We start from the raw sequence: 55,509 nt of genomic DNA, 5'->3' as shown, positions 1-55,509 counted from the left end.
TTCAAGCCACCCAAAGTATTTTTAATATCCACATAAAAGGTGGAAAATAAATAAATCAAATTAATTTCAAAATATGTTTCTTCCATGTTAACTCAAGTAAAAGCAATTTTGCTATTTTCTACATATACTGATATACAGAGTGTCCCATATAAAACGCAACCCATCAATCACTCATCCATGAAATTTCAAAAGTCAAGCTTACTCCCTACTCATTACTGAAATGGACTCGTCCAACTTCTGAACATCGCGGCGATACAGTAGAACACTATCGATAGTAACAACAATGCAATCATAACGTTCAGTATATCGCTAGAGACACGATGGTGTTTTCGCTAGATGAACGTGTTTTCATTGTCGAGTCGTACTTCAGTACAAAATCGGCGGTTGCAGTGAAGATTTGTTTCGCCATAAGTACCCAGATAAACCAGCTCCTAACAAAACATCAGTATTAAGGTTAGTTGCAAAATTTAGAGAGACCAGTTCTGTTAATAACAAGGAACACAAAAGACCTGCGTCAGTGTTGAATACAGATACAGTCACTGAAATCAAAGACCGATTACTCGCCTCGCCAAATAAATCGATCAGATGTTTGTCTGCTGAAATTAATTTGCCTGAATCAACTGTTCATCGGGCGACCAAACAATTACAATTATGACCTTATCGCATTCAAACGGTTCATCAACTTCTTGAGCTCGACAAAGAAAAACGGCTACAATATTGTCAACGGTTCCGTCGATTTCTGCGTGAGGGAATTAATGTTATGGATTCGTTTCACATCATCCGATTCACAGATGAAGCCCGGTTTCATTTGGATGGCTACGTAAACAGCCAAAACAGTAGAATTTGGAGTGCTGAAAATCCCCATGTTTATCACGAAAAATAATTACACCCGCAGAAGTTGGGCGTGTGGTGCGCAATATCGCAGAAGAAAATAATCGGTCTTATTTTTTTCGAGTACATCATTAATGCAGAACGATATCATGATATTTTATTTTAGTTCATTGCACTCTTGGAAGAGGAAGACAGACACTGCTGGCTACAACATGACGGTGCGACATCGCACTATGCAGGTTCAACTTCTGATTTCGTTGAGGAATTCTTTGGTAATCGTGTTATCGGTCGAGGCTTGTGGCCACCAAGATCTCCAGATTTGACTGCTGCGGATTTCTTTCTATGGGGTTACCTCAAAGAAAAAGCCTACAACAACAAACCACGAACACTTGAACGATTGAAAGTCAATATTGAACAAGCTGTATTAAATATCCAGCCACAAACTTTGAAAAAAGTAGCAAGAAACGGTGTAAAAAGAATTGAAGCTTGTATTCAAGAAGATGGCGGCCACTTCCAACATTTACTCTAAATGTAAGGTAATGGATGGTAATAATAAAAATTACATTTACACATACCTTTTTATTATTTCAATACCTTCCAATATAAGGTTGGGTTGCGTTTTATACGGGACACCCTGTATTAGAACAAAAGTAAAACAGTAATACTTGCATTTAAGCTGAAAATAGAACATTTACTCCCACATGTTTAATTTAATAACTATATTATCTTGTTTATCATGAATTTACTAGGTGCACTACACAAAATATATATATATATAAAGCAATCTTATTGAGATTTATTGACTACTTAAAAAATTAACATATTTTCTGATTTTGTAATGCCTAATAACAATAAAACATACTCATACTTTAACAACTTCAAAGAAAATTATAACCAAAAGAATTTATTAAAAAAATAATTTAAAAAAACACAAAAGCAGAATAAAAACTTTATTTATTTATATTGTGCGATAAAATGTGCAATAATGTTGTATAATATATAATTTTAAACTAAAACAAATAAGTTTTCTCCGTTTTAAAAAACAAAGAATGCAAAATAAATTTTTAAAGGTATCTAATTTTAATAATAATAATAATAATAATAACAGTAATGTAACTACTTTTCAATTACATAAATGATATATATAAATTCTGATTTTCAATTAAACCTAATTAGTTTTCTGTTTGTGTTCTTTGTGTTTTAAAATACTAAAGATACTAAATATTTTCTTAAAAATAAACCTAATTATTAATAATAATAACAATATTACAGCTGCAATAAATAAAAACAAATCAACCATATATAACTGGTACCATTTTAAAGAAAGTGATGCTGGTCTAAGATGTGGAGCACCATTGTGTCTTAGTACGTACTCTACCCACCAGATTGCAGTATCAACAGGTGGCATCGGTCTATCCTTGCTTATTGCAGATACACGTTTCATATTCTCTTTATAACTAAACAAAATAAAATACAATTAAATTATAATAAAAAGTAACATTACATTCTAAAACTTAATCATATTGTGAAAGTTAAGTCATACAAAATGACTAAATATGTATTAAATGACTAAAATGTATTTAGTAAATAATAATACATCTATATAAATTCTAACAAGTAGAGAAGCTTCCAGAAAAATGAAGAGAGAAAAAATGAAGAAAAAATCTAGAAGAAAAAACAAAGAAAGTCTTTCTACAAAGAATTTACAGAAAGCATAGAAGATGCAGATAAAATAAATCATTACATTTGAACAAACAAAACGGTGGGTTGGCTACTGTTACTACAGGTCAAGCCCTAGGCCTGGAGATATAGATACTGCTAAAGACCAGTGAGTTACAGTTTCAGTTCAGTGTAAGAAAAATATGAGATCAGTATGCGGGAACATTCATACTAAGGGCACGATAACAAGCAAGTGAAGATTATGTCACAAGTATTCCATTTTTGGACAGTTTTTAAGTACAGGAAACAGTTTGGTGAGTTTTTTGTGAACAGGGGACAAACTGAAATTATAAAAGTAAAAGGTAGTTTCTCTTTATAAACAATGAAAGTTAATAATTCTTGTATAAGTGAATTGTTGATGGTTGCTGTTATAATCTCTTGTTAATTCTATATACTTTCTATTATTTATTTTAAACTTTGTATTAAAATCAGCATTATATTCTGTTATTTTGTACATTATAAGTTATTTAAGAGTAAGTAGATTGTACTTGTAAGAATTTTTACAAGTGCTATCTCTCAATATCCTTGTTGAACGGTGTACACGCAACAATATTTTAATGTTTTGGTAGTTAACCCTTTCAGCTCCCAGCCATTCCATTAATTACCTGATATGAGTGTATTCTACAGCTTTGTTAAAAACTAATATTAATAGTCAGAAGCATGATTTTGCATAGAATTAGACTTTCCTTTTTTTTTTTTTCTTAAATTCCTATATTACACAAAAGTAATTTCGTGATATAATTAAGGTAGGATTCGTATCTTATTATTCTGTACAAGATGGTTAATATTAACAGAATTTAAAAATATAATTTAACAGAACAGAGGAAATAATATGAATCTAAAAAGATTAATTTCAGTAAAATAATATATTAGATGCTCCACAAATGCATTTTAAATGTCCCATAATATGGCCCACTTCTTTGAAATGTAATTTTACAGGAGATTTTTACAAAGTAGGTTAGTGAACCATGTATTAAGACAAATTAAAATTAAGTTAATTTGATGATAGGGAATATGCAGAAGGTAAAATCTGTAGAAGAAAAAGAAATTATGAGTGTAAATCAAAAAGTAAAATTATATTTGAAAAAATATAAAGTTTTAAAATTACATAAATGATATAAGCTTAAACTTCAACACATTCCCTTCTACTTTCATGCATTCACAAGGGCATACATCAATAAATGTTGTTTATTGATGTAAACAACATTTATTGTTGTTTATAACAATAAATGTGCAGCAAACTCCAATTAAAGATTTTGAGTAGTTCCAGTAGCTTATTTGTAAATGTACAGTTACAGCACCAGCCAAACAGTTAATAGGTGGGAGGGTTAATTATCATGAGCTCTTGGTTTCAATCTGTGCTGTTTTTTTAACTTTTATTTTTTTACACTAATGGAGATAATTTTTTTTTATTTTGAAACGATAAACTAGAATTCATTTCTTTTTACTTATTTTCTTAATTTTCTTGGAATGACCCATTTTTATTCTTTTGTCTATTTTATTGCATAGAATATTTACAATAATAATATTAATAAGGATCTAGAAAAGAAAACTATAAGAATTTCACATTTTCTGATTATTATTTTATTTGAATATAATAGCCTAACAAATTTTTTTATAAAACTCGAAAAAAACAAAATAAATACATTTATTTTAATTTTCAGTTTTCCTGTTACAATTCAAAGATATTTATTTTTATTTATTTATATATATTTTTTAATTATCATCCGACAGACTGCAACAGGCATACTGAAAATTAAAATATATTTTTTTAAAAACAAAATAATTTTTATAAAATAAAGTTGTTTGTTGTCTTATTTCTTTATTAAAGCTTTATTCCCCTTGTAACAACTATCCATAAAAATTATAGTGATATGTTCATAAAAAGTTTTAGGTTAATGATTGTTATATTCAAATAAAATAATAATCAGTAAATATGAAAATCATATAGTTTTTCCAAGTTCTTTAAATATTATTATTATTATAAATACTACATAATAAAAAAATCATCTTTATTAGTGTTTAAATGTAAGGAAAAAATAAAACTTAAAAAATAATGACACAAAGACTCTCAATTATGTAGCTCACCATCAGCTACTGCTCCTGCTGTGATTGTATATGCACAAATAAGCTATTTGACCACTTGAAATGTAGTTTACTCCAAAACTAAGCCAAGCTGGAAGCTGTCTTTTGGATTTTATGGTAGGTTTTTTCAAGTTATTGAATTCCTTCCTGCAAGAAATTTTTCAATTTGGTGCATAGCCACTTTTGCACAGCTCCAGAATACAAATTTTCCTGCAACTACCATCATAAAACTTAGCCTGGAGTGGTTCCTGAAAGCATGGTTTCAAACTTTAACCAAATATCTCATAGCAAATTTAACGAAATCACTCACAGCAGGCAAAACTCTGCCTCATTTCAAGATGATTTTCACTGTAATGACTATAAGGAATTTTAAATTTGATAATATAATGAAAACAATCAAATTCTGATTTTGAGACTGAATTTGGTTTCAAGGACATTCAAAACATTATAGCAATCTCAATGTTTACAAAAATTATATTTTTTTCTACCAAAATGACTATAAATATTTACAACTGTCAACTGCAAAATTCTTATTCTGCTACCATATTTATCATCACGGTATCAAAAAAATATAATATATAAATTTTCATTATCTATCAGCAGAAAATACATTCTGAGCAGTGATAAATATTTTTCATAGTAATTAATTTTTTGATATTTAATAAACTTCATAATTGTTTAGACAGATTTATTATCTGGCAACTTATTTCAATAAAAATTACAGATGAAGAAAAATTATTTTGCTAGTGATAGTAAAAGTATCTATATAAAAAATTCTATTTATGTAATCTTTTATCACAAAGAGTTTTAAAAATATTTAAAGATTAATATAACTTTAGGCTTTAATAAAAGTTATACATGGTAGGTATTTTCCTCAAAACTGATATTTTTTTTTAACAATTTATAAAGAACCATTTCCTTCTCTTTTACTTGTATAAAATACAGAAGTAATAAGTTATTAAACAGAATTCATTTTTACCAAATATAAATTTTAAGCATGAGAATCTTTATCAAACTGTGATTCTTTGATTCTTATTCTGATTGAGTTTTTAGCTATTTTTCCTGAAATAACTCTAAAAGTCAAAGATAGCAATTAGTCTTGAAATACAATTTTTTTATATAAAACATTTTACTATTATACAATGTATTCTTTTCATTCAAATAGTTACATTAGCATACATGTGATGTGAGTGTTAGCAAATATACATACATTCATAATCTCATATTTTTATAAAATAAAAACAAAAACAAATAATACCTGGTACTTGTTAGAAATTTTTCTAATTTATCATAAACACTTTCATATGTAATATTATAAAAATCCAATTCAAGCCCAGCTCCGGTATCAAGTAATTTTCTTGCATTATACTCCTGATCTCCATATATAGGTACTGCCAACACTGGTACTACATAATGTACAGCTTCTTGTAAACTTTGCAACCCAGCTTGACTGATGAAAAGTACAATATTGGGATGAGCTGTAATAGAAAAATAATTTTTTTTTTAAATTTATAGTAGAATCAATATATAAGGAAAAGATAAACTGGTGCCTATTAAAGGAAAGACTTTCCTTTAACTAACAAGCACTGAATTCATAGGCTGAAGAAGATTTCATGGGTTGGATACTGTAATTTCATTCGTACCTAATCATGGAACTGAATTATGTCTGAAGATTAAGGAAGGCCAATTTTACTGGTAAAATTACAGACTGTGATTGTTCACACTGAGAGAATTTGAGCAAATATAAGAATTGGAAGGTTGTAGATCACACTGCCTTTTATTGGCAAAATTTTACAGTTTTATTGGATATAATAAGGAAAGGAGTTAAGAATAACAAAGAAAGAAAGAGCTAGCTTTTAAAGAACACTATCATATATCAATGAAATAAATTCCCTAATGATCGTAATTGAGCAGTGTTAAATGGAATTATAAATCGTAACTATTGTTTACAGATTATGAAGCATTTGATTGAATAATGAGAGAACCACTATGAATACACATCAAAGCATCCAGCTTCCCAAAAAAGATCAATATTATAAAAGAAATATATAGAGGCCCTATTTGCTAGGTTGTGCAATCAGGAAAATCGATGAGAAATTTTGCATGAAATCAGAAGTCAGGCAAGGATCTACATCATAATCTCTTACATTCCTAATGTTGATACATTAAATTTTAAGGAAGGCAAATGAGTAAACAAAAGGTCCACCTAATTCCTCAATATGATGAGGATCTTACAGAGATGAAGGACCTTCACTTCCTAGATGGTGTTTGGATATTATCACTTGGTCTATAAATAAGATGAAGGGTAAAATTTTAGATCTGGAAAAAAAATAATGCGAAGCTGATCTGTAGATCAATGCAAAGAAAACCATCAATATGTTTAACACAAATGTAGAAGAGCAGTTCTAAATAAGCAAGATGATTATTACAGCGCATGAAAGATTTTTATATCTAGAAGGAATTTTATATCTAAGGAACGCTGTGATATGCGTGGTGGAACAAGGAAGGACATTGCATGTAGGATTCACTAAGTGAATCTGGCATTTGGATAACAGTACAATATCTGAAAACAAACAATATGTCAAGAACTACTAAAATATATATTTTTCCCTACAAAAGAGACTAACTGCTCTAAGGAAGTGAAAATTGGCCTGATACAAAGAACTGGCGAAGACAAAAGGTACTCCTGATTTGTTAATAGAAAGAATTTGATAGAATGACAAATGCCAACAGTTAGCTTCTGTCAGGAAATAAAATATTAATGTAAATTAAAAGAAGATGGCAACTGAATTTGACATACACTGAGAAAAGAGTTTGCTTTGAAAGAGGGTATTGGGCTGGAATCTGTTATATATAAGAAGTGATGAAGAAAATTTAGGATGATTTGACAAAGAATTTCAGATGAGGGGAAAAGTTAAAGGTATGGCAGAAAACAAGGCTTGGATCTCTTGAGCTCCAGGTGGATGAAGAAAACAAATCAGGGAAAACAATAAAGGTAGAAAGAAAATGGAATACCTCCAAAGAGACTGCATCACAAGATCAGGATAGTTTATCCTCATACCCAGGATTGTCCTGTAATTATACTAACATTAACATCAATACCATAAAATGTAATAAAAACATGTAACTTGTGTCAACAAATATTATTTTTATAAAGTATCTACCAAAAGTACTAAATCTAGGTTGTATTTCTGTATGCATACATGTATGATGATCAGCAGTGTAATAGTATGTACAATAGGGGATAAGATAATATTAAAATTTTAAAAACCAGATAAGGATTGGAATATTGAGTTTGCTAATCTCAAAAGTGAAATTTGAACTTTAAGGGAATTTTACTTGTGCATGTTTTTTTATATTATCAAAAATTAATAAAATAAGATGTAATAATCATAGTAGAATCAATGCCAATTAAAATTTATTATAAAATTAACCCATAAAAATTAAATTCTCATTATAACTAAACTGTAGCTGTCTCTTTAAATCTCTACAAAAAAATAAAAATCCTCAAAATGAAGTTCCAGGATTTATGATAGTTCTTATTTCAGTTTTAGAAATGAATTTTTTATTCCTTTCTATTTTTAAAAGTGAATAATTTGGTTGTGTAAAATGATTACAATATTAACTATGGGTAGAATGAATATTTACTCAGTCAAGTCATGTTAATTGAAATTAGATATGAGACGTTTTTGTGTGAAACCTTCAGTGTTAAAGGATGGTGTGGGGATTGTGATTCCACGAATCAGTTAATTTTATAACCGAGGGTTGTACGTAATGGTAGGTGGTCATGATTGGAAAAGACCAAACAAAAGATGACAGTAAGATGTGCAAATACTCTGATGGAAATGTCCACAGAGGCATTTACACCAATGGCATCCTGACAGAGGCCAAACTGATGACTGTGATCTGTTATCAAGTTTAGAGGGTCTAAAAGACAACCTCTAATAAAGCCCATCAGGGCTAGCAACAAAGGAGGTGGTCTTGCACTATCACCACTGTAGGTCTTCCCCTACGGAGGTCAGGATAATTTATTTGTCTCCATTATTACTATTATTATACTGACTTCCATAGTAGGGTGTTTGTATTTCTGCCTTTCATCCAAAAACAAATATTTGGTCAGGCTTGGCTTTTTTCATATATTACAAATTTCACCTCTCATTTGTACAAATACAAATGGCAATTTTAATTGAGCACCAACTGCAACTGTAAATAAATGATTAATTATTTTATAATTAATAAAATATATTATTTATGTTTTTTAATTATTATTTAAATTATTTTTACATAAATACATAATGTTAGAAATCATTTACCACCTTAAAATGGAAGACCTCATGTAAATGGCCTAATGTATGGAGTATTGAAATTCTTCTTGTTAACAATTTATGTGCATTCCTTGCAACATTCTTGTTACATTAAATAAATCTTAATTTATTTGTTTCCATTATTATTATTATTATGCTAACTTCTGCAGTAGAGTGTTTGTATCTCTGCCTATCATCCAGAAAGATAAAAGGGTTCAGTTAGGGTAAGCTTTTTTTCATAGATTACAAACTTCGCCTCTCATTCATAAAAATGCAAATGGCAATAGTAGTTGGGCACCAGTCTATAATTGCAACTGTAAATAAATAGTTATTTTATAATTAATAAATAATTTATTCTTTTTAAATTATTCAATTATTTTTACATAAATACATAATATTAGAAAACATTTTTACTCACCAAGAATTGATTGTTGTGGAAGCCATTTTTTTACAAAAACATTATCTGGCTGTCCTGGTAATTTAGTATCTGCTTCCCATTTCCATAAAACTCGTACTTTAGGAAACTTTGAGAAAGCTTTAATAAATGCTGATCTTTTTTCTTCAGGAAATGATGTACCTTTCATATTACTACCCAGACTAAAATAGATTACACCATTTTCAGCTTCATCCATCCATTTCTTGATATCCTATAAAAATAAACTATCTTAAGTAATTTTAATTACATTTTAGTTATTAAATAAACCTTTCTTTTGCTAGTTTTAATGTTTATCAATTTTTTCCTTTTACTTAAAGTGTTAAATCATTACTTACTAAATATCAAAAACATCCAGTTATTCACTTTTAAAGAAAACTACTTTAAAAGTTGTTCAATTTATCTAGATGTCTGAAAATTCCAAGCTTGATATGTTTTGTTGTATAAATCTGAAAATCTACTGCAGACAGGAACAGAAAGTAAAACAAAACAAAATCTATTATTAGTTTTCAGATTAACTCATCTTTTAATGGAAAACAATAATTATTGGTAATTTCTATGATTCTAGAAATTTTTTGTAAAAAAGCATAACAATTTGTATACTGTTATAACCAACCTACTTATAGGAAACCTTAAATGAAGTACTTACTTTTGAAATGAATCATTCTGAAAAATAAATAACATAGCCTTCTTAAAATTAACAAGCATCATATGTAGGCATACTATGGAAAGTGATATCTACTCTATTGACCAGAATACACTTTAAAAAAGAGCTAAATTTAAAATACTATACTCAAATATATGAAAATACAGCTCCTAAAGCTGTTTTTGGGACTTAGTTAAGTTCCTTCATTAATGGTCTTATAGGTAGTATTAATTTTAAAGTGGTAAGGAAATCTTCAAGTATTAATAAAAAAAAAAAATACTTGAAACACACACACAGGTCAACCACAAAGGTTTATTTATACTTTTATCTCTCCTTTAAGCTGCTAAAATTTGAGTCCTTTCAACCACTTCTCAATCTGTGTAGTTAATTTGTTCATCTTAAGCTCTGCATGATTAATTGATTCGCTAAACACAAATATTGGCTCCACTATAGAAACAGAGAGATGAAGGGGCTGTCCTATTTCACTTCCTGGCCAGCACAGTCTGAGATTATTTCCCAACTCATTCCCCAATTCCTTCCAGTTATTAATTACATTGGTACTTTCTGAGATGCACAAGTGTAATAAGACTATCAGGTTGGAAGATTAAGCTTAAGACACAATTACATGTCCCCAAACTTATTTCCTCAATGACCCAGTTCCCCGATGAAATTGGTGAGCCAAAGTATTAGTGCTGGGATGAGAGACTGAAAAATTTCTTAACAAGTTCATATTTTATGTGACCAGGTGCTGAATCCATTGCACAACATCAAACCCATTTGCTAGAGATGAACCTCCCCCAGATCAATTCCCAGGCCCGAGATATATTCACCCTTATAAAAAATTCTACTGACCAGTAAAATAAACAGAATTACCTACACTCAAATGAGTGAACTTTTAAGTTTAACAAATGCTGATCTTTTCTTCAGGTAATGATGTACCTTTCATTACTACCATAACTAAAATAGATTACATCATCTTCAGCTTCATCCATCCACTTCATGTTTTTATCCTATATAAAACAAATGCCTCAACACTGGTGGTGTATAACACTAGTTATAAAGAAAGTAGTTAAAATTTGTTTAGTAAGAATATTTAACTGTAACACTTTTAAAACAAAGTAATCTTTATTTTCAAAATAACCTTTTACTACATATCAAAATACACACTTATATAAGTGTTTATATTAGTTTTCATTCATTGATATCATTTTTTTCTTAAATTTATTACTGCTTAAGGTTAACTATAAATAAACCCACCAGGTAAACATCCTAGATGATATCTGAATTCTACAGGTTATGAAAAATACTAATCCTAAATGGAATTCAGAACCAGAACCTTTCAGAAATACAGAAATGCTACTACTCTTTAATAAATATAGTATTATTAATAATTAAGCATATATTATATTACAATGTTAAACAGCATTATTTATTATTTATTTTTATAAATCTATAATAAATTTAGTTCATAAATTTATAATAAATTTAGTTCATAATTTCTTTTGTCCAAATAAAATTTAAAAAACACTACAAAAATGACTAGGTTTTAAACTGAATAACTTGAACTATAATCAAAAATTTTTCCAAAAGTGATTTGGACATGAATCACCAAACTCAAAATAATTGTTTTTTTTAAAATTTAAATAAAATTGTAAAAAGTAAAACTAAATATGCACAAATTAAAAAAATCTACCATCACAAAGGGTACTTAATTACTTAAGGGTAATACTTAAGTGTAAATTAAATTAATAAGTTAGTACAATGGGCACATAATTTGCATATATAAATATATATATATTACTTAAATCAATCTTTTTAAGATTCATATTTTAATAATATGAATCTTAAATTATATTTAAATTTTATTAAATAAACTACCTAGTACACAAAATTAAGATAAGACATATCTTAACTTAATTTTTCATGAAGGTACTTTCATGGAATCCTGCATCCTCAATCATGATTGAAATAATTCCATTAATGCATAATAAAAATTTAAAAATAAAAATACTAAAATAAAGAAAATAGCATATTAATTTACAAGAGTGCTGCTCTCTGTTGCAGTTTTTATAAGATCGTCTCTCTCAAACAATATCTGATGGTTTATCAAATTGGAATTTTGTTTATATTTATATATGTGATACTTTTCTAAAATAGTTTTAATTTTGTCAACTTTATCAATTTTTAATATTTCCAAATCTGTGTTAATATCAGAAATGGAAATTTATTGTTTATTAAATCATCGATCATATTATATAAAAATTATTAATATTATATAAATATTATTTTTTGTAATTTCTATAGTGTTCAAAATATCTAGTTTAAAGGATCTATTTGTTTTTCCTATATAAATATCATCACAATCATTACATTTAATTTTATAAATTTCACAAGATTGTTTATTTTATTACTATTTTTGTTGTTTAAATATTTTATTACGTGGTTATTAGGTTTGTATGCTGGTTTAAATATTTCTTTATTATAAGTTTTAGTAATATTTTTAATGATGTTATTAATGTATAAAATACTTTTTGTAAATTTTTACATTCTTTTGTGTCTTATTATGTATTGTTTGTAGGATAGTTATTTTGCAGTTGTTTTTTATAAATATTATTAAAATAATATCATATTCATTTTCAAACACTGTATGGTTTTTTATGTTTATTTAATTATTTAACTTCTTTGTTATTATGTTTATATAAAATTGCTCTATTAATCATACTTGTATAAAATTTTATGAGACCAAGAGTGGTTTGATTTTTTATGAATTTTTATATTATCAGATGTAGGTTTTCTATTTACTGAGGTTTGTTTGGTGTCCTGTTTATTTTGATACTGACATCTAAATAATTTAACATTCTTCTATTTTCTATTTCAAATGTAAATTTTAAATTTTCATTACAAGAATTTAATTTGTTCAATATTATTAAATGTTCATTGTTTATTACTGGATTACATATCATCAGCATACCTTCTCCATATGTACAACTTTGTACAATGCCATGTACTAATTTACTCTCAAAATCCTGCAAATATATTTCTGACATAATTACTAATAATGGAAATCCCATAGGTAAGGTATTTTTATGTCAGGTAGGCCACAGTAACTGCCACTCCTGGGCCTAAGCGGCATATTCCACTGCTGCCAGCCCAGGTACTGACTGTCAAAATTATGAGGGCCACTGTCAAGGTGGTTCCGATTATACCTGGTTCAGGGGCTTCGTCAGCCATGACAGAGCTATTCCTGAAAAAGGTCCTGGATCCGAGGAAAGAAAACTTCCAATTTTCCCTGGTCATGAGAACAAGGGACAATGGCGTCATGCTGGAGGTGGTAAGTGAGCAGCAGGCGAAGCGGCTGCTGGAGGCCAACGTTCTGAAAAAGAACAGACTGAAGGCTCAGCTGCTGGCTGAGCAGCGGCCACAAATATTGGTACATGATTTGCCAAGGACAACGAGGGTAGAGGAGACCGAAATCCTAAAGGCAAGAAATAGCCAAATCCAGCTTTGGATATGGCTGCCGAGGTCTTCCTCAAGGAAACCAGGGTGGTCCAGCAGTTGGGGTGGAAAGAGGCCTCAAAGAACCACTGGGTAGTTGAGACCTTGCCTAAGATCCAGCAGGTCTTGGTGGCTGGTGGTTGGCTGTTCCTTGGGTGGACCTCATACAGGGTCGTTGACCATACAGAAGTACCCTGCTGCTTCAGATGTCAAGACTTTGGTCACACCTCTCTATGTTGTAGAGTGCAGTCGGAGATGTGTGGTTATTGCGCCCTTGCTAGACACAGGGCAGTTAATTGCCCTAGTAAGGCCGTGTCTGCAAAGTGCTCTCCTTGTGCCTTGGTGAAAGGCTTTGATGCCGGACACCGGGTCGGGAGCAAACAATGCAAGTCGCACGACATAGCCCGGGCGAAGATCGTCCATAATACGGCGTATGGCGACACTTGAACTGGGGGAAGCTTTCGAGGATGGTCGTCACCATATTGAACGCTTGCGCCTGAGGCAGTTAAACCTGCACCATTCCAGGGCAGCCACCAATGAAGCCATGAGATCCTTGAGTAGTACGACCTCGAGTTACTCTTGGTCCAGGAGCCGTACACGGTCGGGGATAGGGTGGTCGGCTTCCACAGGGTTGATCTTATTCATTCTCGTAAGCAACGGCCGCTCTCTGCGAACGTTCGGTCTCGTTGGGTGTTTTCTATATGCCTCAGTTTTCTGACGACCAATTCACCGTCGTGCGAGTCACGAGGGGTAGGCTCGATGTTGTACTGGTGTCGGAATATTTCTAGGTTGGATGGAGTATCAATGACTTGTTGGCGAAGATGGGGCGGATTCTGAACGGTCTCCTGGGCATCACAGTGCTGGTTGTTCTGGACGCTAACGTCAAGTCTTCCGTCTGGGGTTCACCACTCACACTGACCCCCAAAGACTCTGGTCTCGCACACTTTGTTGAAGCCAGCAACCTATACTTGCCTAATGAGGCAGAACAACCGCCGACTTTCTCTTTGGAACTGGGGGAAAGTTACATCGACGTCATCTTGGTGACGGGCTTAATGCTTAGGTGTACAAGTAGTTGGACTATCTGGCCCGAGGCCAGTGTGAGTGATCATAGGCTTATAACCTAATAAGAAAGTTTACGGTAACAGTCCAAGAGCTCCAGATTCGGAACGCTATAACCTAAGGGGCCTGGATCAGGAGAAGCTGTGGCGTGAGTGTGCGGCTGCTGGAATGGCGCATGGAACACAGGGGAGGTGAAATTGATGGCTGAACATTTCGGTCGGACCATCAAGACTGGCTGCGATAGGGTCTTGCGGCGGCCTCGGCCAATGGACGGACCCTTACGTAGTGGCCAGTCCGCTGATCGGAGAGTGCCTGGAACCGTCATGACCGCTGCTTCCGGGGAGCCGTCTGTTAAACGCAGGCGGAAACCTGGAAAAAAGTGGTGGTCCTCTGACCTCGGCGTGCTGAGCGCAATAGTTAGGACCGCTAGGAGAATATACCAGCATCGTCCCCTAAGGGGGATTATAATTGATGACGTGCGCGCTGAGGGTCTGCGGATCTACCGCGCCCGTAATGAGTATGTGCATGCCATCAAGGAATCCAAACTCAAGTTTTGGACTCCATACGCGAGTTGCAGCGCAACACCTGGCAGCTCACGATGTCATGTTACCGGCCAAAGCCATTGCACGTGCTGTCCAGCGTTCAATGCGGGTTTGGTGGTCGTGAACACACTTTAACATCTGTGGCGACTTACCAGGCGTTCCTGAATACTCTGTTTCCAGATATTCCGGAGGGTGAAGCAGAAGTCGGCGTTAGGGCGGGTGAGACACCATTCCCTGGCGTACGGGCTGTGAAACCCGTAGATATAGACCGAGAGGTTTCTCGAGAGGCACTGAGAAAGGTACTGGGGATTGACAACTTGACCCAGATATTTCTATCATCTGCTGCCTATCATAAGAGAGCCGCTTGGCAGGCTGTTCTCCGGTGCCTAAACTGGGGTTGCATTCCGACTTGTTGGAAGGTGGCTTTGGTGAGGGTGCTCTTATAATCAGGAAAGGAACCGAGTCAGGTCAGCAGTTATCGACCCATCAGCCTTTTGCCGGTAATCGGCAAGCTTCTTGAAAGGCTGGTTGTGGAACATCTCTGGGAAAGCATCGATATGAACACACATCTAAATCAAGGCCAGTATGGCTTCATGAAAGGGGTTGGCACCGAGGAATGCATCTTAAATGCTCTTGCCGAGGTGGAAGACGCCGACTGTAAATATGTTTTGGCAATTTTTATTGACATAGAGGCACCATTTCCTTTCTTGTGTTGGAGTTCTGTTCTCTATGACTTGGAACGCCACAATGTTTCCGTAGCCCTGCAGGCCGTAGTACTACTTGTCTGATCGCACAGCTCTAAGGATGCGCATCTAGTTGTGGAAAAGTCCGTCGCCAGAGAAGCCCGCAGGGCTCCGTTCTCGGTCCCTTGCTGTGGAATTCGATGGATTTTTGGAACTGACATTCCCGGAAGGGGTCATGGCCCAGGCTTTCACAGATGGCTGTCTCCTGTTAGTTCATGATAACTCACAACCGCAACTAGAAAATCGAGTGCAGGCAACCTTGTCAACTGCAGAGGACTGGATGGGCATTCAAAATTTAAAGATTTCTGTGTCCAAGAAGAAGTTTATGAAGTTTATGCTTCTCAAGGGTGCAGACAAATTATAGACTGTGTAATCAGCCGAGTTAGAGTTCATAAGTACTTAGGTGTTTTGTTTGACGAGAAGCTGGTGATTAGCAACCACATTAGTCAAGTACCCATTTTAGTGATACATGAGAAGTGGGTGGTGGGACACACAAGCAAGTGGTGTATGATACCATGCTTACTTCGCTCACACTTTTAGGTTAGCTCTAGGAGCTAATTAGGACACTGTTTGCTAAACGGTTTTGAAGCTCAGTAGCCGTTTATGGCAAAGACATTTGGTGTTATGCTTTAAAGCGACCGAATGGGGTGGTGGCAGGAGAAATGCCATGCAAACCAATGTCAGGTAGGCTTCCAAGCATCAAAAATTATACAGTGATGCCATTACCTACTTCTAAAATGAAGGCTGAAGTTTACAGAAGACATCAACAATCCTGTAGCATAGCAAAGAGATGCCGACAAGAAAACATAGTTTCTATCAGGTGTGGCAACAACACTCACTACCCATTTATAGTAAGAATGAAACCTGCATCTGATTTTTATTAAAAGAATATTATAGAAATATATCGTGCTCAAAATTTGTCTGACAAAAAAAAGTAAAAGTTGGACATAGCCACAACTCACTTGGCAAGGGCTACAATTCAAAGACAACTTTATCAGACTCACGTTGCAAAAGCAAATGTGAACAGGAAAAATATATTAGTCTTGTCATTCGATTATACACAGAATATAAACTAACATTGGTATCACAAACAGCGGGTGTTGCATATTTGATATCTGCAAAAAAATTAGCCTTTTTAGTACCAATAATAAAGGAGTTGGTCAGCATTATTATAGATGAAAAACATTACATCAGAAAAGGCCTAAATAGTGTTGCAAGTATATTGCATTATTATTATTTAGAAAATGTTGGTGAATTATGACTCTTTGCTGATACTTGTGTACGCAAAAACAACATAATCTTAATATACTTCGACTGGCAAATAAAAATAGGGAGAAATATGGCAATTTGTTTAGTAATTTTCTCCTTACCAGTTATATGGTTTGCACCTGACCATATATTTGGGTTGATTAAACAGAAATACACAAAGACCACTATTGATACTTACAAGGAGTAGTGCAGTGTCCGCAGGCGGATACAGTTTAGTAGTACCAACGTACAAACCACAGGAAAAATTTGAGATTGTATCCTGGTATAATTGGAACATGTTCCTATCAAACTTTTACCGATCTTTGCCAAAAATTACATACCACCATTTTAGTTTTAGTGCTGACAGTGATTAGGTGGTTTGCTGAGAATATGCTGAGCAATCACAATAAGAAATCAATTTTTTTTTAGGAATAAGGTCCCTTTTTTTTCAACCACAGTTAATGATATGTTTTTGTAGTAGTTAATTATTAGTACTGAGTGGTTTCAAAACCAAATTTAATAAAAAGAAGTGTAATAACAAAATTTCAATACAAATAAATATAATAATTAGACAATTATAAATGCTGTTTAAACTATTTTCTGCAAAATGTTATATAATCAGGATTAGTATTTTTTTCAACTAATGCATGGAATCTATAGGTGATATTTAGCCATATGAGTGATATCTTCACTCTAATTGCAACATGAATTATATAGACAGTGAACAACTAAATAGAAAGTAACACTGATCAGCACTTCTGTACCTCTCAGATACTTTTATAGATTAAAGCTATAAATTGCATAACTTTCCTGATTGTCAGTCATGTTATGCAATTCAATCATTTTAAGCTCTATTTGTGTTTTTATGATAATATAATTAAAAAATGTTATATTAAACATACATTTTAGAAAAAAAAACATGTATCAAAATAAATATTAATGTTAATCATTTTTAAAAACTTTTTTTTATTTAACAAAAATGCTTTGTTTGATTATATCTAAATCGTTTAATCTTAATTTTTGAAGGCAAGATGCTCAACAAAATAAAATGATAACAAAAATCTTTAACAATAGTATATTAGCACCACAATTTTGAAAAATATGTTTTCTATTTTTTTTAAATTTGGGACTCTTGCATCAGGGAGCTTTTTTGATAATTAAAATATTCACTAAAACTGAAATAAATAAAAATTTAGATTTAATTTTTTTTTATTCGGAAGCTCCACATAAGGGTAGGAGTATTAAATTATTTTAGTAACTATAGTTTAACAAAATATTTTTTGAGCATTAAAAATTTGAAATTCTGAAAAATCTGAAAAAAATTCTAAAATTCTAAAATTAAAAAAAATATAAAAAATTCTAAAATTCTGAAAAAAATAAAGGGTAAAATTAGTAAATAAATTAGTTACAGTAAAACTAGTAGGTAAATTAATTAGGATAAAATTGATTTTTAGAAAATAATCCCTAAGTGGTGATAATAATTTTAAAAAATGAACTTTTTAAAATCTATTGAAAGATACAAAGACCCGGCCATAATTTAAAATAAACAAAGTTGTAATTTTCTAGGAATGGGGTGAAAATCTTTGGTTAATTTTTTTTTCAAATATTAAAGAATAATGGTTATCAAAAAATAACGATTTTCATATTTTAAATGAAATGGATAACTTGTGAGATGGAATTAAATTTAAAAACTTTTTTTATAAATTAAGTTTTTTTTTTGTTACCATACATTGGAATAGGATGGGCACAAAATTTTATGTGGTTTGAAAGCCTAATGATTTAGAAAGTGTAGATATAAAAAAATCTCATTAACACAAGTAAATCTAAAGAAAAATATTTATGTTATATTTATACTAAGTTATACTCTATTTCATAATATAAAATCACTAAAGAAAAAAAGAAAAATGAAAAAACAAATTAAAAATAATAGTAATAAGCATACAGACCTGTGGTAATGGTTCGAGCTGTTTCTTAATATGCAATGGCCCAACCTGAACTACATTTGGGTTATTTGGTTTTGGATAAGAGAATGCTAAATCAGAACTAACAATAAGAAGACTAATATTATAATTTTTTTCATCAGCAGTTCGTTGAAAATTTCCAAAATGTTCCTTCATCAATCTTTCTTGAAAATCAGCATTGTATACTTTTAATATATACTCATAATATATCATATAAAGTAAACTATTAAACCTTTCAAAAAATGACATTTTATCAGTAGAATGTTGAAGTACACATGGAACATATGATGGGAACAAAGGATTTCCAAAAATAATATCAGTATTAGAATTTTCATTCATAGTTAAAACACCAACAACAGGTGGGTTTCCTGTTATTTCAGAAAATCCACCGAGTAATGCGGAATGAGGAACTACCTCGTATATTATCAAATCATACTTTATATTATTTTCTTTTATTTCTCTGAAAACAAAACATATAAATAAAAACATTTTTAAATTTCCAATAAATTTTACAATTCATAGAATACAATCCATCAGAAAGAAGGGTCTTACAACATCCCATAACACCATGTTTTTCTTATTACAGAATGATCACTTTACTCAAAATATTTCTTATATCAAGTTTAAACAATATTCATAAATTTCATAAATCCTACTATATAAATTAAGACACTGGAATTAAAAAACATAGATTAACTGATATACTAGAGATCAAATTAAAATGATTCAATTTTTCTAGATTAGTTTATGAAAATCCACAATTTAAAAATTTATTTCATTGAAAAGAAAAATAATCATATGTGTTCTAATAGCTCCTTTCTTTTTCCTGTTTAGCCTCCGGTAATTACCGTTCAGGTAATACTTCACAGAATGAATGAGGATGATAGGTGAGTGTAAATGAAGTGTACTCTTGAACAATCTCAGTTCGACCATTCCTGAGATGTGTAGTTAATTGAAACCCAACCACCAAAGAATACCATATCCACAATCTAGTATTCAAATCAATGTAAACTGACTTTACTGGGACTTGAATGCTGGAACTCTCAACTTCCAAATCAGCTGATTTGGGAAGACACGTTACCCACTAGACCAACCCAGTGGCTTGTGTTCTAATAGCTAGCTACCTAAATTGTAACCAACATTCAATTCTTTTAATCATGACTATCAATTTTTACATTAACAAAGATCAGTTATCATTAATCATAGTTATCAAAGATTAGTTATACATTACTTGATATAGTATTTTAATTACAGACAACAAATCCATGGATTTGAAAGGCTTTTTATATAAATCAATAAGTTTCTATTTTTTTTGTTAATGTATAATGTCTAGCCAGCACAAGAATAGAGTTGCGGTATGAGACATGTGGAGGGAAGTAGCAATCCCCTTCATCTACCTGTATCTGTATCTCTCAATCACACTCACTCACACACACACGCGCGCGCGTGTATGCAATATCAACAATAAAAACATTGTTTGTGATTAAAAACTTTGGTTTACTGCTTTTTTACGTTAATATTTCATTACTTTTGATCAACACATGTTCTGATATCATATAATAATATATATGCCTGAATTGTAAATGTAGGAAATGTTGAATTATCTGATCAAACAAAAAACAATTACCTACACATAAATATAAATTAAAATACATTTTTTTTCTTCTGTTATGTTACAGTAAGTAAATTCATTATAATATCACATACAGCTCATTTGGGATATTAATATGTATGTATAAACACCAAAATAATAAATTAAAACTATAGTAACAAATCCTGGCTAGTGACTAATGTCACAACTGATTTATATTACTCAAACATACATACAACTGTTTGGATGACTATTAAAGAACAATAAAAATGACACGATAATGAGTAGGCCTATTAAGACTAATAACAAATATGGTATAGAAATAAACTGTTCAGTTCATTTCAGATTGCGTACAGTTTACACTTAGTGCAGTACAGTACAGTTTACATTTGCAATTTATATACAGTTTTAATAAGAAAACAATTTTTTTGCAATTTGTTATGATTTGCTGTTCAGATGTAGGACTACTGTCAAATTTTTGTTTCATTTTGTATTTGTTTTTTTTTTATTATAACCTATTTGAAAAATGTCTCTTTGTAAAAAAAAAGCACTACTATACATAGCCTCGAAAGAAATGTAATTTCCTGGGTAATTAAAATATGCAAGGAACAAGCTAAAAACAATAAACTTTCTTTATTGCTAAAAAATGCTTCCAAAAGAGCAGCTAATTATTCAGGTGTTTCAAAACAAATAATTTATAAAATACAAGATGAATCTAATAAGAGTGAGCAGCTTTCTACACCAGGAAAACACAGAAAACATCCTGATTCTCGCAATGTGAACATGGATGATTTTGATAGGTGTGCATCAAATTATTAGAAATACTATTAGAAAAATATTATTTAGTAATTAGAAATATTATTTTGGACTATTGCCAGCGATAACAAAGCATCCACCTTGTACAAAACTTTTAACTGTCATCAGATAAATAATACATTTTCCATGGGGTAAAGAAAGTTTAAGAAAGGTACTGCATGAAATTTAAGTGGAAAACATGCAATACAATGAGAAAGTTCTTATTGCAAGGCAAGATGTTGTAAATTGGAGGGCTGAATACCTTCAACAAATTAAAAAATTTTGGAGTGAAAGCCGAATATTATTTTATATGGATGAAAGTTGGGTAGATAGAAACTTGACGTTCTGAAAAACTCCCACCTAAACTGCTGAAAATCTAATTATGTACTACTAACAGCAAGCATACAAGGGAGATCCACAAAATCTATATCGGATTACCACACAGAGATGAATAGCTGAAAAAACTGGATGTTAATTTGTAGCTATATCAAAATTTGTAATTATACCTATGTAAATATTATATATACAATTGCGATTATACTTGTTTGAATGTTTATTTTTAACATCTTGGATACAGCATATCTGTGTACTAGTAAATAGATAAATTGTCTAAATATACTGAACAACAGACTGTATAAATAAAAAAATACTACTTATTATATTATTAATAAATAGTCAGATATTATTATGTTTAAACCATCAGGCTATAAGGAAATGTAGTTTTTAGTCTCACCACGGCCCAAAAATACTTTTAAAATAAAGTTCAATTTATATATTGAAATGTGCAGTACCTTGAACTGATTGAAAGATGCTATGGAATCAATAAATTGCAAGTACAATGGTAAAAATGAACGAAAGGAAATTTAAAAATCATGAAAAAAATTTTGAACAATCACAGCAAGTTATCAAAAAATATGAGAATGGTGCACATCAAACAGTTACTCAAGAATTACAACTAAATATATCATGTTACTGGCAGAACAATATATCTTCATAAAATGGAGATGATAACAAGAAGAAAATTTTAAATATTCAATTTTTTAAACATGTAAATATTTTTCAATACTCACTTCAATTCACACATGATAAAAAGTATCATTAATTTTAAATATAGTTAACTTCTATTATTTATTTGTTCAGATTAACAAACTTCAAGGAGAAAGAATGTACTGCCAACTTTTTTTTTGCATAAATGTTTTACACTTAAATGAAATTTTGTTTTTTTTAAGAACACTTGCACACAGTTATTAATTTTATACTATTGTAAAGTTTCTTCAATTTACAACTTTGTATGGCACATTGTGCATCAAATTTGAGAAATACTGCTATATCTGAATTCATTATTATGAAAACTATGAAATTCAGTACGGATTTGAATATTAGATCGTGGATACTGGTGTTCTTTGGCGGTTGGATTTCAATTAACTACACATCTCAGGAATGGTCAACCTGGGGCTGCACAAGACTATACTTCATTTACATTCATACATATCATCCTCTGAAGTTATACCTTACCGTGGTTCTGGAGGCTAAACAGAAAAAGAAAAACAAAGTAATACTATGAAAAAATTAATATGGCTATTTTTAATACATTTTTATGGACAACTGATGATGTATATTTAAATATGAAGAACTGAAAATGGAAACAAAAGTTCATAAGTGCTATTTTTCTTGTTATATATGTATTATTTTATTACATTATTATTAATTTTTTAAAAATTGTGGTGGATTGGCATATTTGAAACTCTATTTCAATGTGCTGTATCAAATACAGGAGTGATTATTTTCATAATTTTATAGATTGTTAGATCAACTTAAAAGTAACCTTTACAGAATCTGAACCTTACCACAATTAATATTGAACTAATAATGATGAATTTACCAACTGAAATACAAGTTAAGATATAACTGTTTTTAAAATAATTACAGCCCATGTAAACAATGACTGGGCAAAATCAGAGCATACTTGTTTTATTCTGAATCTTACCAAATTCTGATACTTTCAGAATAGCAAGTTGGTATTATGACTTTTGATCAGCTGTTTGAAAATTTGTTTTTTTTATAACCTCAAAATCTCATCTTACACTGGCAAGTCCTTCTGAAATTTACAAATCAGTGGTGCTTTTCAGAGGTGAATAACTGGTTAACATTTACTCTCGTATGACCAAACAATATGTATGAACAGCAGAAATTTTTACAAGTGGGTGGAAAAATTTAAAGACGGTCAAACTTCAATGACTGTGATGAGCACAGTTCTGGTGGTCCAATTGAACTTTCAACTCCAGCACTTGAAACTCACATAATATACACTCTCATTCAAGAAGACCAACAGACAATACACAATGCATACTACTGTGACTTATCAACAAAGTGAAGCTAGCAGTATTGAAAAAAACCGCCTTGAATCTCAGCACAAAAGCATCATCTGCTCCATGCTAACACCTGGCCTCACACATCTCAGGTAACTTGATACCCAACAACAAATTGCAATGGGAAGTACTACCTCACCCATAATACAAATAACTCTTGACCCATCGGCTGGATGTAGGTGGATGAAACTGCCACCAATCGATTAAAGAAATTGGAAAGTATCATATAAGTTAAGCCTTTCAAAATAGCGTTAGAATTGGCCTAGGACGCACCGTTTTCGAGATACTCCCTATTTTTAAAATTTGACAGAATCTTTTTTAATGTATTGAATAATTTACTCGTATACTGGCTCAATCTTCTTTAATATATTTAAATAAGTTACGAAGGTTCTGCGTCAGTTTATTGAAATCGATTATTGAAGAAAACAATCCCGCTTTCGCTGAAAGTAATGATGTCCGATTTTTTAAAATTAATTTAGAAGTAATTAAAACTGTTAACTGAGTGGTAAAAACACATTTTCATTTTATTAAAGCACCAATTTCAAAACATGTGAAAAGGCGTAACTCCAGAATGGGTAGACTTGGGCAAATGAAACTACCACCAATCGATTCAAAAAATACCCTTTTGGTTGAGCCTTTCAAAATCACGGTAGAATTGGCCTAGGATGCACTGTTTTCGAGTTACGCCCTTTTTTAAAATTTTTAAATTTTTGTATTTAAAATTGGCAGATGACTGGAAAATGGGGCTCAATCTGGTGAAAAAATAAACTGAGGTTCTCGACTAATCAGTGTTTGTGAAAAAACCTCAGGTTCTGCGTCAATTTATTGAAGACAATGATTGATCGATTTATTGAAGAAAACTTCACACTTTCGCTGAAAGTAATGATGCCCGACTTTTTTAAAATTACTTTAAAAGTGATTAAAACTGTTAACTGAGCACATTTTCATTTTATTTCAGCACCAATTTCAAAAAATGTTGTGAAAAGGGCGTGAGAACAGGTGGACTTGGGTGGATGAAACTACAGTCAATCGTTCCCAGGAGTTGGATAGTACCCTTTCCGTTAAACATTTCAAAATCGCATTAGAATTGTGCTAGGACGCATCGTTTTCCAGTTCCTTTTTTTTCATTTTAAAATTTTTGGTTTTTTTGTAGTAAATAGTCGCTTTGGTGGTGAGAATTTGTTTATACCATCTACGAATTTTATTGTCACTCAGAGGATCACAAAGAACTTCAAACAGATGCACATTGATTGGTAATTACAGATTCACACTTTGCAAACTGCAAACACAAAACACTTTCTGTAGGGAGGGTCGCCCTCTTTGCTACTAGCGCTTTTAAGCAGAAGGTACAGGAAACAGTTTATGAGCTTATTCACAGCTAAAACATTTTGAGTTGCTCTTTCATTTCATTTATAATTCATCATATACATGAAACTTGAGAAATATTACATAGCTTTAAAACTAATATTCATTCTGAACACTGTATTTTGGTACCTCAAGTCTTTAGAAAATAATTTCTGTGTACATGTATTTAAGAGTAAGTTCCATATTCTTGGTAGACCATTTTGGGGTAGTTATCACCCATAAATAATAAATTTAGAAAAAGAAAAACTACATAAATAACAAAATTAGTGAATAATCAGCCAATAGCATAAATAAAATCAGACAAGATATATGTATAAACAAAACATATCATGAAACAAAATGCTTCAATAAGTTTTTTTTTAAAAATACATCTTCAAAAAGGTCCATATAAACATAACTTCAAATATAATTACCCTGATAAGTTCACATTTACAAACACACTTATAATGAACATTATATCAATAAAAATTATTGTATTTTTAGAGTTCAAAATGTATTTATAAATGAATTTATTTTAGTACAATAATAAACATGCATGTACAAACAATATTATCTGGTGAGTTCAAATTATCAACTAGTATAGTTTTCAAGAATAAAGTCTGAACTGTTATTTTTAAGCTTATAAAAATGGTACCTTTAAATTAGGTAGTACTACACTATCCCTCCAGTCTAATTTTATTGTTTTACCTGCTTAGTAAAATTTTTACAATATTTCTGATCATTTTAGTCAAAGAAAGAATTTTAATGCAGATAAAGAAAATATTGCTGTTCTTCTACATTGTGTTGTTACAGAGTTGTTACAATTTTCAAAGAAGAAAAATGTACACCTGGTTTCACAGATGGAATAAAATATATAATCATATTTTTATTTACCTTTCAGAATCTGTGAGCGATACAAAATCTGATTGTTATTAAAATACTATAATTTAATTTCATCAAAAGAATAAACTGAAGAAGCAACTTATGCTAGTCTGAATACGCAGTGCACAGCTTAAAGCTCAATTTACAACCTCTAAGAACCAATTGTGCTATAGCGATGAATCTGTGTTCTACAACAGTAATATAGAAGAGGTTAGTTCAATAATTGAATAAAGAATAACAGTAAACAAAGAAAAGCATAGAACAGATTAAAATACATAAAGGAGGATGTAAAATATATGAAATACAATCAAATTAAAAAAATTACTATCCAAAAGATAATAGAAAAATGAATCAGAATGATGACTGTAAAATATGCATTTTAACATATGAACTGGTGATCTTTCCATAAAAACCTTAATTAATATCCTTGAAAATTAGTAAATACTCTCAAAAAACCAGGTATAAGATTTAAAAAAAGTTAAAAATTATACAACACAAAAAAGTTTAAGTTATAGTGCTCTTACTTGATAAGCTGTTTAACTGGTGAAGAATTAAGAATATTTGTAGATAAGAAGTGAAAAATAGCAGGTAAATTACTAAAAAACTTGAATGTACTTAATTTTTCTTGCATGGTAAAATCTTTGTCTTTTTGTGCTTCAGCATATTTTTCATACAGAAAACTAATGTCAACATCTCTATGATTTTTTACAGGCACCTGAAATAAAGAAATGCAATGAAAAATAAATAAAATAGAAATTAGATTGTAATGTAACTGGGAATGTAAACTGATAAAAAAACTTCTTCAGAAACTATAAGAATCCAAACAACAAATAAATCATGTTTTAATGTGGTTATAAAATTCTGAATTGTTAATTTAAAAACTTGAATAATAGAATTGTTGTATCTTACTGTAACATTATGCCTACAATTGCAATTTTCTGGCTCCAAAGGAGTATGAAACATAACTATACTATTATGTACTATTAACAAGAAATTAGTATAACATTTACCATGGAAAAAGAAGCAAATATTTGTATATCTTGAGCATTTTTATAATCGACAGAACTTAAAATTCATTTAAACTTTTCAAAAATAGAATTGATGGTGAACATTTTCCAAGCATTAAAACCATGCTGAAACTAATGCATCAATGCAGTAGTTGACTGCTTTGAAGGAAATTAAACAAATTAATTTTCATTGCACATATATGATTTTTAATAAATAAATTACAGGAATTTTGCTTATGCTTAATTACAAGAGGCAGCTCTAGGATCATTTTTCTTATATAAAATGAAAAAAGATAACTTTTAATTCCCAGCCAAAATTCCAACACAACAGTAATCACAAATTATGGCATTAAACTCATTTTAATATTCACCAACACAAGTAACTTTCACCAGTAATACTGATGAGAAATAAGCAGAATTTTTGGATATAAAAAAATTGTATTAAAAATTAAAAGTACTTTTAATAATTTATATAAAAAAGGTTCTATGTGATGCTGTTTAAGCATCAGTTTTACTGACACATTTTAGTTTTTAAAATTGTATCTTCAATGAACAAAACAAAAACACTTAAGTACAATAAAAAAAAAAATCTGCAACATCAAGACCTGGATATCACAAAAATCTCAAAACACTGTTACACCACTGATTTGTTCCAGTGTAAATTGGGTTAACAATTTACGGTTCAATAATTGGTTACTTTCTAACTTCAAAAAATTCTGAGACTGGATGAAGGTTTTCCTCAAGGGGAAACCTAGGCCTATTCTTTGGTGTTCATTAGTAACAGGAAGAAAAACTATTCATTGTAGCATATATTTGAAGTAAAAGATGCAAAAATCATTTATTAATGATATAACTCCTACACATGTTAAGGATACATTCTTTTATTGTGGGGGATAATTCAGCTGCACGCAGTTTGAAGTATTTTTTGGTTCATTTTTAGAAGCATTTTTTACCATCTTGAAGTTTCTGAATGGGTAGAGATTTTTAACTTTCTCAGTACCTTTCATTTATATAATATTACCTTTCTCTCAGTACATTTTACTTTTACTTTCCCCTTCATCTTTTCTCCCTTATGCTTGATACCTTCCTCATCATTGGTGTTCTTCAGTTTTAATTAAACTCCCTATGGGTCTGTGCCAAAATGTGAGGACATGTTAAAGAAACTACACCCACCCTAAATGTTTATCCAGTTTTGTAGGTACACTTCTGTCTACGAAGCTACCAGGAGATATTTTTCCTATACAGTGACTGTAAAAAAAAAAATTCTCTGTTGGGCAAGTCAACCAGCCAATATCACTTCTAATGTGTCTGTATCTGATTGAAAAAATCATTATTTCTATCACTGCCTCCACAAAAATTTTGCAGAGATGAAAATTTCAATTTTCAGAATTTCTCCAACACTCTACTTTATTATGGCATTTGATAGCTGGCAAAGAGTTGGATTGACTAGACATGTAGTGACAATAGTCTGATACATATAATTCTTGTTGTGGTTCATCATCAAATGCCTTGAATATTCAGAATCCCATTACATCTGCTCCATGCATATTAATTAATTTTAATTACGAAATTTAAAAAAAAAAATCAAAATAGGGAAATTAGAATGTGATAAGTAATTTTTTACAAAATAACTACTTAGTTAATATAGTATTTAAAGCTCTCAGGATTATGTAAACTAATACATGATTTCAAATACTGGTGGAAAAAGGCATCTAGTTAGTTAAATTAAGCTTTTATAATCCAAATTAAAAAAAAGAATTAATAAAAATTTAAATATGTAACTTCTGTACCTTTTTAACAAAAATAATCTCTCATAAGCTTAAAACGTTTTTAGAACTAGTACAACATACATTTTTATTATATAACACACTCATAAAAACACGTACCTTGCTTGGATTTGGTGTAATTACAGTAAGATTATGTCCTTTTTTGGCTAAAGCATGAGTTACTGCTAACATAGGCTGTTGATGACTGTATGATGCTGCAGGAAATATACCAAGTATATTTGCAGCATAACTTTCCTCAGTTAAAATTAAAAATAATGGTGCATAAATAATAAATCTGAATTTATTCTGAAAACACAAAAACCAAGATCTATATACACTTTAAAATATTTTTTGAGCTACATATTTTAAAAAAACTTCCTTTTGGCAAAAACTAAAAATGAAGAAATTCAGAATAAAATGGATTCATTTTAGAAGAGAAATACATCAAAGATGTTTTAGAAGAGAAAATACTAAAGAGTAAAACATCATGTAATAGAATGGAGATGTAGTAAAATATTTGATTAACATAATATATCAGAAGTCACAGAATTTTGATATTTAGGGAATAATATTATAAAAGATGGACAAAGTATTGTAATGATCAACAGAGAGACTGGATCAAGCAAGAACTGTTATGCAAAAAGAAGTCTGCTAGTGTCTATACATCTAATTATTAAAAATATCTGTGTGGAAAGCAGATGTTATGGTTGTGAAACTTGTACAATAAAAAAAGATTAGGGACCTTTAAATATGATTTTAAGAGAGAATGTTGAAAAGTAAGCAGAAGAAACTAAACAAGAGAAGAGAAATTTGGGGCAGAACCTTGTAAAGTGAATTAGATTTATACATTAAGACATCCAAGTTTACTTAATTTGGTAATAAGGGAATCTGTAGAGTAAGAACTGTACAGGAAGACAGAAATTGTGCAGTTAGGGCAGAGGATATAGCAATTACATTGAAGCTGAAAAATTAACACAGGCAGAAAAGAGTGAAATAACAGTATTAAACCAATTAAATGATGATTGACAAAAAAATTTTTATAAGATGAAAAATAAGAACAAAAACACTAGGCTAAAACTTAAATTACATGTTTACAAAGCAACAAGTTTCTTCTTTAATAATATAACAAACAGGTGAGTAATTAATATAATTTTAACAATCACATATATATTTTTATAAAAAATAATTATCTTGTACTTACTCTTTATTCTTTCCTCTTTTTCATATTAGTGCTATCACAGATTAATAATAATATTTTTTTTTTATTATCAGTAACGAAGAGTAATACTTCCTTATATTTTAATTTTTCAAGATTTTTTTAATCTAATGTACAAAATTTTACACATACTTATAAAGCTGAAATGTCTATAAAGTTATTAGCTCAACATATTTATAAATTTAAACAATTAATATTAAAATATTAAATTAATGAAATAATTTTTATTTGATAATTTTTTATTTTTTGACACGATCAGCAGAAATCCTTTTTAATTATTTAATATTTAAAATTTGCATTTCAACTCTGATATCATTAGATTAGACTGCCTTATTTTTAGACAGACTGAAACATAATAAAATTTGTTAACTTATTTGCAATGTATCAGTCTATTATTAAGAGTGTAGGTAGATTCTGGGTTGTATCCCAGTCAGACATGCCATTTTTCACATTAAATAACTTTCACTTCTTATCATTCAAAAAAAAAATTACTACAATGGACATAAGTCAACTACAATATTATTATTATAGCTGATCTCCATGACAGAATGGTGGCATCTCAGCCATACATCTGGAGGTCCTGGGTTTGAATTACAGTCAGGTATGGCATTTTTTGCACGCTACAAAATTCACTTATCATTGATCGGTAACTGTAAGTGAGCATACGCTTGTTACTGTACAAATAAATTATTATTATTATTATTATTATTATTATACTTTACGAAGAGAAGGTTTAAATAAAATAATGTTAATGATTATTACATTAAAACAAGTATATTATGACAAATTTATATAATTTCATAAAAGATTATTCAATACATTAGATTCAGACAAGTTTAAGTTAAGCTTTTTTATTTATTTATTACTTTCAAATGCATAATTAAACTAGACTTCATTATAAAATTTTATTTTTAATATTCAAGAATTTTTCATTTTAATATTTTTATACAAAAAAATGTTTTCCATATATTCATTTTTTATTTTAACAAATTTTTTAAATGTGCATTTTAATAACATAAACGTTATATTTTTAATAAATATTTTGCAACACTGGACAAAATGTTTTACTGCTTTTCCAAATGTTACAATTTGACAATTTTTTTTTTTTTAGTAATTAACATGTGTAATACACATATGTAACTTTAATTATAATACTAACGCTTTAAATTCCAGAATTATTGTATGTCTACTTGTTTTTTCAAGAGTAAATTTTTTTTATTTGTTTTAAAAGATAGATTTTACTAGAACCTTTTTGCAATGTCATTTTATGCAAATAGTTATCATTGTGACTGAATACTAAATATAATTTATAAAAGTTAAATTATGAAAAATTTAGGTTAAAAATTACTAAAACCAAACATTAAAATCAATAATTATAAATAAATATTCATGCATAAGAAAAACAATTGAATAGATCATACAAAAAACATAATTTATGTTTAATATATAGTATAGATACATCACTCTGTAATCGTTACTTACCATAATGAAAATAAAAATTAAAAGATACCACCAGTTAATCACAATACTTATACTCTACACATTAGATAACAAATACACCAAATTTAGAAGTTTCAATGATAAACTAATTTGAAATATATGCTTATAATAAATTTGTTATAACTTAAAAGTACTTGGAAAATTTATTATAGGATGAATTAATATAAAATTATAATAAAAATACACTAATCATTGAAACAAACAATTGGGAAATCACTTATGTAATGAAAAGGAAAAACGGGATTTACGACAAAGTTTTGAATTACTACCAAAAAGTAAACGCAGATAAGATAAATATGACTGCTTCGATTCTACAGCTATCGAGATACACAAAACTCAATATCGTAACGCGAAACGAGCTGTTCGTTACCTCACCGACTCGTAGAGAATAACAACGCAAATATAAAGTGTAGCATCTTTCGTATATCTCGATCTAGCGGTTTATTCTTAAAACGTGAATATCGAAGCGCTGCAACCGAATAATGCGGGTAACTGACGAATTACAGCACTACACCGTCAAGTTTTCCCAATAAGCGCGGTGACTAAATAACGTGGGTGATTGACGTACTGCATAAATACACTCGTAAGTTGTTTACAGTAAATACAATTTTTATAAGATGCCAGCCACTCAGAAGCCCGCATGGGTCCATGATAAACCCCTGCATGGGTCGCATGATAGGTCCATGGCCTATGATTTTTTATACATTATGAATGAATATAAAATTGGAAGTAAATTTTCTTAATATTAATATTTATTGATTTTTAACTAGCAGAACAAATAGTGCTAAATCAGTCATCGTAACTCTCTCGGTCACACTTTCAGTTTCTGCGACAAAAAAAAATGTTAATTTTCATGCTTATTAATCTAATTTTTTTATGATTTTTTGGACAGAAAAAATGTATTATCTGGCTTAACCAGATCCATTTCCAGAATTGTCCTATTTATGACCACATACTAACTGGAAAGAATGTTAATAAATAGTAGGAAAAAGTATTAAAACAAAATTGTCTAATACAATTATATTTCTACTAATTAAATCAATTCAATACACATTACACACACATTAATATTGAATATAATATAAAAATACAAATTTATTTATAAAATAAATTTCTTTTATTTTATATGAAATTTGGCAAAACAATCTCTGTCTCAATACAATGTGGAATTGCACACTTGGCATAAAATATATATGTTTTACCACTGCATACAGCATTTTTACAACGTGACTGACTGAAAAGTCAGTCACGTTGTAAAACAAACCTCCTTCAAAAGGAGGTTTCTTAAATAATCTGCCTACGCAAGCTGTCCCTGCAACATATATGTTTCTGATATTCAGCCATTGAAACAGATGATTACTAAAGAAATTATCAAAAAATAATTGACAATAGGAAGTTGTAATATGTTCAAATAACTGCATAACTACTGCAGCCCCCAATCCAAATTGTCCATATTCAAATTTAAACTCCGTAATTGACTCTTGATAAATCAAGAAGTCATACATGACTCTGTTTTCACCCGACAGTACAAAACTTTTTACACCCCATTTGGCTGGTTTATTCTTAATGATTTGCTTTACACTGAGCTTGCCTTTAAGAGACATCAATTGTTTGTCAATAAGTAGTAGATTCTCTTTTAGCTGAAGCTAGAAGCTCTACTTTGAAGGGCATTAAAGATAGCAGACATTCAAAAATCTGTCATTTGTTTCAGGATTCTTGGCTATAGTATCAACTACATGAAAATAATTATGCAAAACTATTTAACGACATGTCAGCTATGAAAGGAATCCGAAACCTTAGTGTGTTCAATAAATCTGAATTGCGGATAACTAAGGTTACCCATGATCATATGAATACCAATGAAACACTTCATTTCACGTACTGTCTTTGGAAAATTGATAGTATTATTATGTGTTGCATACAAGTTGGTGCAGTAAACCATAGACTAACAAATTTTATAAAAAAATTTTTCAAAAAACTGGGTGTGTTGATAAATCTACTAATTCAGTGAGTTCAATTTCAAATGGTCATACGGTTGGTTTTTCATATGCGCCAATTTTTCCATTTTACTTTTGGTGTTAAAATTTTCTGAATGTAAATAAGCTTTTTGAATATCTTTCACAGTTGCACATGTACTAACTGCCAATGGTTCAACAGGAATACTGTTCCCAGAACTACGTGTTTTGAATTGAACCAAGTTATCAACAGAATGTGTAATATAACCAAGGATAAGCTGTCTCCAGCTAGAAGGTAATATTTCACTGACAAAGTAATTTTGAGATATATTTACAACTTCTGGAACTGCAAGCAATTCATGACTTGAAACTTCAAGAACATCTTCTGGGTTTTCATCTGAAAGAAGGAACAAGTAATAGATAACATGACATTGATAAACATTTATGACTGAAATGTGTGGACTGAAGGGTCTTAAATAAAAAGACCTACGATTCTGCAATCTAATTCTACGTTAATACTAAATATTATTCAAAATAATAAAGACTAATATATACATCACTTACTTTGAAGAGTGCTAAAGATCTCGTACTTCATCACATAATACGTCAGTTCCTGATAAATCACAATTTTCAATCAAATCTAAAAGTTTACTACAATCTACGTTTAGTCTTTCTTTTCTCTTTACGTTTTGATCTTCATTGTACCAAAAACTGTCTTCCATTATTTACATATGACTATGCTTTACATAGTAAAACTAGCACCATAAAGTTAACTAATAAACTATTTAAACCCGTTTAACGATGAGAAGTTAGAAAATTCCACAAGCACGTGAAAGAAGGTTATAATTAATAGGTTATGATAACTACAGCAGATGACAGTCACAACGTACATCATGTTAGTACGAGACTTAAAACGCAATAATAAAATTATTGGTAAAAGTAACCGTTTTACTTTTTTGGTTAAAATCTAGAGATTTTTATTGATTTGGGATATTTTTTAAAAGACAACAAATAACTCCGCGGGGCGAATAAATTTCTAAAGAAGGAAAATTTATAATTTTAGTGTCAACTTGATACTAAACGTTTGTCTATAAACATTTATTAATTCCACTAACAGAGTGCAGGACGTATTGGATATATGGCACTTAATTCTAAGAAAAGTACAATATCTATCTCGCCAACCACCCAACTTTACTAATTCTTACTTAAATCCCAGCTAGCACATGCAACTCTCTGCGGAAAGGGGAGCGGCGCATTGCGTCCTCCAAACACTAGGACCCTCAAAAAGGCGCATTCGAGCTAGGCCGGAAGGCTCTAGCACCGAAAGGGAATCCCCGAGAGAATGAAGCTCAAATGTGGCTAGTCTCCCAAAGCCCACCCCGTCAACAACTTCTCCCTGATCTAAATGATCGGAACGCAGTAAATAATTCCATCCAGAAACAAAATACAATAATTATAACCGCCACTAAATAAATAATTACCCGCCCGATAAATGAAAGACACAGCACCAAGGAACATTTGTCCAAGTTCTGCGATTAGTAGGGGAGATGCAAATTCTCCCGCTATGCTTGCGTTCCGTTCCAATACAATATGACTGGTAGTAAATTTCGGTCAAAATTGAAGCAGCATTTGATAAAAAATTAAATGTGCTTAATGTAAGACTGACTGAAAGGATTAAAGTATTCACGAAGACTTTGCTTAATATAGTTGCATAGTATCACACTCGTGTTTTATTAATTACAAAAAATTTAATTGTAAAGACTTTAGGTTTGATGAATGCTTATAAGTAGCTTTGTTTTTGTTGAATTTCAAATGTGTTGAGAACTTTGTGCAATTTGTTTTGTATGGATTTAAAAATGTTTTATTATGTATATGTTATATCACGCCATTTTTTTCGTTTCCAGCCGGAAGGCCTTCTATCTGTGAACAGTTGATAAAAAACTGATGGCATAATTAATTTTATGCACAAAGATGTTTTTTAAAAAATTTGGAAAAATTCGCTACCTACATAAAAAACATACGATATTGCTAATTACATTACCAACTAAATATAAAAGACATTATGCCACCTCCACAACAATTAAATCCAAATAGCTCTTTATATTTCCCTAATTTTATAACCCCAGTTTGAAAAAAACTGAAACCACTTAAAACTCGCCATATATCTTCCAATAAAATTATACCGTATAAAAAGGGCTTTGTAATATAATGTAAAAGATGACGTTGTGGAAGCTTTCCAAGACCTGGAAGAAGAGGGATAAAAAATATTCCTTGTAACAGTGGTTTAGTTTTTATGGCTACGGGTCGTATTTACAAATAGAAAATACACCTGCTGTATTACATTGGTGGAACCCAAATAAAAAGTGAAAAACTATGCATAATTGTACTAGGTATGGTTAAAAAACTTGTGATAAAATCACATTTAGAAAATGACCACTTTCTTATATGTAAGAGCTCGTGACCATGTTATTTTTTACTATTTTAACTGGAAATTACGGATGAAAAATCAATAGTTTTTCCAGATTACTTGTAAAATTACATATTAATACCTTATAATCAGAAACAAATATTCAAAACTGATTTTTCAGGGAATGCTAAATTTTCAAATGCAATTTCATATGAACACATTTTTTAAAAATGGCAGTATGAAATTGAAGATAATTTTTTTCAGAAATTAAGACTAATTATTTAATTAATTCATTTTGTAATATACTTATCAGTATATTAATGATTTCTTAATAAAAATAATTTTAAACATTATTATTTCATTTACGAGAGGTTATCTCTAAAGTAAAGACCGTTTCATTGTAAAAATATTTATTCTGAAAACTATAAATAAAAATTCTGAAAACTATAAATATTTTTTATTTCTCTTAAACTACATACCCAATACTACTTCTCTATATAATCGCCACATAAATCAAGACATTTATCGTAGCGATACACCAGCTTCAATATATCCTCGTCGTATTTTTCTACCGCCAGCCCATTTAGCCACATCGTTACCCGCGAATTACTTACTACTCAAACATTCTTTCAATTTCCCATCTAAATGTTCTCAGTAAATCACTTGTCGGACTCGCAACATGTGGAGGACGTGTATTATCGTACAGCAAGTCGACGCCGTCGGTCAGCCGCTCACGTCACCGATTTTGAATGGCGCGCTAACTTACGTAGTTCACAGTAGGCTTCTGCATTTATAGTTGTTCCACGCGGCATTAAATCAATCAGCAGTATGCCAAACCGATCCCAAAAGACTGTGGCCATCAGTTTGCGTCCACTTGGCTGTGGCTTGACCTTTGTTGGTCTGGTTGGTGACTGAGGATGACGCCATTCACTAGATAGGCATTTTCTCTCTGGCGTGTAATACGAGATCCATGTTTCGTCGCCGGTGACAATCAATTAAGGAACTCCAACACCTTTTTCTGTGTAGCGCATCAAAAATTCCAAAGCAGATACCATTCGGATTTTTTTGTGACGTTCCGTTAAGACTTGCGGCAACCAACGTGCATAAAACTTTCTGAAGCCTAAATGGTCATGAACAATGCGACCAGTAAGAGCTCTTGAAACATCAGGAAAAAGAAGGGCCAGGTGGGAAATCGTTGAGCGACGATCTTTTCTGATTTCATCATCGACGCGTTTTAACAAGTCCTCTGTGATTATCGACGGCTTCCCCGAATGTTCTTCATCATACACATTAATTCTGTTATTTCTAAACCTCCCACACCATTAATCGGACGTTTCTTTCATTCATTACATTATCACCGTACACAGCAACCATCTGCTTATGAATTTCAGCCGGCTTAACGTTTTGATGGTTTAAAAAACGTATGATTCCACGTATTTCATAGTCGGCGGCAACATCGATTTTCCTATTCATTTCATAACGTAATAAAAGATACTTCAACGCGACAACTTACGGACAACTATGCAGTGTGTACATCACTAGCGTGGCCATGAACGACTCAGGTTCGCCAACTGTAAGGACAGAAATTTCCCAGCAGTCATTATTTTAGATATCCCTCTTGTATAACTAAACTAAATAAAAAATACTACTGTACTGTAAACATTAAATTCTATAATGAATATTACTTATAAACAGAAATATACATATTATTATTTATAATATATATATTAAATATAAATAATATTAAAGAAATATATATATATATTATTTCAAAATTATTTTAAAAAACCATTGTGTGAAAAGAAATATTATTACATTGATTTTTCTGATTAAATAATTAATTGGAAAATTGTAATTTAAATAATCATTCAAGTTGATTAGTTTACTGTGATAAATGTTTCTACTTAAATTCAAAGATGCTGGATGGAATAGTGAGTAGATATCTTAGTCACATTCCACAGTTTACCAACAAAATGTTTAAATAGAGCTAATAACTTTCTTCCAACTTGGATTACTCCACCAAGACTGTCTATGAACAAAATGAGGGTTTACTCTGAGAGGGGAGTGATTGTTGAGTTATGCATTGATGTAACATGAACTAAGATTCATCTACCGCAAAGATGCCATGCTTTTTAATGCTGGATGATGTCCTACTATTATCAACATTCATGGGCGACAGAATTAATATATTTGAATTTGGTTATAAAGTAATCTCTCAGCAGTTACTTGATCAAACATTGGCATGATTATTGTTTACTTAAAAACTGAACCTACTATACATGATGATTATGATCAAATAATATAGCCTGTAACTAATAGAAATATTAAAGCTGCATATTTTATAATTAAAGGCCCTTCCACACACACTCATTAATCAGTAGGAATATAATGCACTACACAACATTATGTCTTTTCTGTAATCTTTGTATAACCTCTTACTGAACACTATAGTCCTACCACCATTCACTTGTAGAGTGTATTTCATAAATTAAAATATTAGTGCTTGTAAAGTATTAGGTTAATAAATAATAATAATAAAGTTAATTAAATAATAATGGTCAATGATAAAACAACACTGTGTACGAGTACAGCTGCACCAACCATTACAAGATGGTTGCAAATTAAAAATTTTAAACTGGAATTAAATGAACATTTTTTCCCCTTAAATAACAAAAAGTAAATTGAAAAATTCATAAATGTTTTGAATGGCAGAAAATCAAAAACAAACTGTTGTTTTTTATGTAATTTTAAGTAAAATTACATTTAAAAAAAGTAGTAAAAAATGGTCTCTGAAGAAAGGAGAACTAAGTAATAATTTGTTGTAGAAATTAAAATCAGCACCTGGTAACTGGTTTAATTATTTAAAAATGAATGAAAAAACGTACTGTAAATAACTTTAATTAGTGTTGCTAGAAAAAAATGTGTTACCAGATTGAAGAAATCTATAACTCCTCATGAAAAGCTAAGTGCAATCCTGTTTTTAGCGACAAATTAAAATAAATTTAAAAAGATTTCACACAGTGATATCTGCTCAGGCATTGAGTGTAATGTGACTTTGAGTCTAATTACATGTGCAGCAATATAATATCTGACAAGGAGAATACTTAAGAATAACCTTGAAATTTAATTTTTATAAAATTTTTATTTTTTACATTTTAAATTTTTATTCCAAATTTAAACAAGTACATTAATTAAAAATTATATACATTTACGTGTGTGTTTTAAAATTGTCTAACATAATTACTCAATTCAAATTTTCATTAACGTAGGAAGAACAATTAACATTGCCTGATTTTTAAGTATTCTAGAAAAGTATTGTTAAATTTCCCAACTATGCTTGAAATAATGCTTCACTGTATGTGTCCAATAAACTGCCATTTCATGGAGTAGCAATTGAAGTTTATCAGGATCATGACATCCATAGAATCACGTTTTCGCTGTTGCAGAGTTTGCTATAATAAGTAATCAGTTATTATTTAAAAACCACAAATTATTTGCTACAGTAGCAGATGTTGTGAAGTTAATGGAAAAACACTTTGTGGTATTTCTTTATTAGCGTCATCATTGTCATTTCCATTCAACAATTCATCGATTAGTTTCTTCAACCTGTAAAAAAATAAACATACCTGATAGACCACTTTCAAGAATGAGAAAGCTATACTTCTTGAATATAAAAATCAAGATTTTTAATTTAAAAAATATAATATATATATATATATATATATATATATAATCAAAAAGAATGCAGAAAAACTTGTTTTGATTTTTAAACAGTCTGAGAGATGGTTCCAAGATTCCATTAAACTGGAAACCACAAACCGTATTCATTTAAGAAAGAGAATTGTATGAATAGTTAAAAAAAAACCTGAAATGTTAACGTTTCAAGATTGAGTTAATGAGAGAAATATTACCAAATTACGACGAGATAGTGCTTATATGGTATTGAGAAAAAGACTCAATGAATCATTGGAACATGCTTACATGCTGCCGCCACAACTCAACATAACATTGTTTCCTCAGAACCTTTGGCTAGAAATAATTCCATCACCCTCTGTACAACCCAGACCTTTGCACCACGTGAATATCACCTGTTCCTGTGTTAAAAATATTCCTTTCTGGCTGACAGTTCCACGATCAGATGGGATCACACACATTATTTATTAATATACACAAATTGCTTGCATTGCAGGAGAATCATTCTACGATGAAAGGATAGAATTTCAGTTACACCAGTATGACAAGTATCTCAACAATAGCAGGAAACTAAGTAAAAATTAGAGAATTCACTCTGAAGTGATTCTTATTTAAAACTAATATTTTAATGAGAACTGTAATATTATGTTCTGACTACAACATTCTTGATAAGAGTACTTTTTTCACCTAGAATTTTCAAAGAACATGTCTCCCTTAATACATGCAAATCAGTCATACAAAAATAACTGCAAATGAGTGAGAATTAGAATTTAAGAAAAAATGAAAATTGAAAGTTTATAATTCACAAATGATGTGCTTTAAAACTGTGATTATGGAAAACCCAATAAAAAGAAAATATTTTAAGGAAGGTAATAAATGTAAATATTTCAAAAATGATTCGTGAAATAAGATTACTGTAAGCCACAGCATGTTAATAAACTTAAGTATTTCAACAGAAAGGATTAACTTAAAGCAAGAAACAACAGAATATTAGATCGCAGGAGTAACAACAAAATTTTAGAGATAAAGGTAAAAGAAATTGTTGCACTTATTAATAAAATCTCTAAACGTATATCACACGCAGAAGAAAAAAAAATACAACTAAATATGTCTTTCAATTATCTGATTATTGATATGAATAATCAGTACATACAGGAATTTAATGAATCATTACAACTTTAAAAGTTCATAAATAAATAACTTTTTATAAATTTAACTGAACAAGAAAAAAATAAAAATATTCAACTGACTGCTGTAATATAATTGATTTTTTTATGTATCAATCAAGAATGTGACTGTTGAAAGCAAAAAGAAAGATTTAAAACTTCAAATACAAACAACACTGGATAATGCAGGTAAAAAGATTAAGTGAGACGAAAAAAGTAAATGGGAGGAAATTTAGAAATGATAACTTTTGACCTGAGAATAATCATTATCAATGAATATTATCTTTTATAAAAGACAATTCTAGTTTTATTATTTAGAAATATATGAGGTGGATAAAAAAAATAAGTTATACCCTTGCCGTGTTCTTGAACTGAAATATTAATGTCTTGTGGTGGCAGCACTGGTTGCATTGTTGTTTTCACACTCTCCCAGCAGCAATTCTGGATAACATTCGGTATGTGTGTAGTGTCATTGTCAATATGGCATGACCTCTAGAGGTTTCGTCCAGCATAGAAGTGTGTTCAGTAGTCCAACTTTTGGGAGCAAGAAATTACAATTGTTGTGAAATTCATCGCCAAATTGTTGAGGTATACAATGAGAATGCAATATCATGCCCCATGATCACAAAATGGTGCCAAATGTTCAGAGACGGAAGAAAAAATATAAATGACGAACTGTGTGCTGGGCATCCTTCAATTGCAAACATGATGAGTAATGTGGAACACGTGAATGAAATTATCTTGATTAACCGGCACATTAAAATTAGATTGTAAGTGAACCTAACATCATTTATGGCAGTGTGTTTGTGATTATTACGATCAGCTTGGTTACCATAAGATGTGTGCCACATCTGTTGACCAACAACCACACACATTAATGTTTTGCATCTGCTCTTTCTTTTCTTCAACGTTATTCCAGGACTGGTTCACAGTTTTTGAAACAAATCATGAGAGGGGATGAGAGCTGGGTGCTTCATTACACTCCTGAGACTAAACGGGCATCACGTGAATGAAGACACAAAAATTCACCTCAGCCAAAAAAAGTAAAAATATCCCCACATGTTCAAAAGGTTGTGCTGACAGTCTTTTTTGATTCTGAGAGAGATGTTTACAGTGAATTTATGCCACAAAGAACAACAATCAATGCTGAATCTTACTGAGACTTCAAAAAAAATTGCATAATGCCATTAAAGATCGAAGACCCGGAAGATTGAGTGATGGGGGCGTTTTACTTCACAACAATGCTACTCCTCGTTCAGTTCATGTGACAAAGGAGTTACTGCAAAAATTAAAGTGGGAAGTGTAGTCTCATCCACCTTACAGCCCTGACCTAGCACCCTGCAACTACCACCTGTTTGGTCCTCTCAAGCGAGACCTGGCAGGGGAGCATGTTGCTAATGATGATGAACTGGAGGAAGCAATCCTTAAATGGCTGAAGAAAATTGGACGAAATTTTTATGAGAATGGTATTGGAAAACTTGTCAAAAGATAGTGTTTAGAAAAACTTGGTGATTATGTCAAAAAAATAAATAAAAATATGTCGTCTTTTGTTCAATAAAAAAAATTGTCTTATAAATATGTGTTTGTTTCATAGAGGGGGTGTAACTTACTTTATGATCGAATCTCGTACTTGTAAAAAAAGTGAAGCTCACCATCTCACATGAATTGACAATGTAGTTGAACAGGGGTCTTAAGAAGTTGGTTCTTGAATAAAAATTGTTTGTTTAGCGAGAATTATTTGATACCTGGTACAGAAAAGTTAACTGTATGGTCATCAGAAAAGGAACATCAAGATCATTTTTAAATCAATCTTTGAAATACATTTAATGATAAAAAAGATAACACTTAAATATCTTATACTAGGAAATAATTTTTTTGTGAAACCAAGCACATCATTTCTCAGATATAAAATGTGCCTTAAACTTCAACAAAGACTTTTCATTCCTGATAACTGTATGTTTGATAGCCTATCAGGAATTGTAGACAAAAAATAAAATTAGTTCAGATAAAAATAAGAGTTCAGATCAAGTAATAATAATATAAAGATTAAAAATAGTATTTGTCAACAGCTGATTTGCAGAGTTCCGTTACAAACTAGAAGAAAGGTTTACCATACAAAAAGTAAAAACCAGCTACTAATATTGGAAAAATGTATTATTCAATAATCTGATCCACAATTAATATTAATAAAAGGCAATATTAATAAAATTATTAATCTACAAAAATGAAATGCTGGAAGAGCGCTAAGTCTTTCATCAAAACTTCAACTAACAGGATCAATTGGAAAAACACCAACTCCCAAACTAAGAGATGTTCATCATGCACTTAATGCCAGTTGCAGCAGCGAATCTACAAGGTTTGATAACAAAATAATGGAATTTTTTAATTTCCTGGACTGTAAGTCCAATTGTCACAATTCTTTCTTTTGATTTGGTACACTTGTTCCTAATGCACATTTATACTTACTTAATGTACTTTATTGGATGCTTCATTACTGTTGGCTGTCAAAAAGGTTCACGGGTTTTGGTATGGTTGGCAATTTTTAACTTGTGGAAAAAATGGAACCAAGAATTTGCATTAAATTTTTCTTTAAGAATGGAATATAGTGCAGCACTACATTGAAAACGTTGAACACTGCTTTTGGCAATTCTTCTATGAATAAAACAAGTGTTTACAAGTGGTACAAACATTTCCAAGAGGGCTATGAAGACATTGAAGATGATGAGCACCTAGGACATCGTAGTACACCAATAACTGATGACAATGTTAAAAATGTGAAGAAAATGATAACAGACAATTACCAAATCACTATCAGCGAGGTTGTTGATGATGTTGGTACTGGCTCATGCCAAGCAATTTTTTCCGATGTTTGGGGCATGAAACATGAGGCAGCAAAATTTGTTCCAAAATTGTGGAATTTCAACCAAAAGCAGCATAATGATCATTACTTAAGAGTTGTTGAAAAAAGTGAACAATAATCCATAACTGCTCAAACAAATCACAACTGGTAATGAAACATGGGTATATGGGTATGATGTCAAAACTAAGAAGCCCCATTCGTCCAAATGGTAGCTTCCTGAAGAGCCAAGACCTAATAAACTCATCAAGTTCAATCAAATGTAAAGGTTCTGATCACTGAGTTCTTCAACTTCAGTGACTTGGTGTATCATGCCACCAGGTCGTATGGTCAATAAGGTGTACTAGCTGGAAGTTTTAGCTGTTTGTGTGAAGCAATCCGAAGAAAACACCCAGATTTGGGATGAAACAATTCATGGCAATTATACCACAGTAATGCCCCTGCTCACACTTCACCGCTTGTTCATAAATTTTTGGCCAAAAAACACTGTTACGATGCCTCAGCCTCTGTACAGCCGAACATGGCTCCCTATGATTTCTTTCTATTCCCCAAGCTGAAAAGAATCATGAAAGTACAACATTTTTCCAACACTGAACAGATAAAGACAGAATTACTAAAGGAGCTGAATACCATACTGACAATTTGGTTCCAGAGGTGCTTCAAAGATTGTAAAAGATTGCTTCAAATGTATTACATCAGAAAGGGAGTACTTTAAAGGTGACAAAATCAATATTGATGAATAAATAAATTTTTTTTTGGGAAAACTAAAATTCTGCATATTTTGTTTTTAACAAACACTGACTTACTTCACCAGTTTGACAGTAATATTCAACAAGTGGATGGCTGCAATGCTCCATTGGTCCTTGAGATAGAAAATTAGCAATAAAAGACAAAATCTACTTTAATATTAATCACAATAACTATTTTGTTGATATCTAACCAAAAACAAAAAAAAAAACCTTTAATAATGTTAATATTTTCACTTTTTGTACAGTTAACATTTATTTGTCAATACTTACGTACCTATGTAGAACAATTCCAACAAAAGCTTTTTATATTCTTATAGTCCATCATTTTTAATATTCTATTCTCTTAATTAATGTAATTTTTAACTAAAATAACAAGGAAACTAATTTTACAACATAGAACCAATAATATATATATATTTATATATGAAATATCTGTTGTATTCCTGAATTGACTTCTTAGGCAGCAAATACTGTGATGTCTTCTTTAGTGAACAATTGTTCCTTAGTTTCAAAGATACAACCACAAAAACAACTTTATCTTTTATATTACAGGAAAACAATTCCTGTTGATGTTAAAGTGAAATGAAATATAAAACATGTATATTTATGCAGCCCTTTGTTATAATATATAAATGGCTTAAGTTGTATTTTACATAATGTTCTGTTATTAAACAGAAGGCTATCTGTTATCTGCTGAAATAAGTCAGGAACTTTATATTGTTTTTGTCACATAAATTAGCATAAATACAAACATGTACAATTTTTGAGTTTTACTGCACTGTTTCTTGCTTCCGTATTTTTACCTTAGGGGCAACACCTGATTCTGGATCTACAAAAGTGTATTCACAAATAAAAATTATCTGCTAAGTTCTGAATTTGGGTAAGTTCTGAATTGGTCACAATTGTACTACCAGGATCAGTACCCTTCTGAATAACAGGCATAAGAGTAACCACTCTGTCATCAGTCAGATACAAAAACAACTCTTTCTCTCAAAACAGCACCTACTGAACAGTCTATGTTCAGGCAAAGATATGTTCTAACAGTACTTTTAACACAAGAATAAACTTTCATCAATTGATTTGTCCTTGTTCCTTCCATTTTTAACAAATGAATGCAACAATTTTGAAATGAAATACAGTTGGCTAATTCTGTACTGTACAGTACAGAATAAAATGTAATAATGTATGACAAAATATTGTCTATTAGTAATTATGGGGTGGTTATTGCGATAAATGGTTACTATTCTAACTTTAATTAGTTACTGGAAAATGAATTTTCCATTTAATTCCTCAGCTAGAACGTTCTCCTTGCTGCCATCACTACTTCACAGTGAATGTCACATTATCACTGTTACTATATAAAGAGAATGAAAGATTCTGTCAGAGAAATCTACTAACGATTCTTGGCTCCAATAATCAGCTTTTATTTTTTTAACCTTTTTTATAGTAAGGTTTCCAGTGTTCATCACTCATCGAATTCATTTTACCTTCACACAGTTTCTGCACTTCTGACACCTTAAATGTTGTGTTGTGGCTCACAACATGTTGTTTTACCTCTGACCATACCATCCCATTAGATTTAAATCAGGATGGTTAGGTGGAAGTCGTAGAACTTGATGCCCACTTCTTTCCAACAATTTGTCTTGGTATCATTTTCTGTTACTTTTATTCAACTTAATTACTTCATACAACTGTGGTTTCAGCATTTGAGATGAAAATGGAATATGATGTGTGTCTGTAGCCAAACAGTCATGTCTTGTTTCTTACTTGATGACCCTGGAAGTTTTTCAGAAAGGGTATTAAGATATGTGAAGCATTGCCAATAACTACTACAGACTCAGGAAGAAGGTTAGGAACTAATTTTTCTTCAGCCCATTTCAAATAAATTTTAGTATTAATGCTATCATTGTAATCACCACTTTTTGATTTGGTTGTCCAAGTATCATTGTGTTTGGAATAAAGCCCATTTCACCTCATCTGAATGAGATGACAAAACATAGGATTCATCTAAGTATACAATCACCCGATTACATTTTCTAAAATCACTGGTATTTCATATTTGCCTGCAAATAAGAAATCCTTTTCTACCTAACATAATGTTTTTCAACTAAAATCTTCCTTTCATTTTTTTTATTTTGTGCCACTTAAAACCTAATTCTTTCAAAATTCTTCTTAAACTAGTTCACTGCCATTAAAATAATTTTAATTTTCAATTCTAGATTTTGTTAACTGTTGGCAGCTCCCCTATCTTTGAGTGAAATTCATTCACAGTTCACCCATTTATCAAAATCATCTAATCTGCTAACTAGTTTAGAATGTTTCATTTTCGGGATGATGGAACGACATTCTGGCCCCCTCGGATCAAAGAAGTACTATTTTTTCTTTTCTTAGGCTTGAACCTGAGTCCTGGAAATGCTACAGGAAGCTACAGTTCTCTCTTCACACATATGTATAGCAATTAAATGCTTGTCATTTTTTAATTTTCCAACACCTAAAGATTCTTCTTCATGAAATCATACACATTGTTTACAATTTCATACGCCTGTCTTTGGAGTATTTTAACTTTCAAAACAGACTTAAATTCAACCATAACTATTCAACAGGAACGAACTACTTTAAAAAGTTTGAAACATAAACCAAAATAAAAATATTTTACAAATATTGTACCATACATTAATTGACTATGTAAAAAATACACGACACATGCTAAAAGAACCATACCAAGAGGCAGACCACAGAAGTGAACGTTATACAAGGTGCTACACAAAAGTTTGGGAAATTTTAACATAAAAATAAAATAGCTTACCATAACTTATAATGTCCACTGTCTCCTTCAAAGTAATCCCCTTGGGCATTGATATAGTGATCCCAGCATTTTTCCCATAATTCCATGCATCCCTGGAAGTCTGCAGGTGTAAGTGTTCGAAACACGTTCTGCGTTTCTTCCCGAATCTCCTCAATTGTGTTAAAACGACGACCTTTCAATTTTCAGAAAGAGAAAAAAGTCACATGGGGCAAGGTCAGGCAAATAGGGTGGGTGGAGAATCACAACTGTCTTTTTGGAAGCCAAGAAATTCCGAATGGCTAGCGATGTGTGTGCGAGCACGTTGTCATGGTGCAGAACCCAGCTGCTGTTACCCCACAGATCTGAATGTTTGCGCCTAATGTTTTCACGTAACCGCTTCAAAACTTCACAATACAACATTCCATTGACAGTTTGACCAAGAGGAACAAATTCCTTATGGATAATGCCTTTGATGTCGAAAAAACAATCATCATGGACTTCATGTTGCTGCGAACTTGGCGACTTCCACTGCGACGACTGCTGCTTAGTTTCAGGGTCATACCTGTACACTCATGTCTCATCACCGGTTATGATGTTGGAGATGAAGTTAGGGTCATCTCTTGCTGAATTTTTCAATTCACTACAGACAGCTACGCAATTTTGTTTCTGGTCGCTGTTCAACAGTCTCGGTAAGAATTTTGCAGCAATGCGTCTCATGTTCAAATTGTCCGACAAGATGCGTTGCACGGACCCATATGACAATTGTACGATTGCACAAACAACATGGGTTGTTTGTCTACAATCTGCAACAATAGCCTCTCGCACTTTCACAATATTTTCCGGTGTTGCGCTTGTTGATGGTCTTCCTGAATGCTTAATGTCATCGATTGTTATTTGTCCATCTTTGAATCGTTTTTACCACCAAACAGTTTTATTTTTACTCATAGCATTGTCACCAAATGCTTCCACCAGTTTTCTGCACCACCAGGGTTTCTGCACCAGTTTTTTTTAAGCATGAAGCAAAATTTGATGCAGGTTCTTTGTTCTTTAAAATCTGCCATTTAGAACTTCGCTTACCAGCAATGGTTCGCACACAAAATTCAAATTCTCCGAACTTTTGGGTAGCACCTTGTATACATGAAAATCAAGAGAAACAAAAATAAAATAAAAATAATAGTTTTGTGTTTGAAACAAGTCACTTTCTTAATACTGTAAACACACAAAATACACTGCTTCGTAAACAACAGTTGCATCATATCTATGCTACTAAGAGATGGCTATTCATAGTGTGCCAATGTTTCAGAAAACAATAGTACAGCAGTGCGGGCTAATTATCCAAGCTTACCGTTACATGGTGGCTACTATACATTTTTAGATTCATTTTCTACTCCTAATGTGTACATAGCATTTTTTTCAACTTAGGAACAATAAACAATCCTATGGTCAAATGAGATGAGAATGATATGTATGACATAAATGAGGTTAAGTCTTCTACAGACTCAGGCCAATCACTCCTGAGATGTTTTAATTGAACCCCAAACAGCAAAGTACACCGATATAAACCATCTAGTATTCAAATCCGTACAAAAATAACTTACCTTTACAAGGATTTGAACCTTAGAAACTTCAATTTAGGAAATCAGCTGTAACTTCAAAAAATTTGCGATGATGGTTTTACCATTAGACTAACCCAGTGGATTAGCACATGACAATAGTGCGTCATAAAAAAAGGTTAGATTTGTGGAAAATAAATATTTTATTGAAATCTTTGCATAATTATAACATTTATAATTACATTATGAATGGGAAATGTACAACATAGAAAACAAAAGTAATACCTCCAGTACTTCCTTAGAAAGACAAAGAAATAATTATGAGAAAGTCTTGATCAACGAAGCATTACAAATACAAGGTTAATCAATAGAAAAGAACTGTTTGCGTTATATATTTAATTTATAAAATATGCAATTATAATTTACTGATTATAATTTAAGATTTTTATATAAATACATTTACCTGATTTTTGGGGTTGAATGAATTCATCAATTGTTTTTTCAAATGAAATATTGTTCAAAAAATTAATGTTTTAATTTTAATATTAGTTTTTTAATTAACTTTAATAATAATTTAATAATTTAGCTTTTTAATATCAATTAGAATCACAAAGAATACAATCTTTGCAATTATGTAACAAGTTTTGTAATAATGAAACAGCCAGTATTAAAAAAAAAGGTACTAAAAATTGATACTTCTTGTGAACTCCACCACAGAATAATTTGCCATACTTCTGGGTACTTATAATTTAACTATAACATTTCTAGCCCAGTTTTGCTATAGTTATACCAGGATATTGATAATTTTGTTGATTAAGTTAAGATTATCAATTTAGAAATTGAATGTACATAAAGATGCTTATTGTTTATTTCTGATATTAAAGCAAAATTAGAAATATTAGAAATTAATAAAGATGATGTAAAATTAAATATATTAGAAATATATTACATACATAAACACAAACAACATTTCAATTTGATAAACCAACAGACAATGTTTGAGGGAGACTCTTACAAAAACTGCAACAAATAGTAGCACTCATGTAAATTAATAAGCAATTTTCATTATGCTAGTACTTTTATTTTTTTTTTTTATTATACATTAACGGAATTATTTCAATCATGACTGAGGATGAATCACACAAAAGTACTTTCATGCTAAAAAATATGTCATATCTCAATATTCTGTACGAGGAGGTTTGTTTTAATAGAATATATATTTATATATATATAATTTTACAGATATATTTTTTAAGCTTCATATTACTCACTTGTACTATTAAATTATATTTCAAATTCTATAAATATAAACCACCTAGTACAGAATATTGAGATAATACATATCTTACTTTAATTTTTTCATTTAAGTACCTTCATGAGATCTCATGTCCTCAGTCATGACTGAATCATTTAATTAGATTGTTATTAAAAAAATTAAAAACACTACCATAACCTCTCCACATGGTGTAATGTTTGTAACATTAACTATAATATTAAACATTATTGTTTGTTACAATACTAAAAAAAAATTACACCATGTACATAGTTTATTTTAGTATTTTTAATTTTTAATATGCAATTTAATTAAATAATTCAACCATGACTGAGGATTCAAGCGCCATGAAAGTACTTTCATGATAAAATTAAGGTAAGATACATCTTACCTCAATATTCCAATACTCTGTATTAGAAAAAAATTATATTGTAATAACTTTACCTACAACTGTTTGATGTGGAAACCAATGTTTTGATAAGGGCATTAGGTAATTTCCCAAATAATTCAGCATCCAATTACCAACTCTTATCTAAGAAAACTTTGAGAAAGCTCTCATAAATTTCAGTATTTTTTCTTCATGTTAAGTATGTATTTTTTATATTACCACCAACACTAACATATATTACACCATCTTCACCTTCATCCACCTACTTCTTGATATCCTATTATGAAAATTAAAAAAATTATAAATACAGTAAAACCTTGTAAATACAACAGAAATAAAATTTGGTTCGCATAATTGCAAATCAACTTGGTTTCATGAGTTCCAATCAAGTGGTACCACGCTGGCCAACAAAGAAAAAAAAAGTAATAATAAAGACCGACAAGTTTATATTTCTGACGAATTTTTATTAAAATTAATCATTTTTATTAACAGTATTCGAATGAATTTTTCATTAAATCTCAATGGGATTAATCCTGAATTATTTTGAAGGCCTTCTACTAACTTATAAAAACTCTCTATCAATAAATTTACTGTAGCAAGTAAAAAAGGTTCTAAAAATAGAAAATCTGAGAATGTGAAAAGAAAGAAAGAAAATGAAGGAAAAATATAAACAGACAAGTAAATATAAAACGAGAAAAATAGAGAAACAACACAGAGAAATAATGAAAAGAGCTTTTGAGTAGAGTAGAAAGTTTAAAATCAAGAGAACTCTGGAAAATGAAATAATAGTTGGGGCAATAAATCATTACATTTGAGTGAATAAGGGGATGGATCGGCTGCTATTAAATAGGACAATATTTAGTCCTGGGTATACATACTCTAGTGGGCCAACAAGTTTGGTGTGTGTTCTCGCGCTCTCTCTCTCTCTCTGTGTGTGTGTGTGTGTGTGTGTGTGTGTGTGTGTGTTAAGATAGTAGACAAGTGTAAAGTCTATCATGAACACATTTTACAATAAAAAAAAGGCTGTTTTGTGATTTCATTCTGAACTAACTGAGAACAAAATCATTCATTTTTCATTGTTAAAAGTATAAGCTAGTTTCCTTTTGTAAATCCTAGAAGTAAATAAGTTTATAAAATATATTTAGTAATTGTAATCTCACTCTGATAAAAACTTCTTAATATTTTATTACTTTTTAATTAGTTACTGTAAATTTCACAGTAACATCAAATTATTGTCCGTAACATATAATTTACTTATTACGTAAATACGATATCCAAGGTTAAATTAATTGAATTTTTTTATAATTATTTTAATATACAGAATTGCTCAATATACTAGGCTGAATAATAAGCAACAATGCAGTAGTCATACTTTGCTGATTTACAAATACGATTCCTCAAAATCATTATAAAACAATGAAATTGTACTAAATGAAGCAACCAAAATAGCAATTATGTTCCAAGATAAAAAAAAAAGAAAATCGGTTAAAGAACAAGATATGTTAAATTTAATATCATTTTATTGGAAAAATATATACAATAAAAAAATCTTTAATAAATATATATTAAATTCACACAATTAAAACAATAATAATATTAAAAACAGATATCAATATGCAATTAAGAATAGCACATATTACTGCTATATTATTAACATATTAATACTATTGAATATTATGTCACATTCTAAATATGCAATTTAGAATACAACCAGTTTTAACAAAAGTTATATATTAAAAACAAATAAACTGGAAAAAAAGTTGTCCAGAATTACATAAAATTAAAAACTGATTATATACAATAGCAAGTTACTAACAGCTTTAAACAAACATAGAAAGTACATTCATTCAGAAAAAACTCCAGATAAGCAAAATTTTAAAAAAATCATGTAGTCTCTCTTTTTTAATATGTTTAATAAATATAGGTATATTTATTAGTAAAAACTTACATTAATCAAGTCTTTTTATTAAAGTTTTCAATAAGACCATTTAACAACTTTCTATTATTCCCTTATTGTTCATGGGTGAGTGATTTCTTTGATTGGTTTAGAGTTTATGCGTTTTACAAAAGTACCTGAAATAATAAACTGTTTTTATTTTATTTTAACAGTGTTACAATACCAGTTTTATGACTGTTGTAAGCAGTTTATTTTTTAATTAGGCCTACATTTTCTATTATTAATCCTTATATACATTTTTCCATGATGCCTACTTATGATGATTATGCAGCATCAACAAGATGGACATCTAGTTTTAGATTTTTATTTAAAATGTTTATAAGCAGTTTTTGAGCATAACTTGTTTCCAGTTTAATTTAAATTTATGTTGATTAACTTAAATGGTATTACTCTAGTTGTAGTTTTTCAAATGCCATTTATAAAAACATGAATTTCCGATACACTATTTAAAATATATACTCAAATATTTATCAATTGATGCCTACAAAATTTTTATTTTAATTTGCAAACTATATTTTTTATTATCTTGACATAGCTGCAACACTATTAATTTCATTTTATTATTTATATAGTGTCCCAAGAGGTTTTGGCCAAACTTAAGTGACTGATTCAGAATACCATAAAAAAACCTCGTGAACAAATGACCTGTCTCTGGTCTTTTTGATTGATGAAAAATAACTGAACTATATAATTAAATTTGGTTCCATTTGTTATTAATAATCAATTTTCTTTAATGAACATTTTAGGGCTGTAAGATTTATGGCATATCAATGTTTATTACATGCATTTTTCAACTTATATTGTTGAATTAAGGTCAGAAAAAAACACATATCTATTTTGCCTTGAAGGCCTTCTTAAAGCACAACTTTAACAATTTACATTTTTCTCAATGACATTAACATTGGCTAAAGTTAATTTTTTTTCAGCAAGTTGTAATACATTTTAATCAAGTAAATGAATATGTAAGCAACTAAACCTTTATTGATATCACTAGACAATAGTATGTTTTAGATACTAAGTCAGTAGTGGGTAGATATGCTACTTCGTAGGGTTAAAAAAACTGCCCCAGCATTTTCCAAAAATATAACACAAAAAAATTAAAAATAAGCTTTACTCGGTAATTAAATGCTGTGAAGTCAATTCTTCTAGTTCATATCCAAAATAATCTAGTCATTAAGAAAAAAGGTATTTTAAAAATTAAATAAAAAGACAAAATAAAACTCACCGCAATCATGTAGTAGAAAATCCTGAATGATTAACATTTCATTTTATAATTTTTAAAAGTGACTGTATTATAGGACCGACTTCTTTCGTAATATTTGTTCAATACCAAAAAATTTCAATTCATTCACGTGAAATGACTTAGGAAATTACGGTACTGTAATCCAAATAAAAGTATCAACAGGTTTAGGCCAAGCATCATCAGCACCACAAGGATTACGGATCACGAATATCACACATATTTTCTTCTTCTTCAGCATCACTACTCATAGTAGAATCTCCATTTAATTCGTTATCTGAACTTGAACTGTCTGATAATTCACCGAACACGACATCCTCTAAAGGATCTTCATTTAAGACATCACGAAAACAACGAATTAGCTCCATCACATTCCAACACTTCCCGGACATTTTGTTTGTTTACTACCTGCTGCACAAACCGCGGGCTGCAATTCATTCACTATACTGTACCTGGTTATTCAAAATACTGGGAAGGGAAAATAGATATATACCGAACTCTGTAAACAATACAGAGAAACACATTATTCAGTAGCTCTAGCTCCGGCTAACAGAAGTCGCGTGTATGCATATAGTGCTATCTATCGATAAAAAAAAATTTAAATGTCATACCGCGAAATATTTAAAATTTAAAGATGGTATTTTTTTAGACTTTTACGAAAACATCAAAGATAGTAAATTAAAAATACAACGTTACATGTAATGAGGATCCAATGACGAAACGCTGTTAAATTTAAAAAGTATACCTTACTTGAATTTTCATAAATACCTTCATAAAAGCCCTTTTTTCTAAAGAACAACTAAATATAAAGAAAGGTATTACTATATTACGCTGTAGTAAATATACAAATTGTATTTTCTCTATGTATACTTGAAACAAATTTCTTAACAGTGAATAAATACTTAATATATTGAACAAAGAAGTACATTGATTAGGTTTAGGAAGTATAGGTAGGCTCATTAAAAAAATACGCGTTTGAAAAATGTCTATTTTATTTACAAGAAATTTTGTTAATGATATAAATAAATAAAAATATATGCACAGCAGAAGCCTGATAAATCAGGCCTTAAAAATAAAATTTAGACTAAGAATTAATAATTTATTTATCATGAATGGTGAAATATCTGATTCCAGGCATAGTAAAAAAAATTTACATTAGTGGTTTTTAATAATTAAATTATAAGTATAACACTCACAATAGCATTACTTTTATATTTTAATTAAAGTCTTCCTTTAAACTGTGGTTAGAGATTTCACATAACCAGTTACTGAGAGTAACTATATATTGTTTACTACAAAAAGGGGAAAATTAATCTGCTTCTTACAACAGCTGTCTAAATTTTTCTTATGGCTTTAAAATATGCAAACTAGTTGAGGTGAAAGCAACACTAATCAGAACTATTTTCTCTGAGTAATGATACTCACAATCAATCCGTTTGGTGAACAGGGGAAGGATCCACTTATAAGGCTGAATACCACCTGTATTTCTGTGAGCTTATCATGCTAATATGTAACAGTATCTCAGTAAAGAACGCAACAGTAAACTATAAGTAACTTCAATTCTCACATTTTCTTAGTGAACTTGGCATGGAATCTTGTTGTTCCTTGCAAAACTGTGACTTTTTTTCAGTTAACTAGTGTCTTGTGTCAGGTCACCAACAACTGATAGTTAACAAGCATAATGTTCTACAACTGTGGCATGTAACATACATAATCAGTATGCAATCTAGATTAACAGACATTTTAAACTATCACTGGATTCATGCTGATGATGTAATCCTATACAGAGGTCTTTGTAAGCGATTGGGCTCTAAATTTGTTCTCATAATTTTAGATATTACTATGCAAGCAATAATTTCCTTGTAATGTAATAGTAATATTGTAAGTAATATAGCATATGACAATAGTAATATATTACATACTTGAATTTTATTCAAGCTGAATTCAAGC

At 30.5% G+C, this 55,509-nt stretch overlaps 2 protein-coding genes across 4 annotated transcripts; both read right to left on the bottom strand.

The window, feature by feature from the left end:
* Nucleotides 1–1,768: 1,768 nt before the first annotated feature.
* Nucleotides 1,769–34,352, bottom strand: LOC142323814 (UDP-glycosyltransferase UGT5-like). Of its 3 annotated transcripts, none has more exons than XM_075364060.1 (7): nucleotides 34,056–34,352; nucleotides 28,941–29,126; nucleotides 26,572–26,762; nucleotides 19,052–19,526; nucleotides 9,358–9,586; nucleotides 5,894–6,113; nucleotides 1,769–2,288 (listed from the first exon to the last, which is right to left on the bottom strand). In XM_075364060.1, exons 2-7 carry the CDS (start codon nucleotides 29,010–29,012, stop codon nucleotides 2,000–2,002), a joined length of 1,476 nt encoding a protein of 491 aa, XP_075220175.1. In that variant the 5' UTR covers nucleotides 29,013–29,126; nucleotides 34,056–34,352; the 3' UTR covers nucleotides 1,769–1,999. The 3 variants fall into 3 exon arrangements, with proteins under 3 accessions (XP_075220175.1, XP_075220174.1, XP_075220176.1); XM_075364059.1 differs by lacking the exon at nucleotides 34,056–34,352 and adding an exon at nucleotides 31,519–31,924; XM_075364061.1 differs by lacking the exon at nucleotides 34,056–34,352 and adding an exon at nucleotides 30,022–30,131.
* On the bottom strand, nucleotides 32,164–36,772 carry LOC142323816 (uncharacterized). The gene is made up of 2 exons (XM_075364062.1): nucleotides 36,378–36,772; nucleotides 32,164–33,888 (listed from the first exon to the last, which is right to left on the bottom strand). Exons 1-2 carry the CDS (start codon nucleotides 36,406–36,408, stop codon nucleotides 33,536–33,538), a joined length of 384 nt encoding a protein of 127 aa, XP_075220177.1. The 5' UTR covers nucleotides 36,409–36,772; the 3' UTR covers nucleotides 32,164–33,535.
* Between the last annotated feature and the right edge of the window lie 18,737 nt (nucleotides 36,773–55,509).

Source organism: Lycorma delicatula, chromosome 4 (genome assembly GCF_047948215.1).
Source record: "Lycorma delicatula isolate Av1 chromosome 4, ASM4794821v1, whole genome shotgun sequence".
In the NCBI taxonomy this organism is placed as follows: Eukaryota; Metazoa; Arthropoda; class Insecta; order Hemiptera; family Fulgoridae; genus Lycorma; species Lycorma delicatula.
Note: the sequence above shows the minus strand (reverse complement) of the source record. Positions and strands in the feature narration are given on the sequence as shown.

Coding starts and splice junctions, on each gene's coding strand:
- LOC142323814 (XM_075364059.1), bottom strand. Junction 9,587..19,051: donor AGCTCGAACCATTACCACAG/GTCTGTATGCTT, acceptor TTATTTTTATAG/GATATCAAGAAATGGATGGA. Junction 2,289..5,893: donor AAATTTCTAACAAGTACCAG/GTATTATTTGTT, acceptor TATTTTGTTTAG/TTATAAAGAGAATATGAAAC.
- LOC142323816 (XM_075364062.1), bottom strand. CDS start 36,408: ATGTGGCGATTATATAGAGAAGTAGTATTGG. Junction 33,889..36,377: donor ATATAGAGAAGTAGTATTGG/GTATGTAGTTTA, acceptor TCCTTCTTTCAG/ATGAAAACCCAGAAGATGTT.